This window comes from Quercus suber, unplaced genomic scaffold (genome assembly GCF_002906115.3).
Source record: "Quercus suber isolate HL8 unplaced genomic scaffold, Cork oak 2.0 scaffold_82, whole genome shotgun sequence".
Taxonomy (NCBI): domain Eukaryota; kingdom Viridiplantae; phylum Streptophyta; class Magnoliopsida; order Fagales; family Fagaceae; genus Quercus; species Quercus suber.
In genome coordinates, this window is record NW_027069547.1 from 754177 (window position 1) to 817206 (window position 63030).

A 63030-nucleotide genomic window follows, 5' to 3' on the forward strand; every position below is an offset into this window, starting at 1 on the left:
CTCAACTCGTCAGAGACTTCCTTCAACTTGGTCTTAGCATCATTAGCCTTTCCCATTGCTTCAATTAGGTCCTTCCTTAGCTTTGAGCTCTCAGCCTTTGTAGCTTCAGCCTGAGAATCGGCTATCACCAATTTCTCTTCTGTCAGTAATCAGTTGTCATGTGCAATGATTCTCTAAGAACCCAGAGGAAACAAGTACATATGTTTAAAATAATAAAATAAAATAAAATAAAGAGAATAGTGTTGAAAGAAAAGAAGACCTCAACTGCACAAGTTTGTGAATATGACAACTAACAAGCTTATGAGAAGGCACTAAAGACAAGGCCTTGAGCTCGTCCTCAGAGATGACATTGTGCGTCCGTCCAAGGGCTGTCACAAGATCAGTCCAAATACTCTCACCTTTCTTCTCCTTCCCTTTCCAAGTCCGTGAAGGAGAAGGAAACTCTTCAATAAACACAGTAAGAGAAGAAGGCAAAGGGAAAAGAAAAAGGCTGGAAATGACGATCCCAAAACTGCCCCCAGTTTTCTGCTTTTTCAGAGGCAAAGCTATCTTTGACAAAGGCTCATTCTTTTTCCCTTTGGCTTGAACATATTTATCTCAACCAAAGTGAGTAGCCATCTCTGCAAAACAAAGTAAGAAAATCATGAAGATATTGGTGAAGGTAAAAAATTGATGGGGTAAAAGCACAAAATCCAAACACTTACTTCTCTCTTCCTTATGAATTAACTGACTAACATAAGTCGAAGGTTCAGGCCCCAAAAAGTGATCGTATGAAGATCACGGGTCTACAAGCTTGTTAAAATCCTCGATACTAAGAGCAAAATCTAGAGTAGCTTGGACTCGTCCCTGATATCTACTCTTCAAGCCCGGACGAGTAAAAGGTTTCTCTTCCAAAACATATTTTTCGGCCAAAGTGTGAAAATGTTTTTTCAAAGAAGATGAAGAGGGTTTCGACATTGTTGTGTCTACCTCCATACCCACAGTGTTGTCACTAGATGACAACCTCGTATCAAGCTCTCTAGACCTAACACCCACACCTATAACCATCTCCTCAACCCTCTCACTCACCAAATGATACTGAATCAAGGAATGGTAAAGGGTGAAGCTTGAGCAACACCAACCTAAGGGCACAGTCTCGAGACACAAGTAAACCCACTTAGGGATGCTAACCACCTAGGGATTCAAGGAAAACACCTAGTCTAGCGAAGAAAAAAGAAGTAGAGAGGGAATATACCATAATGGTAGTATAATCAACCATGAATTGAGAGAGAGTAGAGACAACTCACCTGAAAAATACAGGAAAAGAAACTTAGAAACTTGAAGAAGATATAAAGAAGAGGAAAACGAAAAGCTTTTAAGGAAAAACATGATTTCAGGCGTGGGAAAACCAAGATACCACCTTCGCACTTCCAACCAATAAAAAGCCTACATGTGTCCACGTTCTAATGTACAAGTCATGTTGCATTAAATGTGAAAGAAAGAGAATCCCAAAAGTCATTAACAAGCACAAATATACCTTTCATATTCCTACAATCGTCAAGAAGACTGGTGAAGGAGTAAAGGGGCAATTGACGAGTACTCGATTTAGAATCGTCCATACTTTAGACGACCATACAGCATTAACTGCGGAGCAATAAATAACTTTGTAACTGACGATAAGCAATAGTTAGAAAGGCAATTATAAGCTAGTTAAATCTTCATTTACGCTCAGATATACGTTACACATGCAAGCCTAGAGGACCATTAAAGGCCACCAATTTGGCGCACTCACTTTGATTGACGAATTTGCACTTCATCAATTTGGCACCGTCTGTGGGAAACAACATTTTCGTACCTTGGTCCGAAAGCGTAGTTTCCAATTAACTTCTACATTCAGATGGAGTTCAACCAGGATTCAGTAGCATTAGCTCTTCAAGTCCAAGCTCTCGCAGCTACCATTGAAGAACTAACTAGATAGAATCAAGAAATGAGGCTACGGCTTCTGCAGGAGGAGAATTGATCTAGGGCCAATTGAAAGGATGAAGGAGATAGCTATAGAAGGAGTGACCGTCGAGGGCTAGTTATCCCAGATGAGCAAAACTTGGATCTTCTCCAGGAGATGAGAAAGGAGATGGACGAGTTGAGGAACGCCATTAAGGAAAAAACAGATCAAAACCTGGATAGGATGGTCAGGGCAATAGATTCGCCCTTCACCACGGCAGTCTTAGAATGCCCTGTGTTGTCGAAGTTCAACTTGCCTCAGCTTGAGCCGTTTGATTGACTTAAAGACCCTCAGGACCACCTCAACACCTTCAAGATGACATTTGGCCTTTAACAGCCTCCTAACGAAATATTATGTCATTCCTTCCCCACCACTCTTAAAGGAGCTGCAAGGGAAATGATTCACAAAGTTGCCAACATCATCTATCGATAGCTTCGAGCAGTTGAGCAACGCCTTTTTGTGCCACTTCATTAGAGGACAACGCCTTAAGAGACCAGCGGACCACTTGCTTACTATTAGACAAGGGGAGAAAGAAACCTTGAGGTTGTATGTGAAATGCTTCACTCGAGAGACCTTGGAGGTAGACAAAGCGGACGACAAAGTGCAGTTGATGACCTTCAAGGCGAGGCTGAAGTCTAGAGAGTTCATGGCTTCACTTGTGAAGAATCCTCCTAAGATGATGGCAGAGATGCTCTTGAAGGCACAAAAGTACATGAATGCAGAAGATGCATTAGCCGCCATAAAGGATGTAAAGAAGCCAGCAGACAAGGGAAGGAAGGAGGACGATTGTAGAGGACAAAAAAGGGAGCATCCAGATCGTTAAACCAGTGATGGGGTCAAATGGAAAGACGAGAAAACTCCCAAAATGGTAAAATTCACTCCTTTAGTTATGCTTGTTGACAAAATTTTGACGCAGATTAAGGATAAGCATTATCTCAAATGGCCAAGGCCATTACATTTTTCATCGAATGTACGTGATAAAAAGAAGTACTGCCGGTTTCATAAGTACCATGGCCACTATACAAAAGATTGCTGAGACCTAAAGGAGCAGATAGAGGAGTTGATACAAAAAGGGAAATTGCAGAAGTATGTAAAGAAGGGGGAGTCTAGCAGGTTTAGAAACGAAAACAAAAACTAGCACGAGTCTTCGCCCAGAGACGAGGACCACACGTTCCAGCCTCCTCATAATGTAATCGGGGAGATAAAGACAATTGCAGGAGGGCCATTCACAGGTGGGTCATTTCGATCCCTCAAGAAAGCATGTTAGAGGCAGGTGAATAGTGTCCACATGACACCCCTGTATAAGAAAAGACGAACGGACCAGGACATGTCTTTTAACGAGGAAGATGCTAGGGGAGTGAAGCAGCCACATAATGATCCCCTTAATCATAATGCTCACGATAAAAGGATTCAATACCAAAAGGATCCTCGTGGACAATGGTAGCTCTGCAGACATCATCTACCTTCCCGCTTTTCAGCAGTTGAAGCTAGATCCAGGGCGACTATGCCCATTTGACTTCCCCCTCATCAGTTTCAGTGGAGACAGAGTATATCCCAAGGGCATAGTGACATTGACAGTAACAGTGGGAACCTTCCCGAGGTAGTTGACTCGTCAGTTAAACTTCCTAGTGGTAGACTGCCCCTCATCTTACAATGTGATTATTGAGAGGCCCACACTCAATTGATGGAAGTTAGCCACATCCACCTATTGCCTAAAGGTAATGTTCTAAATGGAGAACGGTGTTGGCGAGGTAAAAGGAGATAAAGTTCTAGCAAGAGAGTGCTATCAGGCCGTTTTAGCTACAAATGAGAACTATACATGGATGATCGAGGAGAAGGAGAAAGACAAAGTGGAAGCTCTAGAGACAATGGAACTAGTCGAAGGAGAGGCAACCAAGACGACAAGAATAAGGACAATGCTAAGTCCCGAGATGAGAACAAGGCTCATCCAGTTCCTTAAGGAAAACCTAGACATCTTCGCATAGAGTCACGAGGACATGTCAGGTATATCTCTATAAGTCATTCAGCATAAGCTGAATGTGGACTCAGAGAGAAAGCCCGTCCAGCAAAGATGAAGAGTCTTCGCCCTAGAATGGAACCAAGCAATTACAAACGAGGTTAACAAACTATTGTCGGCAGGCTTTATCAGGGAGGTCTACTATCTTGACTAGCTTGCAAATGTCGTCCTAGTGAAGAAAGCAAATGGGAAATGAAGAATGTGTGTGGAATTCACGGACTTGAACAAAGCTTGCTTAAAAGATAGTTTCCCTCTACCAAGGATAGACCAGCTAGTGGATTCTACAGCCAGGTATAAGATACTGACGTTCATAGACGCTTTCTTAGGATACAATCAGATAAAAATGGCTGAAAAAGATCAGGAGAAAACTGCATTCATCATAAGTCAAGGGCTCTATTGCTATAAGGTATTGCCCTTTGGACTAAAGAATGCAGGAGCAACTTACCAGAGTTTAGTGCACAAAATGTTCAGCAAGCAGATTAGTAAGAACATGAAGGTATACATGGATAACATGCTCGTTAAGAGTAAAGAAGAACTTGCCCATCTAGACGACCTGAAGGAGACATTTGCCACCCTAAGACAATACCAGAAGAAGTTGAATCCTAGCAAGTGTGCTTTTGGTGTAGCCTTAGGGAAGTTCTTGGGATTCATGGTGTCCCAAAGGGGACTAGAAGCAAACTTGGAGAAGGTACAAGCCATACTCGATATGGCGTCACCCAAGACCATCAAAGAAGTCCAGTAGCTCACAGGAATGAAAGCAGCACTCAATAGGTTCGTCTCTAAAGTGACAGACAAATGCTTGCCCTTCTTTAAAACACTAAAGCAAGCTTTTGCCTGGATTGACGAATGTGAGGCAGCGTTTCAAGAACTTAAGCACTACCTGAGCAATCCACCCCTCTTAAGTTCATCCAAGGAAGGAAAAAACCTATATTTGTATCTGGCAGTATCAGCCATAGTCGTGAGTGTAGCCCTGATTAGGGAAGAGGACAAGAAACAACTCTCGGTTTACTACATCAGTCAAGCTTTCCAAGGAGCAGAAGTTAGGTATCCCAGGATCGAGAAGATTGCATTTGCACTAATAGTAGCTTCGCGTAAGCTGCAACTGTACTTTCAGGCGAACACCATCCTGGTAATGACGGACCAACTCATCAGGAAGTCCATAAGCAAACCCATGGTAGCTGGGAGAATGGTCCAATGGGCAATTGAACTCAGCCAGTTTGACATTGAGTACCACCCTAGGACAGCCATTAAGGCACAAGCTCTAGCGGACTTCATCATTGAGTTCAGCCTCCCAAACGAGGACAGCCTCACCAACGAGACAGCCTCATCGCCGAGTTGGGGTCGTCATAACCGCCCCTGACGGAGAAGTGCTCAAATACAGAGTTCAACTAAAATTCTCTGCCACTAATAACAAGGCTGAGTACGAAAGAATATTGAGGGGACTGAGACTCGGGAAGGCACTCGGAGCTAAGAACCTGCTAGTCCAGAGTGATTCAAAACTAGTGATAGAGCAGATTAAGGAAGAATATAAAGCAAAGGAGGAGAGAATGCAGAAATACCTCAGGCTAACAAAGCATCTAACTCAGGAATTTGATAAAGTGAAATTTGTGCAGATCCTTAGAAGCCAGATAGTGATAGCAGACGAAGTCGTGAAACCAGCATTGTTGAAAGGAGCAGCGAGCCTGGGCTTGGTGATGGAAGTCCAGAAAGGCCCCAGGATCAAGGAAATCTCCAAATTCGTAATCCAGAGTACAGGTAGCTGGATGACACCAATCATATCCTTTCTCCAAGATGGGCATCTCCCTCAAGACATCGAGGAGGCCAAGAAGGTCAAGAAGAGAGCGGCCAGGTTCACGATCCTGAATGACACACTATACAAGAGAGGCTTTTCCATGCCTTACCTGTAGTGCGTGGATGAGGAAGAAGCCAAAAATATTCTAGATGAGATCCATGAAGGAGTTTGCGAAAACCATGCAGGCCCCAGATCACTGGTAAGTAAAGTTATCAGAACAGATTATTTCTGGCCTATAATGCAGGTAGATACAAGGGAGCTCATCAAAAAGTGCGACAAGTGCCAAAGGTTTGTAAATGTCTAACGCCTTCTAGCAGAGAAACTGACGATGATATCATCCCCCTGGCCCTTTGCATAATGGGGAATCGACATCGTCGGCCCATTGCTTCAAGGTAAAAGATAGGTAAAATTCCTACTAGTCGCCGTTGATTACTTCACAAAGTGGGTCATAGCAGAGGCACTAGCAACCATCACTGAAGTCAAAATCTAGAATTTCGTGTGGAAGAACATAATTTGCTGGTTTAGGATTCCACGGACAATCATATCAGATAATGAGCGGCAGTTCGACAGCCAAAGCTTCAGGGACTTCTGTTCAGGCCAAGGGATCAAAAACCAGTTCTCATCCCTGGGACATCCACAGGTAAATGGACAGACGAAAGTGACGAATCGGACACTACTCAAGATTATCAAGGCCAAATTAGACGACGCAAAGGGTGCCTCGTCGGAAGAATTGCCCAACGTCTTGTGGGCTTATAGGACTACGACAAGAACCCTAACAGGAGAAACTCCCTTCAAACTCACCTATGGCAGCGAGAAAGTAATCCTGGTCGAGGTGGGAGTAACCAGCATCAGGCGAAAAATGTTCCACGAAAAGTATAATGATGACTAGCTACAAGTCAACCTGGATTGTCTAGATAAAGTGAGAGAGAAAGCCTCCGACAAGATGATGAAGTACCAACAGAAGATGGCCTAGTACTACAACAAGAGAGTGAAGCTCAGACGACTTGACATAGGAGATCTCGTCCTGCGCAAGGTTACCCCAGCAACCAAAGACTCTGCCCAAGGAAAGCTCGTCCCCACATGGGAAGGACCTTACCGGGTCGTCTATTACTTCAGGTAAGGTAGCTATCACTTAGTGATCCTAGACGGGCAAAGACTCTCGCAATCATGGAACATTGAGCACTTGAAGAAATATCACCAATAGATGTAACAAACAATTGTACTTATTCTGGAAAGTAATAAAAAGAACTATTCAGCCAATGTCTTAATGAGAACAGATCTTGTAATGTAAAAGTAACAAGATTCTGCCTAGACAGATGTATGTTATTGACGAAATCAAAAGAATGACAAGATCTCTAAAAGGGTGTAAGTCACAAAAAGAAAAGAAAAAATGGTTAAGTAACAAGATTTCACCTAGACGGATGTAAGTTACTGACGAAGCCAAAGGAATGACTAGATCCCTAAAAGGGTGAAAGTCACAAAAAGTAAAGAAAAAATGGCTAAGTAACAAGATTCTGACTAGACGGATGTAAGTTACTAATAAAGCCAAAGGAATGACAAGATTCCTAAAAGGGTTAAAGTCACAAAAAGAAAAGAAAAAATGCTAAGTAACAAGATTCCGCCTAGACGGATGTAAGTTACTAATGAAACGAAAAGACAAGAACCTTGCAACAAACCTGATCAAGATGCTACCCAAATGCAAGCTTGAAAACAAGGCTGCAAAGAGAGAACATCTTTTGAAAAAGGCCTAGGCTGAATCTGAGCTCTCAACCAGTTCACCAAAACCCTCGACAAGAACCCTTGAGAAGGTATGAGTTGCAGGAAATCAACTAAGTAACAGAACCCGCGTAGACAGGAACAAATGGTTGATGAAGAAAAGGAAAGGTCACAACTAAAAATTTCTTGCCAAGTACAAAGCATTGACACAAAAAGGAAAACTACAATAACAGAAATCACAAGCAAGTATACAATTACTAATTTAATTTAAGCCCAAAAACAGCAGGCAGTTACCATTGTTTTTACATCTAAATCAAAGGCCCACTAGGCTAAAGATATTGTTCTCAAAGCAGATTGAAAAGAAAAAATTGTTATAGAATTAGGCTTACAAAAGGCCCAAGACATAACGGGCACCCAAAAAAAAAAAAAAATTGTAAATCCCCCCCCCCCCCCCCCCCAAATAGTGCGAAATAAAATGGTTGAGGCTTGAATCTTGGATTTTGAGAATGGATCAAAATAGGATTCTTATGAAGTTCCTTCACTTAGCACAATAGATGAATAGAATGAAGGGGAATTCATATAATTTCAAATCATGTTCTTATTGAAGAGAATGAAACAAAAAAAAAAAAAAAACTGCTCTGAATCTTGGCTCAGGTTGGGACTTTAGTTTGATGTGAATGTGCATACTGTCATATTCAGAATTTATTCAGGACTTAACGTAGGAAATGCATTTGGAGTTTGATATTCCTGTATCTGCTTCACAATCTGTACCATTTAAGTGCCATCCTTAATTTTTTTTTTCCCTCCTCTCTTGGCGTGGTGAGGGTGGAGAAGGAAATGCAGTCTGCCATCTTGTGGCTGTGAGAAACACGACCCATCCTCATTGATAGTGGGGTATGAAGATATGAGACTATACTAATAGTTGTTCTGTGAATTCGTGTACTAGATGCAAGTTGGCGCTGGATGCATCACACTTGCAGAGATGGATGCATGTCTGGGTCATCTGCCAAGTGGATATAAGCCACGCCCTCTAATGTTCAACTAAAGGAGATTTTTGCTGGGTTTTTTCAGCTCACCTGAAGCATAATTTAAGATTCTACCTGGCATGAGGTGGGTTATCGAGGATGAAGGTAACAAAAAGATCCAATCGAACTTTACACAAGATCTAGTCAAGTTAGTGACACAAGGTCAGGTCAAGTCAAGTCAAAGTCGTCATAATTTCATGTTTGAACATCATTATCAAATGTCTGCCTCCATTTACAGGTATGCACATTTCTCTGAATTTTTTTAATGCTGTTTTTGTGTATTGCTTCTGTTTGGTTAAGAATAACCTGATACTTTTTAGATTAGGTGCTTATAACTTGGATTAAGCTGATTCTTTGGTCCTCTAATGATCTGAGACATATTATCATAATTTCCTTGGGCAGTTCTTTCACTGAGTCCAATGGAATGAAAGTGAATTTGTATGATTTCATATCCCACTTTCTTATTGAAAGTAGGAACAAAAATACAATGCTCTGGGTAGGGATTTCAGTTTGAAGTGAATGTAACTCCTGTAATCAGCTTCTTGTCATATTCATAATCAATTCAGGACTTGATACAATAACCACGAAACCTTTAGTCCTAAAAATGTTGGGTTAACTATGGATCCTCAATAGACTAATCAAATTTAGTATTCTTTTATGTAATTCTATCCTATTCGAAGTCATACTCCCTATTACTTGCTAAATTGACATGTCATTTTATTTTTACAACTTTTACTAATATTATTGTAGGTATTTCTCTATATTTTTTTGTTCCTTTGACTTGAATCAACTAACTCTTTCTCACTAGTGCATTAATCACTCTCATATACATTTTGCACTTGAGAAAACCATCGTGAGTGACTCCTTCATTTTTTCATCAATATGGACCATCCTTTTTTTAAGTGAACATTCTCTTTTCGAAGACTATCTTTCCTTGTATTCCCACTTCATATTAGTATTCTCAATTCAGTTACACTAATTTCATGAACATGGTGCCTCTTAACAGCTTAACATTCAATACCATAATGTATAATTGTCTCATAGCAGGCTTATAAATTTTTTTGTTTAACTTAATATGTAGTCTACTGTGCACTTCTCCATTTCATCAACCCCACTCTTATCCTATGATTCACATCTTCTTCAATCTCTCAATCTTTGTGAATTATTGATCCAAGATATTAAAAGCTCTCGCTTTTTGTTACATCTTAACAATAAAGTCTTACAAACCCTTCATCTTTGTTTTAGTCCTTAGATTCTAAAGTATTTTTGTTTAGGTCCTATTTAACCTATAGCGTTTAGATTCTAAAGCATCTTTTCAAATTTCTAACTTGATATTAACTACTTGTCTAGTTTCATCCACTAAAAAACTATATCATTTGCAAAAGGCATACACAAAAGACTTGATCTTGAATAGTTCTAGTCAACTTTTCCATCACTAGTACAAAGATATATTATCTTAATACCAATACTTGATGTAAATCTATAGTGATATTTGATAAGAAACTCTCCTTTGATGCCTCTATTTGTTTTCACACTAGTTACAACTTACAACTTGAATTTGGTTGTTGTTGAAATGTATGGATGAAATGATTGAATTTGTAATGATGTTTGATAAATGGTGGGTGGATTAATGGTTAATTTTTTTATTATTCACTGCATAAATTTTGATATCAAATATATGATAAAACAAGTTCATGCTCGATTTTTGAATCTGGAATAGGTGGTTCTATTCTTAATTTTGGAGAGGTTGGAAAGCAGTTGCCATCACACCAAGTTTTAACCTTTATACGGAAGATATTACTATAGAATGATCTAAACTAAACTCAAAACACATGCGAATATTATAATCAACTTTACATTGTTTTCAAATACGTTATCGTGCATCACATGGGTGAGTACATCCCCGTGGATCTCACGGATTAGTGTCGCATTATATGTGGGGTGTAGACACTGGAGATATAGAAGAAGACGAAGACGAAGAGTTGCTCTCCCTAGTCTTTTGATCCAGCCAATATCACTAAACCTGAGCTGGTTGAACAAATAAGTGAAGTGATGGAGAAGTGCGCGTAATTCACGTCTGACAGAAGTACATAGCCCTACATTATTCATTTGATTGGCTCAGCTCTCCTGACTACTGAAAGCATAATTTAAGTTTCTACATGCCACGACATAGGTTATCGAGAATAAAATTAACAAACATATAAAAGATCCGATCTAACATTGTCTGTTTGGCAAGTCAAGTCAAAGTCAAGCATCATAATTTCTCTTTGTAATATTTTTCCAAGCAAGCTGGATTGTTCAATTTGAACTGTTTTCTCCCGTTGCTTTATTTTGATTTGATGCCCTTCTTTTTTCCAACTTTTTGAAAAAGGACCTTTACAAATAGTCTAAAAGAAAAAGTAAGGTCATGCTTGGTAAACTTAAATAACTTTATTAAAAATCTTTTATTAAATGGCCCTAAAAATTTAAAAGTATGGGTACTTTTTAAAAGTGTGGTTTTAAAATATTTTCTTAAATAGACACTCTGAAGGTAGTTGGAGCACTCAAATTCAATGCTCTAAAACCAATTAATGCTAAAATAGAGAATGCTTTAAAGCCCATTAAAGGCTAAATAGTTATTAAACCTGGACTAACTCGGTGACCCAGCACTTAAACTGGTCCGAATGTTTAAATGGACATTTTCTATATAATGCCTGGTCAAATCTAGTCAAACCTAATAGGTTTGTGGCAACCAAAGTAAATTGGATGAGTTTTATAACTCGGTTTAGTTTGTGAAATTTGTAAAGTTACATCTATAGATCCACTTTATTGTCTTCTTTACTATTCAATATGTTATAACATAGTAATTTAAAGAGGAGAAAACCTAAAGAACTAAAACAAAAAATGCACTTATCTATCTGCCTACCTACTTCCAAGGCTCCTATCCTATCAAAAGACTACTCTATTATTGTGAAACATTGATTTTGAATTATAATTACTAGTTTAACTTTGGTATATGCCCATTTTTTAAATTTATGTATTTATGTTATGATTTTTCAAACTTATTTTTATATATTTTTATTTTAAAAAAATTATTTAATTTTTTGATTCGACTTGTAACCTGCTGGTTGAACCAGTGACCCAACGGTGGATTCCACAAACACCTAGTGACTCACCCCACATGTAAAACTCTACTTATCGTTAATTTTCCCACAACTATTACAATTTTTTTTTTTTAATAAAACCAGTTTCATTAATAAAAATATATTGAAATTACAAATAAATTTATCTTATTAAATCAAACTAATTTTTAGCAAAAACTAAATAATATTATCAAAGTATTTAACAAAATAATATTACAACAAAAACAAAAAATCTCATAATACAAAATCAATGATTTTATAGTATATAAATTTGTTTCTAATAAAGACAAAAGAAAACATTAAAATTGGTACCTTCTTTTCAACCTTGCTAGAGAGAAAAAGAGGCAGAGAGTTATGTTGGGTATAATAAAATAAGCTGATGATATGTTTGTTTAAATAGTAGGGTTTTAAGGTATGAAAAATTTACAATTTAACCATTATCAATGTGGGGTAGGAAGAGGTAGGTTTAAAAAGTCTAAACCCATTCTCACCTTGCCTCACCCTGTGGTGTGGGACTAAAATATCACCCCATTTCTGCCTCACCACCTTTGCGAGACGGGGAAAAACCCATGCGAAGCGGGGAGAAGTGGGTCAAGTGGGGTGAGCCAAAATTGCCATTGCAACTCACACATGTAACAACATAAAATTCCACAAAAACTATCAAAATGACAAGTGGTTAATGGTAAATTAAAAAGTAATATTAATTGTGAGACTAGATAGGAATCAATAAAAGCTTGACAACTTAATTATTGTAAAAATTGTTGTGAAAATTATTGTGTATGTAACATTACTTCTCTCTCACGATGGTGGATTCCACAAACATATGTAAGACCCATGGATTCCACAAACGTAAGACTTGTTGCTATACAAGAAGAAAGGAGTTATATACACCCATTACACCATAGGTTCTCTTGTAATAGAAAAAGTATTTTATGAGACAATTTCATTAGACATATTATTTTTATAATATGTGTGGTTTTATATGTTGTGAGAGAGATTTTATAAAACTTTCTCATAAGATAATTTTTTCTCATAAGATGTGGGCCTACGTGGCACCTATGAGGAAGACATTGACTACAAATGTGTTAAACGATAGAGCATACCAACCGTTTCTAGTGCCTCAATGTGTTCCACTATGTTTCGATTCATTCAGTGTTGGTAGGGCCATTTTGTTGTCTTTTGTTGGTAGTGGTAGTGGAGGAAGAAAAGGTGGGAGGACATACAGAAGAATAGAAAAGTGAAGTTTCATTGATAGGGATTAGTGAACACTGGAAAAAAAAAGTAGTAAGAATAGAAAAGTGAGTCAAAAGAAGATATGCTTTTTGTTTTTTTTTTTTTTTTTAATTGTAGGCATTCGGAAGAAATTATAGAGAATATGAAAGTGGGAAAGTATTAAACGAAAATCGGATTAATTACAAAAAAAAAAAAAAAAAAATCTTAATCACCTCAAAGTTCAAACTGTGATAACTCTTAATCACCACCTCGGTTGTAACAAGCTTTGCAAAATTTCAGTTCATTGCTGGATTTGCAGTTAAAATTAACTGTCACATGACCATAAAAAAATTGAATTCTTCGTTCGGCCCTATCAGTTATTTTTCACTAAAATTTTATGATCCTGTGACAAGTACATTCTTGTTAATATTAACAGTCAATTAGGCTATATGGGGTGAAATTTGTAAAGTTTGCTACAATTAGGATGATGAATGTAAGACTTATTGTTTTGGATGCAAAGTGTAAGTACCCTTATACTTTTGGTTGATTTTCTACATTTAAATCATGAAAATATCTTTCTAAAAAAAAAAAAAAATCATAAAAATATCTATTTTCAAAATTTTTTTCCGAGAGTTTATTTTCATTTTTGGTAAAGAAGAAGTATGGAGGAGAGAGTCATTTAATAGAGTAAATATATTTTTTTACCATCCATTTTTTAAATGCTTCAATATATTACTCAATTTAATACCCTCCCTCGTTACTCAATATATTAAAAATTTTCAAATAATATGATCAAATACAGAAATAATATATTTCAAACACCTAAATTTTAGGTCACATTTATACTCAAGTAAAACAAAATTCAAACTAAACTATCATTAGAATAAGTATTCATATTCCCTCTGTTCCAATTTGTTTGTCATCTATTCCATTTTGGGATGTCTCAAAATATTGTCTTAATTCTAAAAATAAAAGTCATTAATTTACTAATGTTTCTATTATACTCCTACTTTATTTTCAAAACTATTTGAAAAGAAAACTAACAAACATTTAAAAAATCAATCTAATTGGGGTACCTTTTTAGTTGTCTCATTAAAAATAACTCTTTTTAAAAAAAGGTTATATATTTATTTAAGAGTAGTTTTGTAAACTTATACATTTTTATAAGGCAGACAAGACAATAAATGATGTTTCCTTAAAAAATTTGACTTTTCAAACAGGATAAACAAATTGGGACAGAGGGAGTAATAGTTGTGGGGAGTGGAAGAGTCCCCATCCAAGCCTAGGGCCCAAAAAGTAATTGGGCCGCGAGAAATGAGTTGGGCCCATTTTATACGCTACAAGGAAGGCTCAAGGGTGTAATGGGTTGTGAAGGAAAAACAGCTAGTCTATCCTATGTACTACGAAAGAAGAGGGCGACACGGGAAGGTGGTTCCCGTGGACAAGTAAAGAACTAGTCTTATCTGAAGGATGCTGCACGGATTGTCCATGTGTGGTTTCTAGGAGATGTCTGGAACTATAGGAAACTTCCAAAACATGCAAGAAGGTAGAAGATCTTTACCTCCACATTAATGATGGGATTCTTACTTAATCTCTTCCTCATTAAATACAAATAAGACAGCTTGAACAGTACAAACAAGCCCCAAAAATCAGAGTTCTAGAATAAGGGTGGGGAGGAAATTGATAAAGTTAAGGAAAATATCCCTGAGACTCTGGCAGACAATAGGACAGCTGTAATGATAAGAGCAAGGACTGAAGCTATAAAAGAGGAGGGAAAGGCAAAAGGCAAGGGATCCAAAGAAAAAGAAGGAAGGGAATACATAGAAGAAAAATCAATCAATTAGAGAGTAAGGGTAACACCGCGGGAACAAGAGAGTTTACCTATTGTAATATCTAGATAAAAATTGTAACATTTGAGGTCAAAGAAATCAATTACTTGAGTTTTCCATTGTGAAGTGTTTATCCTTTGTTGTTTACTTATATATAGGTTGTTTGAATAATCGTAGTGGTAATTCGCAGAGAACTCCTCGAGGGGCCAATTTTTGTGTCCCCACAATAGTAATTTAAAAAATCTCATATTCCCCACTTTTTACTTTTAGCTTTTGCACTAGAAAAGTATAAATACTTATAATTAAAAAAAAAAAAAAAAAAAAGATTACTTGTATTTTGGAAGATTTCATCACTAGAAAAGTATAAATACTTATAATTAAAAAAAAAAAAAAAAAAAAGATTACTTGTATTTTGGAAGATTTCAATGGATGATAAATGTGAAGAAGTCTTTATAGCCATTTATACCTTCTTTTTATTTTAAAAAAAAGCCACTAAAGCATAACACATGTGAGGCTAAGGCTAGTTACTATTTTATATATATATTGAAAGCTCGATGTAAAAAATACTAGAGTCTTTTTTAGACTCTCAATTTTAATTGCGGCTCGATTAGTTTTAATATAAACACACTTAATGCTCAATGTAACAAATACTAGAGCTTGTTTAGACCTCCAATTTTAATTGCGGCTTTATTAATTTTAATCTAAACACATTTAATGTGGAATATATGTAATTAGCAAATTAATTAATCAAAGCACTCAACAATTTCATGGATGAACAAATAAGTGCAATGACAAATATGTAAAGGGCAATAGGGAAAAAAGACTCAAACCCAAAATAACATTGCAATGTGTTATTGAAGAGGAAAACCGAATAACTTAATGTAAAGTAATATTTTAGGGGTTTTAACGAAGGATTTTACCTAAATATAGGCGACACTCGAGGTATCTGTCTTGAGTTTGGATCAGAATGTCGTTTCCCTTAAATTTGTCAATTTTCATGCAATTTTGATATTGTCGCCCCGATGGCTTCCATTGGCACCCCCCTTGATTGTACACTATGACTTCCGGTGCCCTTTCTACTCTAGGAAGGCATGTGTTGTATATTCTACATCATACAAGGTGATGCCTTTCGGACTAAAGAATGCTAGGGCCACATATCAGAGGTTGGTGAACTAGATGTTCAATAAACAAATCAGGCGGAACGTAGAAGTCTATGTTGATGGCATGCTTGTTAAGAGCAAGATGACCAAGGAACATCTAGACGATCTAAAAGAAACCTTTGACACACTCTGAAAGTACAAGATGAAGCTCAATCCAGCGAAGTGTGCCTTTAGGGTATCATAAGGAAACTTCTTCGGTTTCATGGTGTCTTTGAGGCCAATCTTGAGAAAGTGAAGGCTATCCTGGAAATGACGTTGCCCAAAACTAGGGTTGTCTAGAGTACCCGATGACCCACTGGAATCGACCAACCCGATAGGAACCGACCCGTCACAGCCGGTTTGACACCTTCAACAGGTCGGTGATGGGTCCCAATCTTGAGAACCCGACCTCGGCAGGTTGAGAGGGGGTTTCCGTCCTCAAAAACCCAATCTACCCGACCCGCCCGACAAAACCTCAAAAAGAAGGCCAAAATCCGGTGACTTTTGGGCTTCTCAGCTTCAATTTGGCCACGTTTGGCCTTCCTTTACTTAGATTCACTTAAATCCTCACTCCGATAAGCTTAAATCCGGCAAATCTAGCCCAAATCTACTTAAACTCGGCCAAACTTCGGTAAGCTCGACTCTAACTCGGCTAAATCTAGTTAGATCTTGACCAAATCTCGTTAGATCCAGCCAGATTTCGGCCAAAATTTAATGAAATTGGAAAACCTGAAACCGACCGATTCACACTCGATATCCGATATGACCCGACCCGATTGATCTAGAACTGCTAACGAGTCGGTTGCGGGTTGAAATCTTCCCCCACTCGTGAAGGTCGGGTTGAGTCCGGATTGGGCACAAACTCGACCTAGCCCGACCCATGAACAACCCTACCCAAAATTATGAAGGAAGTTCAGAGACTGATAGGACGAGTCTTGACTTTGTACAAGTTTATGTTGAACGCCATAAACAAGTGCTTACCATTCTTCAAAACACTCAAACAAGCATTCGAGTGGACGGAGGAATGCGAAATTTCCTTCAAGAATCTAAAGGAGTACTTGTCAAAGCCACCATTCCTAAGCCCGTTTGTAAAAGGAGAGGACTTTTATCTGTATTTAGCACTTTCTCAGACAGTAGTAAGTTTGGCCTTGATCAGAGAAGAAAACAGGGTATAAAGACCAGTATACTACACAAGCCAGGCCTTCCAAGATGCAGAAGCAAAGTATCCTCGTCTAGAAAATGCCTCATTTGCATTGATTGTGGCTTCGAGAAAGCTTCGTCTTTATTTCTAGGCATTGCCGATCATTGTAATGATGGATCAACCCATCAAGAAGGTCATGAGTAAACTAGACGCAGCTGGGAAACTGGTACAGTGGGCCGTCGAGCTCAATTAGTTTGACGTTGAATACAAACTTCGATCAACAATCATAGCCCACGTATTAGCAAACTTTATTGCTAAATTCACTTTTTTAGGTGATGATCAAACATAGTTCTGGATGATTCATGCCGATGGGTCATCCATTAAAGAATTGGGAGGGGTGGGAGTCGTCATGATATCTCTTGATAAAGATGTCCTCAAATATGGAATACAACTTCACTTCCCAACAACAAATAACAAAGCAGAGTATGAAGCAATACTTACTCGCTTATGACTAGCTAAAGCCCTAGTCATCAAAAGCTTAGTGATAAAAAGTGATTCCGAGCTGATCGTTGGATAAGTGAACCACGAGTATGAAGCAAAAGAGGAATGGATGTAGAAGTACCTGAGACTAGCCATCCAGATGGCCAATCATTTTGACGAGGTCAAGTTTGTTCAAATGCAATGGGAATAGAATTCAAAAGCTGATGAGGTTGCACATATAGCCTTGTCCAAACAAACAACACAAGATGAAGGCTTGATGACGGAGATACAGACAAAGCCTAGCATTGAAGATATTAAGATTCTACCAGTTGAGTTTGAAAGCACTTAGATGTCTCTAATTCTCTCATACATTCAGGAAGGGAAGTTGCTAGAGAAAACAGACGAAGCTAGAAGAACTAGAGTTCAATAACCAAGATTCACCATTCTCAACGACTAGTTGTACAAACAAGGATATGCACTACCATACCTTAAGTGCTTGAACCCATAAGAAATAGACTATGCACTCAAGGAAGTACATGAAGGGATCTATGGAAGCCACTCAGGTCCAAGGTCGTTAGTAAATAAGGTTGTCAAGGCCGAGTATTTCTGGCTAGCAATGCCAAACGATGCACACTCCCTAGTCCAGAAATGTGACAAGTGCCTGCGCTTTGGAAATGTTTAGAGAGTTCCAGTAGAGAACATGACGAGTATTTCCTCATCTTGGCCATTCACAACACAGGGAATTGACATTGTTGGACGACCTATACAAGGTAAAAAAGCAAGCTTGGTTTTTACTTATTGCAATTGATTATTTTACCAAGTAGGTCGAGACGGAACCCCTTGCAAAAATCATGGAGGCAAAAATCTAGAGTTTTGTCTTGAGAAACATCATTTGTAGATTTGGCATTCCAAAGATCACCATCTCGGATAACGGACTACAATTTGATAATTCCAAATTCAAATATTTCTGTCGTGAGTTAGAAATCAAGAATCATTTCTCCTCCCAAACACCCATAAGCCAATGGACAGGCATAGATAACAAGTCAAACATTACTAAAGATCATAAAGGTCCGACTTTAGGGGGCAAAAGGGGCATGTCCAGAAGAACTACCTGGTGTGTTATGGGTATACCGAACAATAGCAAGAATTCACATGGGAGAAACTCCCTTTAAACTAGCTTTTGGTTTAGAAGCAATTATCCTACTGGACGTTAGCCTATCCAGCCTTAGAAGGGAACCCTTTGACAGGGAGGCTAATGAAGAAAGTCGTAAATTAGACCTCAATTTTCTAGACAAGGTCAAAGAAGACGCTTTGCAGCTAACAACGAAGTACAAGTAAAAGATGACAAAGTATCATGACCAAAGGGCCAAGCTTAGAAAGTTCAATCATGGGGACTTAGTACTGCACAAAGTACATAATAGAAAATTGAACCCAACTTGGGAAGGCCTGTACAAGATCATTAAGTATTCGAGAAGAGGATTACCTTGAGTCACTCGACAGCAAACAGTTACCTTGCCCATGGAATGTAAAACACTTTAAGAGGTACTATTGTTAGTTAAGCAATGTTTTTAGTTTTCTTTTACAAAACTTTTTTTTAAGTAGGAATGAATAAAGGGACAAGTTTCCTCGCATGAATGAACGTCTTTATCTTGGAAGATCTAAAGGTCTTGTATCAAGTTCATGTACTATACAAAAGGCAAGTTTCCATGTGAAGCCTCAATTTAATTGATTGTGTGATGTGTGTGGGTGTGTAGTGATTCCCAAATTGGGTATTTACTAGGTAGATCTGGGTTTTATTAACAACTACAAGGAGCCTCAATTGTGACTAGTTATTTTGAGGTATAGCGCAGATGTGGCTAGCGCTTTTCCTAGGTCGTTACATATGGAATCAGAGCCAGCCCGGTAACCCCGTGTGGGCTCAGAGATGCTACCCCACAAAGTGGGCCCTAACAAGGACATTAAGGATTTGAGTGGGGGAGATTGTGATACCCAAATTTAATTGATTGTGTGATGTGTATGGGTGTGTGATGATTTCCACATCGGGTATTTACTGGGTAGATTTTGGCATTATTAATAATTGCAAGAAGCTTCAATTGTGACTAGTCATTTTGAGGTATAGCGCAGATGTGGCTAACACTTTTCTTTGGGTCGTTACATATGGTATCAGAGCCGGCCCGGTAACTCCGTGTGGGCTTAGAGACATTACCCCACAAAATGGGCCCTAATGAGGACGTTAGGGATTTAAGTGGGGGAGATTGTGATGCCCCAATTTGATTGATTATGTGATATGTGTGGGTGTGTGATGAGTCCCACATCGGGTATTTATTGGGTAGATCTGGGATTTATTAACAACTACAAGGAGCCTCAATTGTGACTAGTCATTTTGAGGTATATCGCAGATGTGGTTAGCGCTTTTCCTTGGGTTGTTACCTTTTGAATTTCGTTTTGTAGACCATTTAGAATTGGCTACCGAAATTGAATATTTTGGTACCAGTACGCATTGGTGCACTATTTTGGAATTGCACATGTGTTTGGCCAAAATTTAAGTTGCATTCCTCTGGTTTAAAAGTTGGCACTTTACCCATCTAATGTTAGCTCCGTTAGGTTGTCGTAACCCATCCCCGTACTTTTACCGTTAAAAACACACAAAAAAACATAATAAAAATATAAAAACCAAGATCTAAAAGCATATTTATTATAATGGTGAAGCTTTTGCCCAAGAACACTCTTCCTCTTCATAAAAATGTTCTTAAGACATTCAATCCAAACAAAACTGTCATATTCACAAAAATCCAGAGAGAGAAGAAAAAAAGACTTGAACACCTTAGATTCAAACCCAGAGAACACCATTCAAAATTTCAAATACATATTCAAGGAAAACACATAACAAAATCCAAAAAGCCTCACAATATTTTCAGTTAATAAGTGTCCAGGATAAGGTATTAAGATCAACTTGATAAGGGTATTTTCGTCCAGCAAGAGTTTTCATTGATCATCCATTCCAGTGACCTCGTCGGGCACAAGGCCCCTTTTTCCTTCTAGCCAGGTACTTATAGTGACTGACAGTCCCATCCACACCATCTCGATGGACGAGATGCATGGTCTACCAACCATGAGCCCATCATAATAAAGGCCTCGGGTCCGTCACGATAAAGGTTCAGACGGACAAATTGCGGTGAATGGATACCAACAAATAGATGGTCCTCATCTCCTCACTTGCATGCTGACGAATGGATGGCCGTGCCGATGGATAGAAATGATGGGCCCCATAATCCTTTATGTAGTCTCCACGCATATATCCTCATATGGAAGTATCTTGCACACCACGTCTAAAGACCCCTACTACACGCCCATATCTTCCTCATATGGAAAAACATCCTAAAATTTTGGAATCCTAATTCCAGATCTTCTCTACAAGGAAAGATCCCTACATTCACAGGATTTTGGTTTGTTGGTCATCACTATATAAGTATCGGACCTCCTCTTCTTCCTTGTACGCAGAAAATCCCTAGAGATTGAATCAATGGTTCAAGAACATTCAAGGAAAACCTAGCAACCTACAAAAACAAAGAAACTTAAAATCTCCACCAGCTCACTAAAATTAAATCCCACCATCAATGAAATCGAAAAAATAAAATAAAAAAACAAAACAAAACAAAACCAGCCTCCTCAAGTACTGGGCTAGTAGTGGAGAAACCAAGAGATGCTACTAAGGGTGGTAGCGACGAAAAAGTAGTGCCAATCACAGGTTCATACTTTATGTACTACTTAATCTTCCATTGTCACAGCACTGTGTATAGAAAGAGATTGAGGGGTTGGAGAAAGGAAATAGAGAATTAATCAGATACAAAAGACTTTTTGAGCTGAACAATTAAAAAAATAAATTTTGATCTTGTTTTTGTGTTCTTGTTGAAGCTCCTGAACCTTCCAAATTCTTTTTACAAAAACCATCTTTTGATTTTGTTTCTTTTAATTTTGTTATATATTTTATTTTTTTTAATAGAGGTGGGTTACAACAATCTAATGGAACTGACATCAAGTAGATAAAGTGTCAATTTTTAAAGCACAGGTAGGCAACTTAAATTTGGGTTAAACCATAGGCGAGTAAGTTACAATTAGCCCTCTATATAAAGTGATGTTGCTAGTTTTATTTGTTTGATTTTTTCCCAAAATTAATGCTTATTTTTATTAATATTTTAAATAATTCTTCTCTCTTTCTTATTGTTTTCTTTTTAACCGTACCTAAGAGCATTCACAGTGATGCTCTCATATTGCTATATTGCTATTTTTAACAATCAACACCACAAAAATAAAGTTACATTGGTGGTGTTATTTTTAAATTTCTTAACAATTGAGCTACAGTAAACTGCCATCTATGGCAGTCTACCGTAGCACAGCAATTATAAAAAATAATATTCTTTATTCCATGAACATCTCTTTTTCTCATTAAAATGTTGCTCTCCCTCTCTCTCTTTGGTTCTACCTTTCTCCAAATTTATGAGTTTTGTTTTTGGCAATTTTCGTTCTTGGTGGGGGTTCCATTTAGGGCGGTTGTCACGTTGTTGGTAGGTTTCGGTTGTCGACGTTGGTGTTTGTGCTTTGGTGCCTAGGTTAGGTTTGAAGGAGCTGTGGGTTTTGTCGGGTTGAGTTCGCGAAGTTGTGGGTTTTCTAGTTTGTGCAGTGGCTCAGTGGGTTTGTGGTTGGTTTGGCGGGGCTGTGGCTGGGTTGGTCGATGGTTGTAATGTGTGGGTGGGGATTCGTGGGGGTTGTGGGTGTGTGATTTGGTTTTGGCCGGGAGATTTGATTTGTGGGTTTGTGGGTGGCAGTGGTGTTGGTGGGTTTGTTGGTTCTTCTAGAGAAGAGAGAGCGATACAGAGGAAGAAAGAGGAAGAGGCATTGAATGGGTTTGTTGGTTCTTCCAAAGAAAAGAGAGACAGAGAGAAAGAAAGAGGAAGAGACGTTAAGGAAGACTAAAGAAAAAAAAAAGAATAAAGAAAGAATATTTAAATGAAGTGGTAAAATAAATAGAACCATCGATGTTGGGTGTATTGTAAAGTGATGTGTTAAAATAGATAAAATAGTTTTTTGAGTTGTTAAATGCTAAAATTTATAGCAGCATTATAGTTTTCAAACTTGGACCGTTCAAAGAACTGGTAAAGGGAGAGGTTTAAGGTTTTAAAGATTCAACTGAGATTCAATTGAGGCCGAACCATGATAATGTCATAATTAATTTAATAATTAATAAAAATAAAAATAAAGGAATTAAATTTATAAATATTAGCAAAATTGACTAAAATATCTTAAAAATTTGAAACGAACTCTCAAATAAAAGATTATTACTTATTCTTACTATACCTAAATTATATAAATTAATGAATTACTTATAATGTTTTAAAAAAAAAAATCTAAATATGAGTAGAAATGATGAGATTTATAAAATAAATAAATAAAGAAAAAAGAAACTCAATTATGGACTTTTAGTAAATAGAGTACCACAGTGGCTATTTTGACTATTTGCATTGTGCAAAATAGGAACCAAGGAAGATTTTTTTTTTTTTTTTTTTGTTTTTTTGTTTTTTGTTTTTGATGGCGTGGGAAGAAGGTTCATTTTCAATTTTATTCTCATTATTCTATTTTGACTCCCACCCACCCACCAATGTGAATTCTGATTTATCTCTTCACATTGCATTTATCACTTTCCTTGTGATGCTTTATTTCCAACTTACAAAGTTACCCAGCACCAGCTAGTACCAGTGCAATACTCTTACTTCCATCTTCTTCCTCCTCACATTTGCGACTCGTCTCATCTTCTTTTTTTCTTTTTTTTTTTTTTCTTTTTTTTTAATTTTAATTTTAATCTCACCATGCCATTAGTTTTTTCACAAATTTCACAGACTTACGGTTAAATCGGCTCATGATTCAAATGATTTTCCAAGTTAGAACTCAGTTCAACCGATACTCTCATATTTTTTATATGCCCAGTTCTCATAAATAAAAAACCGTTTTCATGAACGGTTAACGATTAACTTGGTTGGACCATATGGTTCGGTCTGAGTTTAAAAACCATAAGCAACATCACTGTTCTCCACTTCTCTCTCTTGAAATCTCATCCTTTTTTAAAACCTTTTGACCATATCCACAAATATCACTTCTTATTTAATGTTCTCTTTCTTTACTCTCTTTTTGACATATGAAGTAAATATGGTCCGATAGATATAGATAAGTTTGCTATTGCTCAAAAATCTTCTTCCACTTTCACTACTACCTAACAGTGGCACAATAAACCTTCTCTTAATTTTTTCCCCCTCTTCTCTCTCTCAATCTGGATTTGGTGTGATAAGAGAGGGGGTGATTCTACCAAAGTCATTTTAGATTGAAACATATTTTTCAGTTGGAACTCCTGAAATTGACAGAACTGGCTGGTTTTATCTAGAATGGTCCAGTATTTAAACCGAGATGGAATAAGGAGTATGGTTGTGCCAAATATGTTGTCGGCATGAAAAATTCCAGCCTTTCCGAGTGGAACAGAATGGATTTCAAAACATTGGTTTCAACAACCTCATAAAATAATATTTGAATTTCCTCTTTAAAATTGGTGATACATCGGTTTGTAAGTTTAATGTAGTAAAAAATTTGTAGTACGCTACTCATAGCCCTATCCAATTCCAAAAATGAGTTTGCGTCTTGTGACAAATAAAAAATAACATTTTTGGATTCACTAATTGTCCTAGGCCTAATAATGACATCTTTTGTGGTGCCCTAAATCTACAATTTTAACCCCTCCTCCCCTCCCACACTATCTATGAATCTACCTATGAAGAAAAAATATAACTTTAATTTTTAATTTGAAAAGTTAAACTTGATAAGTCATGACAATCTAAACATTCCCTCCATAATTGAAGAACTGCCTTGTCATTTATAATATCTCTAAAAACATGTTTAGAGCAGTTGTGGATGTCTTTGTTATACTCTTTGCTCTTAAATTTTGTTTTTGCTCTATTATTTTTGTTTAAAGCCTCTCTCTCTCTCTCTCTCTCTCTCTCTCTCTGTCTCTCTCTCTCTTTCTCTCTCTCTCTCTCTCTCTCTCTCATATGGAGATGAAGAGAAAGTAGCGGTGGAGCTAGGGGAAGGGGCAATGTGATGCCCCAATTTGATTGAATGTGTGATGTGTGTGGGTGTGTGATGAGTCCCACATTGGGTATTTACTGGGTTGAATTGAGATTTATTAACAACTACAAGGAGCCTCAATTGTGACTAGTCATTTTAAGGTATAGCGCAGATGTGGCTAGCGCTTTTCCTTAGGTCGTAACATATGGTATCAGAGCCAACCTGGTAATCTTGTGTGGGCTCAAATACACTACCCTACAAAGAGGGCCCTAACGAGGACGTTAGAGATTTAAGCGGGGGAGACTGTGATGCCCCAATTTGATTGATTGTGTGATGTGTGTCCGTGTGTGATGAGTCCCACATCGAGTATTTACTGGGTTGAATTGGGTTTTATTAAAAACTGCAAGGAGCCTTAATTGTGACTATTCATTTTAAGGTATAGCGCAGATGTGGCTAGTGCTTTTCCTTGAGTCGTTACATTCCAAGTAGAAGGTTCATTACCAAAATCCAATGAGTAAAACCATGAAGAAGATAAAATTTCTTAACAAGAATAAAATTGTCAAATAAGATTTAAATTTGCATGAGTAAAATCACATTGACGATTAAATTCTCAAAATGAGAGTAGTCATGTGATTAAATTCATAAGATTAAAACCAACGAGTAAAATCAGACTAACTATTATATTCTAAAAATGAGAATAAAAGTCTTATAATTAAATTCACAAGGTTAAAACCAACGAGTAAAATCATATTGACGATCAAATTCTCAAAGCGGGAGTAATTCTTATGATAAAATTCACAAGGTTAAAATCAATAAGAAAATCATATTGACGACCAAAATCTCAAAACAAGAGTAAGTTATATGATAAAATTCACAAGGTTAAAAACCAACAAGTAAAATCATATTGACAACCAAATTCTCAAAACAAGAATAAGTCATATGATTAAATTCACAAGTTTTAAAAAAATTATTATGTGGTTAAATTCATGAAGTACAACCATTTTTCAAAGTACTATGGTTAAATTCATGAAGTATAAAACCAACAAGAGCAACCATACTGACAAAGCAAAATTCTTATAAAGTAGCGAAATATTCTAAGTATCAAAGAAGCACCAAGATTAGAAACAAGCATATGTAGGTTTTAAAATACTTCGGTTGTTCACAAAATAAAGAACACAAATATTGTCTTCTTGAAATATACTCGTCAAAACATGGACGAGAACCAGCCTAAAAACTAGGGCAAGCTAAAACAAAAATAAAAATGAAGTTTAAACAAGGGGATCAACAAGGGGATTAACTGGTGCATCTTTAGGGCCTTCTCCTTCATCTCCTCCTTCCACTCCAGCTTGCTCATTGTCTTGGGCCCATTCAGCAGCTTCATCAGCCATTATCTCCTTATTAATGGCCTCATATTCATTATTAGAGTAGTTAAACTCAGTGTGATGATTCATCGTCCACTGTCAGAGAAGCTTAAAGCCTTTAAAGTATTCATCAAAAGTGGCAATTAAGCCACAGCTTTCTCACGTTCAGAGTTAAGCTTCAACATGGCAGAATGAATCTCCTCATCCTTCTGAATGATGAGCATCTTTTCTATCCTCAGCTCGTCAGAGACTTCCTTCAACTTGGCCTTAGCATCGTTAGCCTCTCCCATCGCTTTAATCAGGTTCTTCCTTAGCGTTAAGCTCTTCGTCATTACAGCTTAAATCTGAGAATTGGCCATCACTACTTTCTCTTCTGTCACAAGGTAATCAATTGGCAGGCACAATGATTCTCCAAGAACCTAGAGGAAACAAGTACATATGTTTAAATTTTTTAAAAAAGAAAAAAGAAAAAAAAGAAAAAAGAGAGAGAACAATGTTAAAAGAAAAGAAGACCTCACTTGCATGAGTTTGTGAATATGACGACTAACAAGTTCATAAGAAGGCACTAAAGACAAGGCCTTGAGCCCTTCCTCAAAGAGGACATTGTGCGCCCGTCCAAGGGCCATCGCAGGATCAGTCCAAACATTCTCACCTTTCTTCTCCTTCCCTTTCCAAGTCCGAGGAGGAGAAGGAAACTCATCAATCGATATAGCAGGAGAAAAGGGCAAAAGGGTATGGACGAGGTTAGAAATGACGATCCCAGAACTGCCCCCATTTTTTAGCTTTTTCAGAGGCGAATCTATCTTTGACAAAGGCTCATTCCTTTTCCTTTGTCTCAAATATATTTATCCTGACTAAAGCGAGTAGCAATCTCTACAAAAAAAAAGTAAGAACATCACGAAGATATTGACAAAGGTAAAAAATTAACAAGGTAAAAGCACAAAATCCAAACACTTAATTCTCTCTTCCCTATGAATTAACTGACGAACGTAAGCTGAAGGTTCAGGCCTTGAGAAGTGATCCTACAAAGATCATGGGTCGACAAGCTTGTCAAAATCCTTGATACCAAGAGCAAAATCCGAAGCAGCTTGGACTCATCCCTTACTTCTCTCTTCCCTATGAATTAACTGACGGACATAAGCTGAAGGTTCAGGCCTTGAGAAGTGGTCGTACAAAGATCACGGGTCGACAAGCTCGTCAATATCCTTGATACCAAGAGCAAAATCCAGAGTAGCTTGGACTCATCCCTAATATCTATTCTTCAAGCCTAGACGAATAAAAGCTACAAAAAGAAAAGGTTAGAATAGAGAAAAAAAAAAAATATATATATATATATATATATATGGACGATGTAAAAACCAAAACGGCGGAGAGGTTTTACGCCGAGAACTTTGGTTTCCTCTTCGATAACACATCGTGTGTTGTCCGTGTGTTTGTATCTTTCTTCCCTTTATCTTTGCCTTATATTTACTGCTGTGGATGTGTTTATATTTGGCTTAGATTGTTTATCAATTCTGTTATGAGCTTGTTATCATGTTCTGCACATTAATTGTTTAATATAAAACTTGAATTGGTAACTTTGTAATTGGGAGTCTAAACGTTCAAGGGTGTTTTATACACATATTGAACTTTCAATTTTTATTTTTATTTTTCTTACATCTCTATTTTAGCTTGATAAAGTTTTGTATTCTTTAGAACTCTATTTTCGTTGATGAGATTTAGTTTTGTGTTTTAAGTTTTTTTATTTTTTTATTTTTTTAATTTTTTTTTTATGAATTTGATTGTTAAATATTATCATATTGCATTATAAGTAATTAAAAATAGTATATAAGAATGTACTATTATTATATTACATAGAATTATTTGGATAAGTTAGTGTTTATTGTTATGTATTTTGTTTTCTCATATCATTTTATTTAACATTTAAATTCAGCCACATCCCCATATATTCATTCAATTATTTATATTTTCACTTCTTTTTATTTTAAAAAATTTTAAATATAATATTTTGCCTAAATTAAATAAATAAAATTGTCCACATTAAGTGGAGTAATTCTAGGGAAACGCTCATTCTCACACCCAATGCATCAAAGAAGAATGAAATACAAAAATAAAAAATAAAATAAATAAATAAATCAAGTTAGAAACACTAAATTAAAAAAAAAAAAAAAAACTAATAATGCATATTTAATGTTATAGAATCATCATCAAATTTTGGAAAACGATAGGTTGCCAATGGAGAGAGAGAGAGAGAGAGAGAGAGAGAGAGAGAGAGAGAGAGAGAAGAGAGAGAGAGAGATGGTATAGAAAAAATCAATACAAAGTAATAAAGAGTAGATAAAGAAAAAAAACCAAATGTCAATTAGTAATTGTTGATTGGAAAACAAAGAGGTTGTAAGGAGAAGTAAAAAATAAAATAGGGATTACTGTGTGAAGAACATTAAAAACTTTACATTGTAGTAACATAAACCATTAAATTCAATTAAAAAATTAAATCAACAATCAACAATTAAATTCAATCATAGTACTAAATTTAAATTTAAAACTAAGGTCATTCTACCGTAACCCTCAGGAAAAGGGCGTATGGTACCCACTTTAATCTTAATCGTTGACTTAACATTGTTTAAATCTTGACCATTGGTATAATTTTAAGGGATACTAGTAACTGGCTAAATAGGTATATATATAAACAAAAAAAAAACAAAAAAAAATGCAAAAGAACGCAGAATCATTCACACATCAACAACGCCTTTGGTTCTCCTCTCTACTCTATCTCGTCTCAACGCTAAAGCCTCTCCAGCTCTGTCTCGTTTTCCTCTATCTCGTCTCATAACAATATCACGTTTGCCTCTCTAGCTCAACAATAGAAGAACCAAACAACGACGCACTATTGAATCTCAATCCAACTCGGCGTCGCCACCCTCTAGCTTCTTCTATTCCAATCCAACCTCAAATCCACATCCAATCCAACTCAGTGGTGCTTCTTCCGTCTCTCTGCCCTTTTGTTCGAAGTTTCCTCCGTTTATCAAATCTAAAATCTTAGTATGTCTCATCCTTATTCTTTAATTTTCCATATGCGTTTTTTAACTGTTGCCGTTTGTTCTCTGTATGGCTGAATTGTTATTAATTTTGTTTTGTTTTTGTTTACCTTTTGGTCTCGTAGGGTTGCTAGGAACAAAACCAATCTATTATTCCTTTTGGTTCATAGCAGGTGAGATAATAAGTTATTGTATATACTTGAATTAGTAAAACTTCTAATTGTATGTTTAATACCGTTTATACTTTTTGGTTATTTATCATAGGTTTTTCTGGCTGGGTTGAACAATTTGGGTTTTTTTCTCTGGTTTGACAGGAGTTGGATAATTTCTCTAGGTAAACCCCTTACAATCAGAATTAAATTGTTTACTGAAAAGAAGAAATATATATATGTGTGTGTGTGTGTGTGTGTGTGTGTGTGTGTGTGTGTGTGTATTGATAACCTTTGGGCCAAATTATAGTTGAAGCAGTAAAGTGCCTCGCTTTGACCCTGGTCATTAGAGTGTGAGAGGGGTTTATGTTGTGGTATAAACATAAGTGTGTAGGTGTATTGAAAAGAAGAATATATGTATTCTTGGTCATTAGAGTGTGAAGGCATTTATCTTCTGGTATAAACAAAGGTGAGTAAAAGAGAGGAGAGCACTGCCTATGCATTAGACCCAAAAGTTACTTTCAATGTTCATTGTAAGTGTTTTTAAGTTTGTTGGGCTTCCCATTCACCCGAGCTCTATGTTTGGAGGATGGGAGAGTAAAAGAGAGGAGAGTAAGGGAAAAAGTGACCAGAATAAACTATAAAGTTAAACAATAACTAAACAAATGAAACAAACTAGTCAGAAACTCAAAATACCTAGCTGCTGCACTCCAAGTTTACAAAATACAACAGTGGTTTTCTGTGACAATGATTTGCTTGCCATTATTTTAATGAAAACCAAAACCTCTATAATAGCTATTAACAAAAATTAAAACCATTATAAAAGGAAATCAAGGAAGACCATTGTCCATTTCAGGGGTATAACGGACAATGGTTTGCATGTCTTAAATATATCTTGCAACCTTGAGAGTATCGTGCAATGGAGGACTTATGTGTGACTAATATCTTTTCTACATTGTCATAATCTGATCAATTAAGTTATCCTGTAACTTTGAATTAAAGCTTTATGGAATCAATGGCTTACTAGGCCCAAATTTTTGACATCTTTCAGGAACTTATTGAAAAACTTCACAAAGGTGAATTGTCAAAAGATGATTATCCATGTCTGAATGACCCGAGTCAAACTTTTCATGACATCCTTTTGGTTTGTCTATGAACTCAGGAATTCCAACTTGTGAAAAACTTACTTTGATTTCATATGGCTGAGTCCTTTTATTGTGAGCTTTGGAGTAGTTACTTAATTAGTAACTTCCTTAACGTGGATGGAAGTTAGAAGGTTCAGACTTAACTTCTACAACTGTCATCAGAAGTTAAGAACTTAATGGGAAGTTAGAGCGATGAATAAGAATTTTGCTCATACTTCAGAATAGTAGAACGTGGTCCAAATCATAAGCTTTTAGATATAGATTTACTTCGAAAATTTCTAAGTGTTTGGCGGTCATCCAGGTGACTCCATGCTGGACGACCTTCTTGCACTTGGATGACCTTTCTGGTCTTGAACGACATTGTCGACAAATTGGAGATTGTCTAATTTTTGGTTCACCGTCATATATAAATAATAAAAATATAAACATCAAGAAAACGACCTCAACTATGTTATTTTATAGGGAGATATGCCGTGAATGTGATGGAAGCCACCAAGCGAGATAAGTAGGAAATTAAATGGTATATTCAAATATTTGTGAAAGAAACCAAGATAATTCCAGTTGATTTTTTGTGTGAACAAGAGTAATTATTGTGGTTGGGCTAATTTCATGGGATGCCTTTTTTTTTTTTTTTTTTTTTTTTTTTTTTTTTTTTTTTTTTCAATCTTAGATCTAAATTTTTTAATAACTTCTAAAAAATTACTATTGTCATGAGCGGTTATTAGTAAGTAAAAAAGTGACCTCAATGATAAGCCTAAATGTAAAATTATGGTTAGATGTGATATTGGTAGGGCTTACTGTGACGATTGAACTATCAATTGTAAGGAAAAAAAAATAGGGTACCACCGAATGTGACAAAAGTATGGTTAGAAATAATGTTGGTACTACGCAATGTAATAATGGAACGGTTAAATTTGAGAATAAAAAAAATAGGGTACCACTAAATGTGACAAAAAGAGAGTCAGATGCGATGTTGGTACTACTTAGAGTCCGTTTGGTTAGAGGAGTGGAAAAATGGAAGGATGGAAAATTAGTGGGAGAATGGAAAGGTGGGAGGATGGAAAATTAGGGGGAGAATGGAAAAGTGGGAGGATAGAAAAGATTTGGTTTACCTTCATGTATATTTGGTTGGAGGGTGGAAAAGTGGGAGGGTGGAAAACTTTTTTGTTTGGTTGGAAAGAAAAAGGGGAGGATGGAAAATGTAGTTTATATAAATTGACTATTCTGACCTTGTTATATAATAATGTGAAAGTGAGAGGCGTAGGTGAGTGTAACAAAGTGAGAGTATTTGTGTAAATTACATCATCAGCATCTTTTCCTCCCAAATAGGGAGGTAAAAAAGTGTGGGTCCGAAGGGATTATTTTCCTCCCCATTTTTTTTTTTTTTTTTTTTTTCTCCTGAATCAAACTGTGAAAAATGCCATTTTCCACCATATTTTCCGTCAAATATGAGAAAAAAAAAAAAAAAAAAGTAAGGGAGCTACCAATGTGAGAAAAGAACTGTCACATGTGATGTTGAAACTGCACAATTTGAGGATGGAACCGTCAAATGTGAAAAAAAAGTAAGGGAACCACTAAATATGAGAAAAGAACTGTCACATGTGATGTTGTAACTACACAATGTGAGAATGGAACCGTTAAGTGCGAGAAATAAGCAAGGGAGCCACTCAATGTGACAAAAGAACTATTATATATGATGTTGGAACTGTACAATGTGAGGATGAAACCGTCAAATGTTAGAAAAAAAGTAAAGGAACCATCAAATGTGAGAAAAAAACTGTCACATGTGATGTTGGACTTGCACAATGTGAGGATAGAACCATCAAATGTGAGAAAAAAGTAAGAGAACTACAAAATGTGACAAAAGAACTGTCACATATGATGTTGGAATTACATAATGTGGGGATGGCACTATTAAGTGTGAGAAAAAAGTAGGGGAACCACCCAATGTGACAAAAGAACTATCATATGTGATATTGGAACTGCACAATGTAATGATGAAACCGTTAAATGTGAGAAAAAAAGTAAGGGAACTACCAAATGAGAAAAAAACTGTCACATGTGATGTTAGAACTGCACAATGTGAGGAAACNTTCTCGGCGTAAAACCTCTCCGCCGCCCTCCAAATGGTGATAAAATCCACTAAAGAATATAGTTGGGATACATGAACAGCAGAAGACCCTCCAAGCCTAATCTACCCAGGTACCTAAGCTCTCCAAACTTCTTGCTCCAACGAGGTTACGCCGAACCTATTTCTTCTTTAGCTTCCTGAATTCCGCTACTTGACCATAGCATCAACCAATTTATATTGATTCCTTCCAAACTGCTTCCCTCAGCACCAAACAAACCTTCTCATAGACGTGGGTGTGGTGAGATAAAGATTTGGTAAAAGACCTCTCAAGGGTATGACAATGGAGAGGAAGAGAGTAGAGGAATTTGTAGAGTTTCTTAGATGAAGATTGGGGATGAGGCAATCTTGTTTTTCTTTAGGGTTTTCTCTCACAAAATTCTCTCTGGAAGCTCTCACTATTTAGTGGGTATAAGAGTCTATATATAGTGAGGTGAGATGAGAATACGAAAAGACAGATTTTTGCCAAACAGGATAAATTGGCGGCTTGGTCTCGCGGCTTGTCCAAGTCGCGAAATCAAGTCGCGACGTAATGGCCTAGCCAGCCTGGGACTTTTGTCCTGTAGTGCGACAGCTGGCGCGACCCTTTAGCTTCCCTGCATGCAACTCACGTGCCTGAAGTTGGCGACTTGCAGCCACGAGCCACCCGCGAGTCCTAGCCGTGAAGCTTTGCTTCTTTGCACATACTTGAGCTTTTCTTCACAACTTCTCACACACTACCCTTACAATAATCCCACCTAAATACAGGGTTACTAAGTGCTTAAATTACAAGCAAATTGGCACGGAACAAAGCCAACAAGATGGTTGATAAATTTCAACCTTACAAAAATCCACCAAAAAATTAAGGGAGAAAGAGTGGGAAATAACCACTTTTTGTGAGAGAAAATTATGTAGAGAATGGAAGAGTGAATGAAAAATTTATACTAAGAGGATGATAATAAAAAGAAAAAAAAATAAAGGAAGATAAAAGGAAAGAGGAAGAGTGATATCAAGGTAGAATGTTTGGAGAGATGAAAAGGTAAAGAGAAGGACAAAGGTTGGAGAAGGTGTAAATGTTAAAAAAAAAATTAGTACAATTTGATGAGAACAATTTTCTTTTATTTGAATTTTAAGTAAAATATTACAGTTTTTATTTTTTAAAACAAAAAGAGAGAAAAAATATAAATAATTTAATGATAAGGAGGATGTGATTGAATTTCAATATTGAGTAAAATAGAAGAGAAGGAAAAAAAAATTAAAAGATATAAGAATAAACACTAAATTATCCAAATTATGCTATGTAATGGAATGCTATTTTATTTTATCTACTATCTTTAATTTTTTATAATGTAATCGGATAAATTTAACAATCAAAGGGAAAAATATTAATAACAATAACAATAACAATAACTTAAAACAGAAAAATAAATCGTATCAACCTAAATTAGAATTCTTAAAAACACAAAAATTTATCAAACTAAAGCGGAGATGCAATAAAAAATAAAAATCCACCAAAACATTGAGAGAGAGAGAGAGAGAGAGAGAGAAATTTTTATGAGAGAAAACTATGCAAAAAATGGAAAAAAGTGACAAATTTATAGCAAGAGAGAAGGCATAAGAAGAGACAAATAAAGAAAGATGAAGGGAAAGATAAATAGCATATTAAAGTAGAGGGTAGTGGGGAGATGAAAAGGTGAGGGAAGAAAAAAGGTTGAAGAAAGTGTAAATATTTAAAAAAAAATAGGTGAATGTAAAAAAAATTATAGGAAAATTGGAAATAAAAAAGAATTATATATAGATGTTAAAACTGACAAAGATGAATATGTTAAGTCAATAATCTATTTATATATATATATATATATATATATTGTAAAAAAGAATAGGAATAAATAATAATTATGTGGCGAATGACGTGGCGATGAGGTGGCGCAACAGGAGTTCAGAAGTAATAAATACCACGCTTCAGCTTTTAGTAATATATAGAATATAGATACCTTTAATTTTTTATAATGTAATCGGATAAAATTTAATAATCAAAGGGCAAAATATTAATAATAATAATAACTTAAAACACAAAACTAAATCGTATCAACCTAAATTAGAGTTTTTAAAAATACAAAAATTTATCAACCTAAAGCGAAGATGCAATAAAAAAATAAAAATCCACCGAAACATTGAGAGAGAGAGAGATAGAGAAAGAGAGAGAGAACTTTTTTGTGAGAGAAAACTATCCAAAGAATGGAAAAGAGTGACAAATTTATAGTGAAAGGGAATGGATAAGAAGAGACAAATAAAGAAAGATGAAGGAGAAGATGAATAGCAATATTAAAGTAGAGGCTAGTGGGGAGATGAAAATGTGAAGGAAGAAGAAAGTATGAAGAAAGTGTAAATATATATATATATATTTTTTTAAAGTGAATTAAAAAAAATTATAGGAAAATTGGAAATAAAAATATTTTACATCCTTAAACACTACTTTATCTATTTTACTTACTCATTTAACAATATATCCAATATCCTTTTTTCCTTTTAGGGACAATACACCCAACATCTTAGTTCTTATTTTTATATATATCCCAATAGAATAATATAAATTATACAATTAAATTTATATCTATATATTACTAAAAGCTGAAGCGTGGCATTTATTGCTGCTAAGCTCTTATTGCGCGATCTCATCACCACATCATTCGCCACATAATTATTATTTATTCCTATTTTTTTTACAAAAAAATATATAAATAGATTATTGACTTTACATATTCATTTTTGTCGGTTTTAACATCTATATATATTTCTTTTTTATTTCCAATTTTCCTATAATTTTNAGTACAGTAGAACGACCCATATATTTATATATAGCTTGAGTCAAATTAGATTATCTGTATTATTGTTTCTCAATTATGTCTACTAGTGCAATTAATAAACAATAATTTAATTAATTAATATTTAATTTAGAGAATCAACTAATAAATAATAATTAATAATTTAATTAACCAATATATTATAAAAAACAAACAAATTAAATTATTTAAGTTTAACAACAATTAATAATTTTATAATTAATAAAACAACAATATAACAAATTATAGTTTATAGAAGACAAACAAATTAATGAAACAACTAAACAACAATAATTAATAATTTTATTATGGACAAATATTTGATAAGAAAACTACGTAGAAGGCAATTATAAACTTTATGTATTTGCGTGTTTTTTTATTATTATTGTTGTCAATATACAAAATTTTCTTTTATTAAATTGTATAGTTTATGTTTGTTGAAGAATACCTGAAAATTATTTCTGGAGCCACCACTGGTACCATAGCCACAGACATAGTTCAGCAACCTCCAACAATTCTTTGATTTCTTTTAGAGCACGAAATCTAACACAACTTCAAAATTTATTCTTTGTGCTTATAAAAAGAAGAAATCAAACTGGATGCCAAGATTTCCTCAGCATTTTCTGACACACTCCTGCGATTTGAATTCTTGAGGAGGGGAGATGCATTGTACAAACTTGCAGCAATCTTCTCTCCATAAACAAGTGGCTGGTTGCATTTGTGAAGAATCTGCACAACCTCTTTCATGGAAGGCCGCTTAGAAGGTTCTGTATTCGTACAAATGATTCCAAGAATGAAAACAGAGCTCATTTCTTCCAAATAACTGGGTTCCTTGATCTCCTCATCCAATGCATCAACTATAGGGATGTCATCTTTAATCAAACGCAATGCCCATTCGGCAAGGGATGTGTGTTCATCACCATAACTAGCTTCCCTTCCAGTACTTAGTTCCAGAAGGATAACCCCAAGCTATAAACATCAATCTTCTCATTAACTCGTGTTGTGTGGGCATACTCTGCAGTTCAAATTTACAACAAAAACAAAAATAGAATTCCGGCTGATGGAGGAGGAAATGAACATCGCTATTAGAATGAAGCTTATAAATTTGTATATCACATACCTGGAGCTATGTAGCCAACAGAACCAGCTACAATTGACATTGTAGCAAGTTCTCCCTGTTTGAACATCTTGGCTAGACCAAAATCAGCTATCTTTGCGTTGAACTCAGAGTCTAAAAGGATGTTACTTGATTTCACATCTCGATGAACAATTGGTGGGGAGCAGTTCTGGTGCATGTAATAGAGCCCCTGGGCAGCCCCAACTGCTATCTGCAATCTCTTAGGCCAATCCAGGACAACATGCTGGACTGAACTTGAGGTGGATGATGCTCTACTCTTCCTATGCAGCCATTGATCCAGGCTATGGTTTTCTAAATACTCATAGACTAGAAGTTTTGAATTTTCATTGGACATACAACCAAGCAGCTTCACTATGTTGGAATGTCGAATCGAACCCAATATTTTAACTTCTGCATGAAATTCTTTCTCAAGCATCTGCTCTAGCTTTCGGTTATTCCCAATTCTCTTCACAGCAACAAAATTGTTTGAATCATTGACAACAACACGGTATACCTTCCCTGATCCACCGCTACCAATCACATTATTTTCTGTCAATCCTGACAAAATGTCTGATTCCCTGAAATTCACCCTCTGGAATGTGGTGAACTTCCATGTGGAATCAAATCCATGCTTTCCCTTCCTATAAATACTGATCATTGCAAGTACTAAACTCAGTAGAGCTGCTGCCACAAAACTTATAATTAAAGGAAGATATTTGGAGGGAACTTTACTCGATTTATGATGGTCAGAATTGTTGCAGCTGTTAATGTTTAGTGATGGCTTATTAGCACAGAGAGCAAGATTGTCCAAGAAGCTGCTGGCATATGCATCATTTTCAAATTGTGTTGGGATCCTCCCAGTCAAATGATTGGAAGAGAGGTTGAGTAAAGTGAGCTTCAAGGGGCCAAGTTGGAGAGGTATTTGGCCAGAAAGTTGGTTTTCTGACAAGTCCAACTCTGTAAGACCTGCCAAATTACCTAATTTCTCCGGAATAGGTCCAGAGATTTTATTTCGGCGAAGGTTTAGAGTATTCAACGATTTCCATGATATAATATCTGCTGGAAGGGAGCCCGAGAGTTGATTTTGATCAAGAAAAAGAGTTGTTAAATTAGGAAGAGATGTTAATTCTCGAGGAATTGTGCCAGTAAAGAGGTTATTACTAGCCTCAAATACCACCAAATTCCTCCAGGAAGACACTCCAGCTGGAATCGTACCAGAAAAGTTGTTGTTATTTATTTCCAATCTTGAGAGATTCCTTGCCACCCTTTGAGGAAGCTCGCCTGTAAATGAATTGTTGCTTAAAATCAAGACGCTCAAATTCAACAATGTCCATAGGCCACTAGGAATATCCCCAGAAAGCCTATTATTGTAAACAGTCACAATTTTCAAACCATTGCAATTGCCAAGCGACTTAGGCAATTCTCCAGTGAGGTTGTTGTTAAAAGCTACCACTCCCACCAACCTTCCGTTATCACACAAGTGTTCTGGTAACTCGCCTTCAAGCTTATTGTCTGCAATCTGGAACTCTACAAGCATAGAATACCGCCCAAAGTCCGGAGGCAGAGTCCCTGATAAATTGTTGCTAAACACTTTAAGGACCCTCAGACTTGGAAGACGTCCAATACTGTCCGGGATATTTCCAGATAACTGATTGAAAAACAAACTTAGACCTGTCATGTTTCTGAGTCTGCCAAAATCATCAGGTATGCTTCCGGTCAATTTATTATCGAGAGGTCAATAACATCAATGTTTAATGCTTCAACCACCCGAGGAATCTCCCCAGACAATTGGTTTCTGTAAAGATACACAATACTTAAATTCTTTAGCATAAACAAACTGCTCAGAATTTTTCCAGTCAGATTGTTTACTGACAAATCCAAATGCACCAAAGCCTCCATTTCTCCAATCGTGTCTGGGATTTCCCATTCAAATTAGACGCAGTAATCCACAAAAACTTAAGCTTCTTCAACTTCGTGAAACTCGAAGGCACCTCTGCTGCTGTCATGTTGACATTATAGGCCAACCACAGTGACTCAAGTTCGAACAAGTTGCCAATTTCTCGCGGGAAAGAACCGTTGAATGCACATTGGAAAAGCTGAAGCGTCCTTAGCTCTGTTAATTGTCCAATAGATGATGGAATGTTACCATAGAAGCTGTTGGCTCCTAGGTTGAGGTGGCGCAGGTGAGACAAGCGGTTAATGTCAACGGGGATTGTGCCGTTGAAGTAATCTGCGAGAGGTCGAGCTCTTCAAGCTTGGAACAGTTGTAGAGAGCTTTAGGAAACTCTTGAGAAATGAAGTTGTATGAAAGGTCAATGACTGTGAGGTTCTTGAGGTCACAGATGAAGGGTGGGACTGTCTGGGTGATGTTCTTGTTTTGAAGTAGTAGTTGGGTGACTAAGCCGTTGGTGCAGGTGATCTCTGGCCAGTTACAATGGTGAGAGGAGTTGAAGGAGTTCAAGTGGCTTAGAGATAGTGGATTTTGCCAGTGGCTTAGAGATGGGGGGTTTTGCCAATGTTGCTTTAGTTTCAGGAGGACTGTTTGTTCTTTGTCGCTTAGCTGAGATTCAGTGTTCGCATGTCCGAAAAGGAGGAGAAGGAAGAGAGGAAGATAGTTGTTTTGGTCATTTGGAATTTCGGACGTTGAGTTCGTTATTCCGGTTTCTCAACTCAAGATAAGCAATTGGCGAGCAATCACAAAGAATTTGCTCACTTTAAATCAGGAAATTTACGGTGGGGTCAAGGATGAGAAAACTTTGCACCATTTTGTAAACTAATCATTACCCGTTCTAAAATAATTGGTGATTAATTCTAAACTAAATTTGTAATATTTCATTTTGATATAAAAAAAAAAAAAATCAAAGAATTAGTTATGATGTCATCTTATATTTTGTTGTGAAACCTTGTTTTAATAATATTCATGATTAAACATTCTCCTGTCATTGTTGCAATAGAAATTATTAGAATAAGTACAACCACTATAACCACTTTATAAACAAATCAATTGATTTTCTAGTTCTCATTGGCACAATTCAAAAATATTTAATATTCTATTAAAAAAATTGAGATATCAAAACCATATTACGCTAATAATAGTAAAATTTGTCGCATGTCTTGTATCTAGTTGACACATTATTGTACTCTTAGGGTTCAAATCCTCGCTTCCTTCACTATTGTAAGTGTGTAACTATCAAATAATAATAATATTGAAATTTCATTTTCAGTAGTTTTTTTTTTTTGTAATTTTAATTTTAATTTTTATAATTTGTAAATTCTTTAGAATAAAACTTAACTTACTTACTAATAAACAAATATCTTCTACTCTAAAAAGGTTTAGGCGAAAAGTCATTTTTTGTCCTTACGTTTTCAGGCGATTCTTATTTTAGTTCTTACATTTTATTTTTACCGTTTTTAGTCCCTATCCTAAAAAACGCTTCTCGTTTTGGTCCCTACTATTAATTAGAGACGAAAAATCACACATAACAAACGATAAAATTAAAAATATTTTATTTTATTTCAATAATTTTAAAATTAAAAATTAAAAATTTTAGTTAAAAATAAGTTCTCTTGTTCTTCCCCCAATAACATAATTGCCCAGAAAAAAAAAAAAAAAAAAAAAAAAAAAAAAAAAATTCAAATTTTAACAATCGTTTCTGGTGTTCTCTCTTCAGTCAGGTTATAAAAATAACAAAAGATTAAACACGATAGAACACAGTACATTTCCATATCAGATTTGATGCAAAACCCAAAAGATAAACTAGATCCAGAACTTAAATCAAATCAAAATCTAATCTAAACAATTAATTAATTAATAACAAAAAGGCCCCCAGATCCGAATCTCAAATAATAATAAAAAGACAAATCTAAACGAAAATGTCAAAGGACAATGTTTTTAGTTATTACCTTGCTCTTGGTGACGGAGTCATTAACGTTAATAGCAGGGAACAAGAGGGTATCATTGGCCTGCATCTGGTAAAGCCTCTTAACTCTAGTGGTTGTCTCTTCGGACACACCAACCAATCTTTGCTTCATCTTGTGGTACCTCTTGGGATCTGTCTTCAACCCATCTCTGGTAATGGTCAGCACAATCTGGGACTCGGCGTCGATTCAGTGATTTTAGGTTTGAATCAGTGGTGGTCTAGCTTGATTTCGGTGGTGCTGAGTTGGTTTCGGTGGCTGCGACTTGCTGGAATCGGTGGTGCGTTGGTTTGAATCGGTGCGGTTTAGCTTGATTTCGGTGGTGCTGGGTTAGTTTCGGTGGTTGGGGCTTGTTCGACTTTGAATCGGTGTGGGTTTTCAGTGGTGCTATGTTGTTTTAGTGGCTGGAGCTTCTTTGAATCGGTGTGGGTTGGTTGTTTCAGCGGTGCTGGGATGTGTACGGTGGCTGGGGCTTCTTTGAATCGGCGTGGGACATGGTTTAGATTAGATTTTGATTTGATTTAAGTTCTAAATCTAGTTCATCTTTTGGTTTTTGCATCAGATCTGATATGGAAATGCACTGTGTTTCATTCGTGTTTACTTTTTTGCTATCTTGCTAACCTGACTGAAAAGAGAACACCAGAAATGATTGTTAAAATTTAAATCTTTGCTCTATTTTTTTTTTCTGGGCAATCACGTTCATGGAGAAGGACATGGAGAACTTATTTTTAATTAAAATTTTTAATATTTTTATTTTAAAATTATTGATAACTAAAATTTTATTTTATTTTAAAATAAAATAAAATATTTTAATATTTTTTTAATTTTGCCGTTTGTCATGTGTGTATTTTTCGTCTCTGATGTAATGATAAAGACTTGAAAATGTAAGGACTAAATGGGAATCGCTTGAAATATAAAGACTAAAAGTGACTTTTTGTCAAAAATTTATATCTATCAATCAAACCTGGAGCATTTTTTTTTTTTGCAGTTTTTTTTTTTTTGAGAAGAAATCAAACCTTGAATAAGTAGCAATGATTTATTGTAATTGACATTTATAGCAACATAAAAAAATCTAATCAATAATGATTCTAAATTATAAAGTCATCTTGTTAATGACTAAAAATATAAAAATAAAAAATTTTAAAAATAACTTTGTTGTAGAGTTGAACAATATGATAGCACTGAAATATTAAATTTTTATTTTGAATAATCCAACCGACAAAATGTCTAAAAAAAAAAAAACATATAGTCATAATATATAATTCATTTAGAACAAAATTCTAGGCTGAGTGTTTTTTTTTTTTTTTTTTGGTTTTGTTTTTTAGTCTAATATGATTTCTATTTTTGATTTAGGGTTTTTAAGGGGGCTTATCCGAAATTTCCAAAATTTTCAAAATGCCAGTGTGAACGGAATATGGTTGCTAGAAATCAGGGTCAACTTTCTAAGTCTTTGGCAGGAAAATTCTAAGAGGTTGGTTTGACAGTGCCACTGCATTTCAAGCACGGGAGCGCTTGACCTTTTCGAGTCAATCGTCGGGGCCTATACATGGCAAGTTGGTAACATAGTAGAAAAGATTTGAAACTTACAAATTTAAAAGAAAAATGGTAAAAGTACTCTTAAGTTTTATAGATTAATGTAATAATGAATGTAATGGGTGAATTTTAACTAAGGTTTTGTGTGATGCCCCAATTTGATTGATTGTGCGAGTGTGTAATGAGTCTCATATCGGTATTTAGTAGGTAGATCTAGATTTTATTAATAATTACAAAAACCCTCAATTATTACTAGTCTTTTTAAGGTATAGCGCAAATGTAATTATCTCATTGCCAGTTAAAGCAAAACACCTAACATAGAAACAAATAAGAATAGAAAAAACTTATTAAATTTATAAAAACCAACTTGAGACCTCCCCCGCGGCTAAAAAGAAGGAAAGGGGTTTCCTTATGAAGCAAACAAGCTCTTTTTTAGCTAGATAATCTTATTCCTGTCACACGTTTTTTACACTATTCAATGCACTTTTTTCCCCTTATCCTTTTTTCTTCTTCTTCTTCTTCCTTTTTTTTTTTTTTTTACACAATGCTAAAACTCTAAATTCTCTAATATCTTTTTTTTCTTCTCCATCTCTCGATTTTTTTCACTGTTTCAAACTTTACAGGTATATTGTTATATTCTTAACGTTTTTAGATTGGTTTATTTTCTCAATTTATTTAAAGAATCAAATTAGATATCTAAACTTTACATATTATATTAATCACTTACTTTGGTTGTTAGTAACTATGAATTGATTATTTTTGTTTCTTTTATTATTGATATGAAATATATACTTGTAATTAATTGAGATTATGAAGAATCATAAGCAAAAATGAGTTCTAATTGAATTCTAAACAAATTTGTATCAAGGGAGATTTGCAAATCTTTTTACGAACATGCGACATAAATTTTTTTAGGTATTTCTTTCAATAATCTTGTTCCCTACACAAAAATCCTAGCTTTGCCACTAAGAGAGCCACACAGTAATAATAGTGTAAACATTGCAATGCAAATAAATTTTCATATCACAAGATAGGTTGTTTCGTTAGTGGTTTTTAACATATATGAACAAAATTTTGATTGATATGGGTTAAAAACTTTGTGTTAAAATAAATTTAATTTTAAATTAAATTTAATTTGTCACAAATTATTCTTTTAAAAAAAAAAATTGTCACAACGACACATACTTCATTTTTTTTTCGCTCCATAATTTTTTTTCCCCAAACTTCCTTGTTTTATTTATTTATTTTTCTTTTTTAATTTTAAAAAAATAATGTAGTCTTTTCTTCGCCCTTGGGGTTCACATTCGTCCTTTAGAATTTTGAGCCCCAAAAGCTAACCAAATTAAATAAAACCCTAAAAAGGATTTATTTTTCATGCAAGCCTAGCTAGTGGAGAAGCAAGGATTTAATTTAAGAGGGATGTTTAAAAGCGGCATACACATGCACACAAATGTGAGTCCTTGAGACCAATTTGAAAAAAAAAAAATAATGTTAAGATTAAGCGATATTCTAATACAAGAAAGTCTTAAAAAAATATTCATTTTATTGTGTGATGATGCCAAAAATGGTCATTGGTCGTTGACCTTGTCTAAGCTTTGGGCAAGGAGATGTTCCCCGCAAAGATGAGAGAGAAAGGCATTAGAGTGCTGCTACCAAAGGTTCTCCGATGACTGAGTCAATCCCCCCCCCCCCCCTCCAAAAAAAAAAGGGTACAACTCTTTATAACAACTTATAACAATTTACTACTTAAAATTTGAACCCTTTATTTAGTTCTATTTTAATCTTGACCGTTGATGTAATTTTAATGGTTTTGATGTAATTTTAATGGTTTTGGTTACCGGTTAAACAGGTTTTATATATATACCAAAAATTATAACATTCATCAATCTTTTCTCACTCACGTTTGCTTCTCTTACCTCTGCTTGCTCTATCTCAGTTGGCCTCTCTAAACAAAACCCTCAAATCATAGCTAAAACCATACAAGAACTAGACAGCTGCAGCCACACACCCGCAACCTCAAATCGATAGCGCTTCTTCTCATCTAATCCAACTTGTCGGCGCCGCTCTCTAGTTTCGCCTCTTCCAATCTATCCTCAAATCGGTGGCGCACTCATATCCAATCCAACTTGGCGGCGCTTCAACTCTTCCCGTACGACTCGGCTGCGGCTCTTTTCTGCCATTCTAAATCGGCGAACCACCCACAATCTTCAGGTTCTCTCTTTACATAGGATTAACGCTGATATGGGTTTATATTATTTCTCTAAACTATGTGGGTTTATGCTATTATTGTTTTGTTTGAGTTTTGGTTCTTATATATTTGACAAATTAATCTTTACACCGAAGGGCTTGACAGTCCACCATTGATTGCCTGGATCACTACTGCCATGTGAAACGAAATTGTAATAAGGTTGCCGATGCTTTGGCAAAGAAATCTCGGATTGGGCTAGAACTTCAGGTTTGGGTCGAAGACTTACCTGGGGACATTATCTCCCTTGCTCTGTTTGATGTTCATAGTTTTCTTATGTTTTAATAAGAAAACTACATAAATTATTGTAAAATTCTCAACAATATAAATTTATTATGTTCAGTTACTTAATTTTGCAAGTAACTTATTCCTCAAAAAGATGCTCAAATTATTTTGTTTCTTGCAGCTTGATCTAAAAACTTTATCCATTGCAATCCGTTTCTTACGGGCCAAATCTCCTGAGCAATGGGCAGCTGTTGACTTGGACACCCACTACACAGAGGTAAAAGATGCTCTCAGTTCTGTCTAGAGTTTTGCTATTTATGTATTTGGATGTTCAACTGGTGAAAAAAAAACTGTTTTATTTGAACATTTAGTGGAAGAAAATCTTGATATTCGTTTTACAATTTTTTTTGCACTGGTTTATTTTCACTTATTCTAAACTAGAAATACACTTCCATTCTTTTTGTGGTTAACTCGTACAATTTCGCATTATCTACAATCTGCAGGAATATCTTGAAGAATGTATTGGACCTAACACAAGAAGAGAAATCTTATATCAAGTAAGAAATGTTAAAAGCTTATCACTTCTCAATTGCGTTCCTTTAACTATTTGTTGTAATTTTTTGAAAACATCACCTAGAAGTATTGAGGTTAAACATAGAATTGGATTTTCTATTAACGGAATATCATTCTCAATTAATTGTTCATAGACTTTACATTAAGATGTCTGTAACTTGACCTACAACCTGTGTGCTGCAGGAATATGTAAAAGGTCTATCAGCATCTGGAATGCAGTCTAACTATGGTTTTGAGGGTCAGCTTAATGCTTGCTGGACCCATAAAATGACATGAACAGAAATTGAATTGATCCGTTCAGCTGGATTTCTTGTTTCAGTCATTCATGGCAGGTGTGCAGGCATATTTTCTATATTAATTAAACAGTACTTGGTCACAAAATCTTTTCTCAACTCTATTTCTTATTGCACTTGAGCATAGTTGTTATGTTTTGTGATATGTATCAAGATAATATTCTTTTGTACAATGAGTAATAAGCATATCTTGCAAACTCAATTTTTAAAGCTTCAGAAAGGGTAAATTTTAGAACATTTTACCATTTAATTTCATTGATTCAGGATTTCCACTCAAGACTTTGTTTGTGAATGCGTAGGCATGATATGCTCAAATATATTATGCAAGGAGACTTGCAGAGAAGCTGCATCCTGTTGCTAGAATGATAGAACTTCATGGAGGTCATCTAGCGAGCCATGAGAGGACCGAAGAGGTACATTTTTCATCTATAATTGATTTGATTACAATAAAGCAGCTCATTGGATTATGGCATGGTGAAAATCTATGATGAAAGGATTTAAATAATCGGTGCTTAATAATAATAATAATAATAATAATTATTATTATTATTAGTGCTTCTTGAAATCTATGATCATGACTTGATTGGACCACAGTTTACAAGGAGAACAAAACCTAAAAACTTTTCTTTTCCCTTAAATTTCAGGTCAATCAAGCAATTCTTGAATTAATCAAGGCATCAGAAGTGAGTATCAATCCTAATGAATGGACTAATTTGCCAAAGAAAAAGTCTGGTAAGTATTCCACATTGAAGACAAAAGCCTCTCTTTCTTCCTTTGATTGGATTGACGTCATGACCTTTAGCTGTAGCTCAGGAGTCATTATCCAATACTATCAGAGCACCACAATCCCCACTTACATAAAATAGGGCCTTGCATTTGAGTTCACAGATAGGAGTAGGACAGATATAGTGCTGTAGGAGTGCCCAATAATTCCTTATAGCACTTAGAAAGTTAGAAGTACATTCTAGTTTTAGCCCTACAGCCATTGCATATCAATATTGTGGATAAAGTGATCTGGAAATGTAACCTAATGTCAGGAAATTCACTGCACCGGAATTTCTTAACTATAACTATAATTCTAGATTTCAGTATGCTGTGATAAAACTAGCTCAACTGCCAACCAAGGTTATTGCTCTTATCCATCATAGCTTCAGGGTGTAACCAAGTTGAACTAAGACAAGTTATGTTTTATGATATTGAATGTTGGGCTATTAGTAAGTAACATTTTCATAAAATGAGACTTTTTGTTTTTGTATCTCATAAAATTAACCTCAATAGACAAGTTGAACAACTTTTGATGAATCTAACTACTAACCAAAACACTGCTGTTACTTAGGCTGTGTTTGTTTTGGGTGTAAATGATTTCCGAAAAATATTTTACACCCGCGTCCATGTTTGGCACCACCTGAAAATATTTTCAGTTTGACCGAAAATATTCCTTGCCAACCCGTAAAATCAATTCCGTTCCCATTTTACCTTCAAATCATTTCCGAAATTACTCACTCCTTACACACTCCTCTCACACACACACCAACCTCATTTCATCTCCACTCACGCACCAACCTCATTTCATCTCCACTCACGCACCAACCTCAACTCCACACATAGTCCGATGCCAAGCTCTGGCCGCCCAGCCAAGCCAAGCCCGCCAAGCTCCGGCGAGATTCGCACTAAGATCACACTGAGATCGCACCCCAGGATCGCACCAATCACACCAATCACACCGAGATTGCACCGATTGCACTGAGATCGCACCCTAGGATCGCATCGAGATCGCACCGATCTCTCTCTTTCTCGATCTGGTGCCACCATCCTCCGTTGATACTGATCTATCTCTCACTCTCTCTTCCTTCTTCTCTCAATTTGACCGGATTTGATGAATTTTTTTTGGTTGGGTTTTGTTTCTTTTGTGTTTATTTGTTGAGAAATGATATTATATATTTGTTTGGAAGCTGAGAAAATGTGAGGAATAAGTAGAAAATGTGTTTTCTATATTATTTTCAAAAATACAACCAAACACCAGAAAATATTTTTCAAAGCATTTTTTGAAATGTAACCAAACACTTGAAAATATTTTCATTTCTCGAAAATATTTTCACCAGAAAATATTTTACACCAAAATAAACGCAGCCTTAAATCATAAGTAACAAACTAACAATAACCAAATCACATATGCAGTATAAAATTCTACATTCTATTTTGAAATCATGTGTTGATACATGTTGCTTTTTTTTTCCCTGCAGGGTGGATAGGGCCAAGGGTGACATTAATCAGAATAAACACAGAGGAGGGAAGCAATATCTCTATCATGCTTTACGTTCTATCAAGACTGAATATTTTCCTGTTATAATTTTTTGGTCTCATTGTTTTGGCATTTGAGTATGGACGACGGGTTCTAAAAAGTTTAAAACCAGTTAAAGTTGGACCTTCCCTTGCATTAGATGATAGTCAATGAACCCATGGTTTTACTGGTAATCCTCCACTCCAAGATTTCTTTTGTTTTTTTGGTCATTCTCTCTTTTCTTGATTAAGAGCATAAATAAGAGAAGCTAAACATTTCTTTTCCTTTTTTGCAGGGGCTTATTGATATGTCACCCTTCCATTACCTCATATACCATAGCAAGTGATGAATACTGAATACATAGGATTCATAAAATGATTTTTTTAACAAAAGATGAGAGGCTGACAATCCAGCCATTCAGATTTTCAAAGCGATCAGAGGCAAAAAAGGTGGGAGATTGGGGCAGCCAATATTTAGGCAGATACCTCTCCCCTTGCTATCGGTTCATGTATAATTTTTTATACTTGCAAAAGATGATGTAACAAATCCCCTTGTGCCTAATCTTCAACGAACTCAATACCCTTTGAGTGGCAATTTATAAGGGAAAAAAAGGCTTCTTGGCTCCTTTGTTTAAAATTCCCTCTGCTTCTTGACTCTTGAGATACAGAATAATCATGGTTTTGGAATCTCAAAGGCATAGGTGCAACTATAACTTAATTACAAAGAAAGCCTCACAAGGTTGCTGGAACATTTTTTATTTTTATAATTCAATAATCGTGGGAAAAGGGAATTAAACCATGTATGTTTCTAGTGGAAATGCTACCACTTTGAAATGGACGAGTACCAAAGCTACATATTGAAATGCAGCTGTCACTTGTCACAGAAAATAATGAAATTTCAAACAGCTCTAAAGTGCCCAGCGGGGTCTGTACTAGATGGAACCCAAACATAAAAAGAAAGATCTTCTAATCAAAATTTAATAACATTTTGGGATTTGACCCCAAAGATTATAAGCTTCCCTTAAAAAAAAAAAAAAAAAAAACTTGGGGGCCCTAATGAAAATGCTGCGCACGTGGATCTAATGAAAATGCCTAAAAAATATAAAACTTGGTGTAGTGGCCTTAATTGATGACTATTTCATACTGGATCTATAATTTCAATTCAGGTGTTTATTGAAAATTTTAAAATTGCCAACAATCTTTGTATTGGATTTTTTTGCATAACTTGCTAATTGTATAGTCACCCTATTTCCAACCTTAGACACCACAATAAACACACAATTGTGATTAAGTTGCAGATGTTGCATAAGAACAATTAGAGAGCACATAAGGTTATACATCTTTGGTTTTATAGTATATATTGATGATGCACAGAAAATTAGTACGCTGAATGCTCTGGGCTTCAATAGGCTTGAGATTGCTTGGAAGGCCTGAAAAGAAAGAAGCACAAGATCAAAATGACCAAGGTAAACTGGCTAAGAACCCTCCGATGCTTAAGTTAGTTTTCTCTCTTGAACTCAGGAATTCCAACTCTATAAGTGGTGAAAAACTTACTTTGATTTCATATGGCTAAATCCTTTTATAGTGAGCTTTGGAGTGGTTATTTGCTTAGTAACTTCATCAACATGGATGGAAGTTAGAACGTTCAGACTTTACTTCTATAACTGCCATCAAAAGTTAAGAACTTAGTGGGAAGTTAGAGCGATGAATAAGAATTTTGCTCCTACTTCAAAATAGTAGAACGTAGTTCGAATCATAAGCTTTTGTATATAGATTTACTTTGAAAATTTTTAAGTGTTTGGCGGTTGTCTAGGTGACTCCATACTAAACGACCTTCTTGCACTTGGATGACCCTTCTGGTCTTGGACGACACTTTGGACGAATTGGAGATAGTCTAATTTTTGGTTCACCATCATATATAATAAAAATATAGGCAAAAAGCACATTTTAGTCCTTACATTTTTACGCGATTCTCACTTTGGTCCTTAACCTTTTTTTTTTCACCAATTTTAGTCCCTATCCTGGAAAACGCATCTCGTTTTAGTCCCTGACGTTACATCAGAGATGGAAATTGCATAGCTGGCAAACGGAAAAATTTTAAAAATATTAAAATAATACCCAATGTGTCTACATGGCTTTCCACGTCAGCCTCTAAATTAAAAAAAATTTAACTAAATAAAAAAATTAAAAACAGAAATAAAAATCAAACCCAGCAAGAACATGATGAACAAAACACAAACCCAGCAACTTTAAAACCCAACAAATTAAATTCAAACCCATACACCACTGCCACACCCAACCTGACTCATAAAAAAAAAAACTCATCGCCAAACACAAAACATTGCCCACCATTCATCGAATCTGAGCGGAGACGAAGAAGACGACGTCGGGTTCTTCAAGCTTAATGATGGGGGCCCATTGCCTTTTCCGGTTGGGAACCTCCTCCAAACGGCGTCGTGTGGGTTCATTGTCACCAACGCTCTCAAGCCCGACCACCCTATCATCTATGTCAACACTGTCTTCGAATTGGTCACCAGCTATCGTGCAGAGGAGGTCCTTGGCCGCAATTGGTTAGTCAATTTTTTCTTCAATTTCGATTGTAATTAGGGCGAAATGTGAGATTGCTTTAGATATTTGAGCTGAGTTGATTTTGGTAATTGTTATGGTTTGGAATGTCAATTTTGGTAATTGCTTTTGCTTTTGGAAAGTAGCATCAACTAAGAGAGGAGATGGTTTTGTTGTCAGGTGAGGTTGATTTCGTTTGGGTTTGATAGTTTTGAATCTGAGGTTGGAGGTGGTTTGGTTTCAACTCTACGGTTTGGATCTGAGGTTTGTGTTTGGTTTCTTAGAAAGTATAAGATAATTTGGGTTTTGAGTTTTGAGTTTGGGGCCGAAACTCTAGATTTGATTTTTGTGTTTGACGTTTTGGTGGTGTGGGGGTTTGAAATATGGGTTTGAATTTAATTTTTTGAGTTTTAAAGTTGCTGGGTTTGTGTTTTGTTGATCTTGTTCTTGCTGGGTTTGTGTTTTGTTCATCATGTTCTTGCTGGGTTTGATTTTTATTTCTGTTTTTAATTTTTTTATTTAGTTAATTTTTTTTTTTTAATTTAGAGGCTGATGTGGAAAGCCACGTGGACACAATGGGTATTATTTTAATATTTTAAAATTTTTCCATTTGCCAGCTGTGCACTTTCCGTCTCTGATGTAACGTTAGGGACTAAAACGAGACGCGTTTTCCAGGATAGGGACTAAAATCGGTGAAAAAAAAAGTTAGGGACCAAAGTGAGAATTGAGCGAAAATGTAGGGACTAAAATGTGCTTTTCGCCAAAAATATAAACACCAAGAAAATGACCTCAACTATGTTATTTTATAGGGAGGTATGCCCCTGAATGTGATGGAAGCTACCAAGGGAGATACGTAGGAAGTTAATTGGTATATTCAAATATTTATGGAAGAAACCAAGATAAAAATAGAGTCAGATTCGATGTTGGTACTGCTTAATGTGACAATAGAACCACCAAATGTGAGAAAAAAGTAAGGGAACCACCAAATGTGAGAAAAGAACAGTCACATGTGATGTTGGAATTGCACAATGTGAGGATGGAACCGTCAAATGTGAGAAAAAAGTAAGGGAACCACCAAATGTGAGAAAAGAACTGTCACATGTGATGTTGGAACTGTACAATGTGAGGATGAAACCGTCAAGTGTGGAAAAAAAGTAAGGGAACTACCCAATGTGAGAAAAAGTTGTCACATGTGATGTTGGAACTGCACAATGTGAGGATGGAACCATCAAATGTGAGAAAAGAAATGTCACATGTGACGTTGAAACTGCACATTGTGAGGATGGAACCGTCAAGTGTGAGAAAAAGTAAGGGAACCATCCAATGTGACAAAAGAATTGTCATATGTGATATTGGAACCGCACATTGTGAGGATGAAACCATTAAATGTGAGGAAAAAAAAAAGTAAAAGAGCCACCAAATGTGAGAAAAAAAACTGTCACATGTGACGTTGGAATTGCACAATGTGAGGATGAAACCATCAAATGTGAGAAAAAAGTAAAGAAACCATCAAATGTGAGAAAAGAACTGTCACATGTGATGTTGGAACTGCACAATGTGAGGATGGAACTATCAAATGTGAGAAAAAAGCAAGTGAACCACCAAATATGACAAAAGAACTGTCATATGTGATGTTAGAACTGCACAATGTAAGGATGAAACCGTCAAATGTGAGAAAAAACTATCACATATGATGTTGGAACTGTACAATGTGAGGATGGAATCATCAAATGTGAGAAAAAAAAAAGTAAGGGAACCACCAAATGTGAGAAAAAAACTGTCACATGTGATGTTGGAACTATACAATATGAGGATGGAACCGTCAAATATGAGAAAAAAGTAACCTGATGGAGCAGGTTACCTAGTGGGTACCGTACCCCCCCTTTTTTTTGGGGTACTGTAGAATTACTCATAAATATATATATCAATCAATTAGTACTAGAAGAGAAAGTGACATGATGGGAAATTACTTGATAAAAGGAAATTATAATTGCCTAAGCCCAATCCGGTTTTTCCTTGATTTTTTTTTCCTTTCCACCATTTTTTAATGAGAAAACATTCTAGCAGGCTATGGCATAAAACCAGTGCTCATGCCATTCACCTCAGACAAAAGCTCACGCCATTCACCTCTGCTTCCTTTACGTCGAACCTCCACCGCCGCCACACAGATCGCCGGAGTAGAAAGAGTTCTTGTGCCTAGTGGGGACTGTTGTGTCATCCAGTTCACATTTTGCATAAGTGAGATTTGACTTGATATTCTAGCCACACACTGCACATTGACTAGAAATGCGTTAAACAATACAACGTACCAACCATTTCTAGTGCCTCAATGTGTTCCACTAATTCATTCCGTGTTGGGAGGGCCATTTTGTTGTCTTTCGTTGGTAGTGGTAGTAGAGGAAGAAAAAGTGGGAGATAGACATATAGAAGAATAGAAATATGAAGATTCATTGATAGGGATTAGGGAACATTGGAAAAAAAAAATAGTAAGAATAGAAAAGTGAGCCAAAAGAAGATATGCTTTTAGTTTTTTTTAATTGTAGGCATTCGGTAGAAATTCTAGAGAATATGAAAGTGGGAAAATACTAAACAAAAATAGGGTTAATTACAAAACAAAAAAAAAAAAAAGAAGAAAAAAACTCAACTATGAGAAACTTCTGCTTTGCACCTCAAAGTTCAAACTATGAAACTCGCAATCACCACCTCGGTTGTAACAAGCTTTGCAAATTTCACTTCAATGCCGGATTGACTGTTAAAATTAACTGTCACATGACCATAAAGATTTGAATTCTTCGTTTGGCCTTTACTTTTAGTTATTTTACTAAAATTTTATATAATGTGACAAGTACATGCTTGTTAATATTGCCCATCAATTAGGCTATATGGGGTGAAATTTGTAAAGTTTGCTACAATTAGGATGATGAATGTAAGACTTATTGTTTTGGATGCAAAGTGCAAGTACCCTTATACTTTAGGATGATTTTCTACATTTAAATCATGAAAATATCTTTCTCAAAAAAAAAAAAAAAAATCATAAAAAAATCTATTTTCAAATTTTTTTTTTCCTGAGAGTTTGTTTTCATTTTTGGTAAAGAAGAAGGATGGAGGAGAAAGTCATTTAATAGAATATATATATTTTTTACCATCCACTTTTTAAATGCTTCAAGATACCCTCCCTCATTACTCACAATATATTAAAAAATTTTAAATAATATGATCAAATAAGGAAATAATATATTTTAATCAGCTAAATTTTAGGTCACATTTATACTCAAGTAAAATACAATTCAAACTAAACTATCATTAGAATAAGTATTTATAACAGTAATTTCAAAAATCTCATATTCCTCCCACTTTTTGCTTTCAGCTTTTGCACTAGAAAAGTATAAATACTTATAATTTTTTGATTTTTTTTTTTTAAGATTACTTTTATTTTGAAAGATTTCAATGGATGATAACTGTGGCAAACATTGTCATGGTGAAGACATCAAATGGAAAGTGGATGATGTGTGTTGACTTCACTGACCTCAACCATGCATGCCCAAAAGATAGCTTCCCCTTGCCGAAGATTGACCAATTAGTTGGTTTAACAACAGGAAACAAACTACTAACATTTATGGAAGCTTTTTGAGGGTATAACCAGATTCGCATGAGCGAAGAAAACCAGGAGAAAACAGCATTCGTCACAAGCTAAGGGCTCTACAACTACAAGGTAATGCCGTTCGGACTAAAGAATGCTGGGGCCACATATTAGAAATTGGTGAACCAGATGTTCAACAAACAAATCAAGCGGAACGTAGAAGTATATGTTGATGACATGTTTGTCAAGAGCAAGATGACTAAGGAACATCTGGAAGATCTAAACGAAACCTTTGACACACTTTGAAAGTACAAGATGAAGCTCAATCTAGCAAAGTACGCATTTGGGGTATCATCAGGAAAGTTCCTCGGTTTCATGGTATCCCAACAAGGATTTGAGGCCTTGAGAAATTGAAGGCTATCTTGGAAATGACGTTGCCCAAAACTATGAAGGAAGTTCAGAGATTGACAGGATGGATCTCGGCTTTGTACATGTTTGTGTCGAACGTTACAAACAAGTGCTTACCATTCTTCAAAACACTCAAACAAGCATCTGAGTGGACTAAGGAATGCCCAAATCGCTTTCAAGAATCTAAAGGAGTACTTGTCAAAGCCACAATTCCTAATCTTGTCTGTAAAAGGAGAGGACCTTTATCTGTATCTAGCAGTTTACCAGACAGCAGTAAGTTTGGCCTTAATCAGAGAAGAAAACAGGCTACAAAGACTAGTATACTACACAAGCCAAGCCTTCCAGGATACAGAAGCAAAGTATCCTTGTCTAGTAAAAGTCTCATTTGCATTGATTATGGCTTCAAGAAAGCTTCGTTCTTATTTCCAGGCACAACCGATCATTGTAATGACAGATCAACCCATCAAGAAGGCCATAAGTAAACCTGACGCAACTAGGTGATTGGTACAGTGGGCCTTCGAGCTCAATCAGTTCAACGTCAAATGCAGACCTCGATCAACAATCAAAGCCTAGGTATTATCAGACTTGATTGCTAAATTCACTTTCTTGGGTGATGATCAAACACAGTTTTGGACGATTCATGCTGATGGGTCATACATCAAAGAACTGGGAGGCATGGGAGTTGTCATGATATCTCCTAATAATGACGTCTTCAAATACGGAGTATAGCTTTAGTTCCCAACAACAAATAATGAAGCGGAGTATGGAGCAATACTCACTAGCTTAAGACTAGCTAAAGCCCTAGGCGTAAAAAACTTAGTGATAAAAAGCGATTCCAAGCTAATCGTTGGACAAGTGAACCATGAGTGTGAAGCAAAAAAGGAAGCAGAAGTCAAAGACTAGCCATCCAGATGGCCAATCATTTTGATGAGGTCAAGTTCGTTCAAGTGCCCAAGGGAAGAGAATTCAGAAGCAGACGAGGTTGTACGGATAGCTTCGTCCAAACAAATAACACAGGACGAAGGCCTGATGATGGAGATACAGACAAAGCCTAACATTGAAGATATTCAAATTCTACCAATTGAGTTCGAAAGAACTTGGATGTCTCCAATTCCCTCATGCATTTAGGAAGGGAAGTTGCCAGAGAAAATAGACAAAGCTAGAAGAACCAGAGTTTGATAAGCAAGATTCACCATTCTTAACAACCATTTGTACAAACAAGGATATGCATTACCATGCCTCAAGTGTTGGAACCCACAAGAAATAGACTATGCACTCAAGGAAGTACATTAAGGGATCTGTGGAAACCACTTAGGTCCAAGGTCGTTAGTAAAAAAGGTTGTGAAGGCTGGGTATTTCTGGCCAACAGTGTAGAAAGATGCACACTCCTTAGTCCAGAAATGTGACAAGTGCCAGTGCTTTGGAAATGTTTAGAGAGTTTCAGCAGAGAACATGATGAGTGTTTCCTCATCTTGGCCATTTGCAACATAGGGAATTGACATCGTCAGACCACTTATACAAGGTAAAAAAGCAAACTTGATTTTTACTTGTTACAATTGATTATTTTACTAAGTGGGTCGAGGTGGAACCCCTTGTAAGAATCACAGAGGCAAAAATCTAGAGTTTCATCTAGAGAAACATCATTTGTAGGTTCAACATTCCAAGGATTGTCATCTCGGATAATGGACAACAATTTGATAATTCCAAATTCAAAGATTTTTTTCGCGAGTTAGGAATCAAGAATCATTTCTCCTCCCAAATAACCACATGCCAACAGACAGACGGAGGTAACAAATCGGACATTACTGAAGATCATCAAGGTTCAACTTAAGGGTGAAAAGAGGGCATGGCTAGAAGAACTACCTGGTGTGTTCGGGCATACCGAACAATAGCAAGAACTCACATAGGCGAAACTCCCTTCAAACTAGCTTTTGGTTCAGAAGTAGCTATCCTAATGGAAGTTAGCCTATCTAGCCTCAAAAGAGAACCCTACGACGAGGAGGCTAACGAAGAAAGCCACAGATTAGACCTCGATCTTCTAGAGGAGGTTAGAGAAGACGCTGCAGATAACGACGAAGTACAAGTAGAAGTTGACAAAGTATCATGACCAGAGGGTCAAGCTCAGAATGTTCAATCCTGGGGACATAGTACTGCACAAAGTTATAGAAGTCACGAAAGATCTAGCACAAGGAAAATTGAACCCAACCTGGGAAGGCCCGTACAAGATCATCAAGTATTCCAGAAGATGAACTTATTATCTCGAGTCACTCGACGACAAACAGTTACCTCGTCCATGGAATGTAGACACCTCAAGAGGTACTATTATTAGTTAAGCAATGTTTTTAGTTTTCTTTTACAAAACTGTTTTGTAAGCAGGAACGAATAAGGGGACAAGTTTCCTTGCATGAATAAATGTCTTTATCTTGGAAGATCTAAAAGTCTTGTATCAAGTTCATTTACTATACAAAAGGCAAGTTTCCAAGCAAAAGGTTCATCACCAAAATCTAATGGGTAAAGCCATGTTAACAGTAAGGTTAAATTTGCATGAGTAAAATCACATTAACGATTAAATTCTCAAAACGAGAGTAGTCATGTGATTAAATTTATAAGGTTAAAATCAACGAGTAAAATTAGACCGACTATTATATTTTCAAAATGAGAATAAAAGTCTTATAATTTAATTTACGAGGTTAAAACTAACGAGTAAAATCATATTGACGACCAAATTCTCAAAGTGAGAGTAAGTCATATGATAAAATTCACAAGGTTAAAACCAACAAGTAAAATCATATTGACTAATGAATTCTCAAAGCGCGAATAATTTATGATTAAATTCACAATTTTTAAAAAATTATTATGTGGTTAAATTCATGAAGTACAACCATTTTAACAAAGTACTATGGTTAAATTCATGAAGTATAAAATCAACGAGGGCAACCACATTGACGAAGCAAAATTCTTATAAAGTAGCGAAATATTCTAGGTATCAAAGAAGCACCAAGATTAGCAAGAAGCATATAAAGGTTTTTAAATACTTCATTTGTTCACAAAATAAAGAACACAAATATTGTCTTCTTGAAATATACTCGTCAAAACATGGATGAGAACTAGCCCAAAAACTAGGACAAACCAAAACAAAAATAAAAAGGAAGTTTAAATAGGGGGATTAACTGGCTCATCTTCAAGGCCTTATTCTTCATCTCCTCCTTCCACTCCAGCTTGCTCATTGGCTCGGGCATGTTCAATAGCTTCATCAGTCATTATCTCCTTATTAATGGCCACAAATTCAATATTAGAGTAGTTGAACTCAGTGTGATGCTTCATTGTCCGCTGTCGGAGAAGCTCAAAGCCTTTAAAGTATTCATCAAAAGTGGCAATTGAGTAAGTCTTTGACGACAAAAATTCAGCCACAGCCTTCTCACGTTCAAAGTTAAGCTTTAACATGGCAAATTGAATCTCTTCGTCCTTCTAAATGATGAGCATCTTTTCTGTCCTTAGCTCGTCAGAGACTTCCTTCAACTTGGTCTTAGCATCATTAGCCTCTCCCATCACTTCAATCAGGTCCTTCCTTAGCTTTGAGCTCTCAGCCTATGTAGCTTCAACCTGAGAATTGGCCATCACCAATTTCTCTTCTGTTGTGAGGTAATCAATCATCATGCATAATGATTCTCCAAGAACCTAGAGGAAATAAGTACATATGTTTAAAATAATAAAATAAAATAAAATAAAGAGAACAATGTTAAAAGAAAAGAAGACCTTAGTTGCACGAGTTTGTGAATATGACGACCAACAAGCTTATGGGAAGGCACTAAAGACAAGGCCTTGAGCTTGTCCTCAGAGATGACATTGTGCGTCCGTCTAAGGGCTGTCACAAGATCAGTCCAAATACTCTCACCTTTCTTCTCCTTCCCTTTCCAAGTTCGAGGAGGAGAAGGAAACTTTTCAATCAACACAATAAGAGAAGAGGGCAAAGGGGTATGGATAGGGCTGGAAATGACGATCCTAGAACAACCCCTAGTTTTCTGCTTTTTCAGAGGCAAAGCTATCTTTGACAAAGGCTCATTCTTTTTCCTTTTGGCTTGAACATATTTATCTCAACCAAATCGAGTAGCCATCTCTGCAAAACAAAGTAAGAAAATCACAAAGATATTGACGAAGGTAAAAAATTGACGGGGCACAAGCACAAAATCCAAACACTTACTTCTCTCTTCCCTATGAATTAACCGACTAACATAAGCCAAAGGTTCAGGCCCCAAAATGTGATTGTAAAAAGATCGCGGGTCTACAAGCTTGTTAAAATCCTCGATACTAAAAGCAAAATCCAGAGTAGCTTGGACTTGTCCCTGATATGTACTCTTCAAGCTTGGACGAGTAAAAGCTACAAGAAGAAAAGGTTAGAATAAAGAAATTATATATATGGACGATGTAAAAACCAAAAGAGGGGAAACACGCACCAAGTGTGGGAACCTCCCCCTTACGCAGCAATATGGGCACCTCCCCTGAATTTCATTAGAAGTGGTTTCTTAATCTTTTCCATAGATGAAGAAGTACCTCGACTTCCTGTCATGAAAGGAAGAAGGATAACCACGAAAGACTCTAGATTTCCTATCCCACGAATGAAGCTCAAAATACCCATAGTGGTCGAGGGTTTTAGACAATAAAGGAATAAGAACTTGTTCAATTTTATCATGCTTCCTTCATGGATAGATGTCTAAATCGACATACAACTCACAACTTTTCGCCAAGCATTTGGGACAAGCTAACCAGAGCAATTTTTAAATGACCAAACAATTCGTGAATAAAGGGATGGATGGGAAATTGAAGGCCACACAAAAAAGCGGCTTCATAGAAACACACCTGACCGTGGGTAAAAACACAGGCTTTCTGGTTTGGATGAGGGAGACGCACTTTCTTCTTGGCTAGGAATTGAAACTGTTTTCTAAATCTCCTCATATGTTTCTCTTCCAAAACACATTTTTCAGCCAAAGCATGAAAAAGTTTTTTCAAAGAAGATGAAGAGGGTTTTGACATCATTGTGTCTAACTCCATACCCACAAGGTTGTCACTAGACGACAACCCCGTATCAAGCTCACTAGACCTAACACCCACACCTATAACCGTCTCCTCAACCCTTTCACTCACCAAATGATACTGAATCAAGAAATGGTAAGGGGTGAAGCTCGAGCAACACTAGCCTAAGGGCACAATCTCGAGACACAAGTAAACCTACATGGGGACGCTAACCATCCGGGGATTCAAGGAAAACACCTAGTCTAGCAAAGAAAAAAGAAACGGAGGGGGAATCTACCATAATGGTAGTATAATCAACCATGAATTGAGAGAGAGTAGAGACAACTCACCAGAAAAATACAGGAAAAGAAACTCAGAAACTTGAAGAAGATATAAAGAAGAGGAAAACAAAAAGCTTTTAAGGAAAGACACGATTTCAGGCGCAGGAAAACCAAGATACCACCTTCGCACTTCTAGCCAAGAAAAAGCTGACACGTGTCCATGTTCTAATGCACAAGTCATGTCACATTAAATGCGAAAGAAAGAGAATCCCAAAAGTCATTAGCAAGCACAAACAGACCTTTTGTATTCCTATGATTGTAAAGAAGACTGACGAAGGAATAAGGGGTCAATTGACAAGTACTCGATTTAGAATTGTCCATAGTCTAAATGACCATACAACATTAACCACAGAGCAATAAATAACTTCATAACCGACGAGAAGCAATAGTTAGAAAGGCAATTATAAGCTAGTTAAATCTTCATTTAAGCTTAGATATATGTTACACAAGCCTGGAGGACCATTAAAGGCCACCAACGGCTATACAAGGGCAGGCTATAAAAAGGCCATCAAACCCCAGGTGAAAAGTACACACACCAAATATACAGAATTACATTCTAATTCTCTGAGAGATATTGAGAAGCTTACTTAGTCATCGGAGAACCTTTGGCTAACGCCACTTCGGTGCCTTTCTCTCTCATCTTTGTAGGGAACATCTCCTCGTCCAAAGCTTAGACGAGGTCAACGACTAACGACTATTTTTGGCATCATCACACAATATAATGAATATTTTTTTTTCTCTCTCAAATTGGTCTCAAGGACTCACATTTGTGTGCATGTGTATGTTGCTTTTAAACATCCCTTGTTGTGAAATTTTAAAATACTCGCAAGTGTACGAACCGTACCGAAGTATAGTTTGACAAGAACGAGGTCGAACCCATAGGGACTTGAATGAACGTAGGAAAATTAATTAAACCTTAATCAAATTAATCCTAATCTAGTTTAATAAAAATTGGTTGTTTTCAAATTAAATAAACCAAGCAAATAATAAAATTAAGCAAATAGTTAAACTAAGCAAAAGATATAAAGCAATAAAAAGATGAAAACAATCAAGGGAAAGGAATTAAGGTTTTGGAATCCACCTTGTAAGTCATACTAGCATATATTTATGATCATTAATTTTTCCCACCTCACTACATGATAATCTAGAAATCAATCTTGTTATCATGGAAAATATCCTCATTAAAATCCTTATTTTAAAAATCAAAGGCATGTTCTTCTTCGCTTCTTAAGTATAAAACCAAATCATCAATTGTATCCGTAGCCAAACAAATCACAAGATATATCCAATTCTAAAAATCAAATCATAACTTGTATCCATTGACAGACAAATCACAAACGATATCCAATTCTATAATCAAGAATTAATAAACCAAGCATTCAATTAATTAAGACAAATCCTAAATCATGAGAAAAACATGATTGAACTCATATCTAGAATCCCATCTTAGTCAATTGATATGAAGCAAGAACAATTTAAATCATTAAAGAACTTCTATTGTGGAAAAAATCAAATCACCTAAATATTTAATAATCCTTAACAAGGTTTCATCCTCAACCCTAATTATAAATTTAGCTACTCATGGTAATTGAAATAAAACAAAAGAATAAAATACTAAACATTAAACTAGACAAATAAAATAGAGAAAGGAATAGTCACAATGCTATCATGGAGAAAAGCTACAGAGAAGCCACATGCGGCACTGTCTCTTCTCCAATTTTCTGTTTTGCATGTCAGCCCTAGCACTAGCCTCCGTCCCTGAATTTTGCCCTAAAAAGCCTTTAAATAGGTCAAGGAATCCTATTACAAGTTGAATTCCCGTTTGGAGAAAATCCCAGACTTTTAGGCTTTATTAACCGACTATTTAGGCCCACTTAACGTCAGAATTAGGGCTTCTGGTAAACTACAAAGTTGTAGCCCTTTAAGTTAACTTTCCAGCCCAACTTGAATCATCTCAATTGGACATCTGAGCCGAAAGTTATGCTGAAAATACTAACTGATGTGCAGGCTGGAATCCTAATCCGAATTGGACTTGGATTTGGTGCAAATTTCCTTTGATTCCTTACTCCATTGGACTTAAATTTAATATTCATGCCTGGCTGGATGTAATTTGGCTTGATTCAATTGGCCTAGCCCCACTTTGCATGTAAAGCCCTTGTTACCTGCAACACAAAGATATTATATAATCAGTCACAAAATAACATAAAAGTAAGGCCAAATATGTAGATATGTGAGTACTTTATCGTATATATTTCATGTACATCATCCCTCTTAAAATTAAATCCTTGCTTCTCCACTAGCTAGGCTTGCATGAAAAAACAAACCCTTTTTAGGGTTTTTATTTAATTTGGTTAGGTTTTAGAGCTTAAAATTCTAAAGGACAAACGTGAATCGCAAAGGTCAAGAAAAGACTACATTAATTTTTAAACCTTAAAAAAGGAAAAATAAATAAATAAAACAAAGGAAGTTTGGGGAAAAAAATTATGGAGCGAAAAAAAGAAAAAAGCAGTGTATGTTGTTGTGGCAATATATTTTATTTAGAATAATTTGTGACAAATTAAATTTAAAATTTAAAATTTAAAATTTATATTTATATTTATTTTAAACACAGATTTTAACCCATATCAATCAAAACATTTTGTTCATATAAGTTAAAAACCACTAACGAAACAACCAATCTTGTGATGTGAAAATTTTTATTGGCTTGGGCAATGTTTACGTTATTATTACTGTGTGTGGTTCCTCTTATCTTAGTGGCTAAGCTAGGATTTTTGTGTAGAGAACAAGATTATTGAAAGAAAATTACCTAAAAAATATTATGTAGCATGTTCGTTGAGCCATGCTAGCTAGACTAAATCAATGCATTATTTTTACAAATTGTCTTTGTGAAAATTTATTGTTAATTGGTTGATAAGGTCCCTTTTGTAGATATGCTCTCTGAACTTGATCTCTATCATTAGGATGGTAATAAGAAATTATTTTCTTTAAAGAGGAATTCATAGGAAGATTTGCAAAATCTAGCTTGATACAAATTTGTTTAGAATTTGATTCGAACTCACTTTTGCTCCTGATTCTTCATAATCTCAATTAATTACAAGTATATTTATCATATCATTAAAATAAAGAAACAAAAATAATCAATTCATAGTTACTAACAACCAAAGTAAGTGATTAATATCACTTACTTTGATTGATTAATAATTCTCAAAAAAAAAAAAAAAGTAAGTGATTAATATGTGCTTAATATAAATATGTATAGTTTAGGCATCTAATTTGATTCATTAAAATAAATTGAGAAAATAAACTAATCTAAAAATATTAAGAATATAGCACTATACCTGTAAAGTTTGAAACGGTGAAAAAGTTGAGAGATGGAAAGAAAAAAAAGATAGTAGAGAATTTAGAGTTTTAGCATTGTATGAAAAAAAAAAAAAAAAGAAGGGGGAAAAGGTGCATTGAATAGAGTAAAAACATGACATAAATAAGATTGGCTAGCTAAAAAAAAGAGTGTTTTTGCTTTGTAAGGAAACCCCTTTCATAGGGCAAGATCTCAAGTTGGTTTTCTTAAAGTGGAATAACTTTTTTCTATTCTTATTTGTTTCTATGCTAGTTGTTCTGCTTTAACCGGCAATGAGATTACGTTTTTGTCTTTCTATCACAGGGGCAACAACTTAAGCGTTGGAAGTAATGTGGACTTTTTTGGAGGAGTAGGGGGGGGGGGGGGGGGGTTTGCCCCCC

The 63030-nt window shown here is 35.8% G+C and overlaps 1 protein-coding gene and 4 long non-coding RNA genes across 7 annotated transcripts in view; 3 read left to right on the forward strand and 2 right to left on the reverse strand.

Moving 5' to 3' along the window:
- LOC136067682 (uncharacterized) overlaps positions 1-9112 on the forward strand; it is a 20098-nt gene extending 10986 nt beyond the window's left edge. Inside the window, exon 2 of the long non-coding RNA XR_010629108.1 lies at positions 8453-9112. This is a non-coding gene — a long non-coding RNA (uncharacterized LOC136067682). The remainder of the gene's footprint in view (positions 1-8452) is intronic.
- A 16589-nt stretch (positions 9113-25701) lies between these two features.
- Positions 25702-58438, reverse strand: LOC136067714 (uncharacterized). Its single transcript, XR_010629129.1, has 3 exons — positions 58396-58438; positions 26441-27204; positions 25702-26341 (listed from the first exon to the last, which is right to left on the reverse strand). It is a non-coding gene; the product is annotated as an uncharacterized LOC136067714 (long non-coding RNA).
- On the forward strand, positions 28666-29302 carry LOC136067713 (uncharacterized). The gene is made up of 3 exons (XR_010629128.1): positions 28666-28899; positions 29086-29133; positions 29225-29302. It is a non-coding gene; the product is annotated as an uncharacterized LOC136067713 (long non-coding RNA).
- Positions 35552-40353, reverse strand: LOC112035386 (receptor-like protein kinase 5). The gene is given in 8 exon segments (XM_065773920.1): positions 35552-36172; positions 36175-36219; positions 36325-38049; positions 38052-38249; positions 38252-38551; positions 38554-38985; positions 39728-39770; positions 40225-40353. Coding segments are annotated over 8 exon segments (3279 nt in total). The 3' UTR covers positions 35552-35765.
- LOC112029662 (uncharacterized) lies at positions 43660-48146 on the forward strand. Of its 3 annotated transcripts, none has more exons than XR_010629112.1 (9): positions 43660-43983; positions 44116-44227; positions 44424-44519; positions 44746-44799; positions 44999-45147; positions 45373-45521; positions 45753-45840; positions 47352-47579; positions 47685-48146. It is a non-coding gene; the product is annotated as an uncharacterized LOC112029662 (long non-coding RNA). The 3 variants fall into 3 exon arrangements; XR_010629113.1 differs by having other exon boundaries at positions 43661-43983; positions 44126-44227; positions 45408-45521; XR_010629111.1 differs by having other exon boundaries at positions 43662-43983; positions 45408-45521.
- Positions 58439-63030: the final 4592 nt, after the last annotated feature.